The following is a 66,471-nucleotide window of genomic DNA, read 5'->3' as shown; positions in this document are numbered from 1 at the left end:
AGTGTGTATACGATTTTGGAATTCAGTTTTATAATAATTATCTAGTACAGTTTTCCTTTGTCAAATATATATTAATATATACATTAAATATCTAATAAATAAAAGTACAATACTTTTAATAAAAGGTAAAAGTACTTTTCTTCTAGTGATAAAACAAAATTTTTTTTTGGTTTAGGTACAATTATTAAAAGATAAATCTAGCGTATAGTTTAAGAAATAAAAAAATCAAAATATATTTTTTTATAGGATTTGTATCTTTCTATCATGGTTATACCTTGTTTTTTTAGTGTAGCATCATCATTATAAATTATAATTATTGGAGCTGGTTTATATATGATATACAATTTTGAATAGTTTTTTTATAACTATATTTTATTTATTTATTATGTATTTTGTATTTTATACTGTATTTTGTGCGACAAAACATGTTTTTATTTATCATAATAATAATTTTAAATTTTCGTTTGAATGCTATTTTAATCAAATAAAACTAGCCAATGTAATAGTCATAATCATTATTAGTGCACTACCTTTGTTCAATTTGTTATTATTTGTTTTTACATCGCGTATATATTGTACTGTTCATTTTTTTATTTTTAAAGAATACAAAATGTGGAATTGTTTTTCTTTTTAAACACATGTTTTGTACATGTCTCATTTATTATGTTAAGTTATCTTACTTTATTCCAAAGTAACAATGTCATGTAAATGTTTGACATTACTTACAGCAGGTTAACTAGATAGCACTTAAAATGTATAATTATAAATACCTTTTTCTTTTGTGCACAACCCTAAGGTTGGCTTTGGATTCTCCGTATTTTCTACTTCTTAGCAGCAGTCATTTAAGAGGCACTTAAGCCTTATTCCATGTTAAATTTAAAGAAAAATGTATAATACAATTTATAATTTTTTTATTCTTATTAATTAATCTTTGTCATTTGGTTAATTTAATATGAGATTTACCAATACATTAGTGCGATTTTTATGTCACTATTATTCTTTTTATAAACATTAATTTTTAATTAAACTCAGTTCAGAAATAAAACCTATTTCTTCAAATTTTAAATTGTTTAAATCTGCCACCGTTTAGGTTACATACTCAATGCTATAACTTTGTAGAAGTGTTTGTATAGTCATTGGAAACAACTGTTAAACGTTTACCGTATGAGATCACGGTTAGAGAAAAGGAAAAAACGACGGTTACCGAGTTAATGGTAGTTTATATTCGGTTAAGCGGTTTCCACAAAAATTGTAATCAACCGTTGCAGTACACGTGCAACTGTGGCATTTATATGTAATGCATCTGTGTTACGGTGACATCCGGCACGGCTTGAATGGTTTTTTCTTTTCTGGAAACAAAAACAAGTAAAAATTTACAAAAAAATGGCCTAATTTAAAGTAGTGGGTAGGGGGCAAAAGTAGAGTTTAGAACTTAACTTAAACCGTCAAACCTTTTTATTTGAGCAAAAGGAAATTTTCATTTTTCTAGTTTGCAAGATTTTCACCAAACTTTGGCGACGATATTTAAAATAACCATAAATTCTGGAAAAACCAAGAAGCCAAGAAAGAGAAGTCAAAGTTTTGTGTACCTACAGCGTTAGTAACATAATTAATATGACAACACTGTACATTGTGTTTGAAATTGAAACCAAAATAGACACGTCGCTTAAAGATATATTTTTTTTTTTTGCTGAATTCTAATCTGACCTAAGACTTGCTACTAGAGCGTCGATTTTTAAAAATCGCCCCCAAAATTGTGGAAAAAACATAGGCACAGGTCTTAGCTTCAATTACTAGGATGTAATGCTGGTGGGATTTTGATCGGAGTGGATAAATGATGGAATAGGCCTTAAATTTATTTATGTACCTGTAGGATTCACCGGAACAGAATAACTTTTGCAAAACGTTCATGTTCTTAGTGCCGGGACTGCAACGATTAAGTGTCAAGTATTAATCAAATTATCAATCCTTTAGCCGGTAATCATGTTGGGGTGGTGTCTTACATGCTTAGTTCTTTCTTGACACGGTCTCGCTCGTACACGAGATGAGCCTGGAAGTGCGACTTGGGCATCGGAGCGCTTTTGAATTGCGCAAGAGGTTTTTGATTGGTCGTGCGAATCTTTGCTGGGTTAGCACAGGAGATACACGCACCGCCCCTATGTGGAAATTCGAAATCGCATTAAATACTTTCAAAAGACTTTATGTGTACCAACTTGATAAACTGCACAGTTCCGGAGGCTTCCGGATCCATTTCGAACAACACCTTCACGTCTCTCTTTACAATACTGATTTTGTCATCAACGGCCTTGTTCAAATTCAGTAACTCTTCTTTGGCCGCTCTTGTGAAGATGTTTTCTCCCATACGATTTAGTTCGTCGTTAATTTTGGTTTCCTGTCAATATCACACAACATGATGAATATCGCGTAATCGCTTCTATTTTTTTTCCAAAAAAATTAACAATTACAAGTTGCATATTGGATTTCCGAATATTCCTGAACTTTTCCTCCAGGTCGCCCAATGTCAAATTGAAGTCGAATATGGAAAGCTTTTTGTTCAGGTCTTCCAAGGTGGGCAAGACGGACAACGCAATCGCCAGATCGTGGTGTGCTATCTTCGAGTCTTCGATCACGTCCAAATCGTTATGAATTTTCTGTAATTGTATTTGTATTACGCATGTCATTCGTGTGAAGTTTCCAAATTATTAAATTGACATTGTGTGTACTCACGTTGATGATGAAATCAAAATGTTCGCTTTCCGTCTTCAAATGTTCTACCGACTGCACTAACGTTAAAATGGTCGAGTTCATTTCCTTGGCGTTCATCATTCGGTTGTCAAACTAAAGACAGTTAGTCGTAGGCTATTTATTTTCAATGGTAAACTAACGAAGCATTTGTGTACACTTTCGGGCATGGTGGTGGTACAGGGTGTGCTTGGACACAAACAAAACAAGGGATTGTCTTATCCTGAAATGATGATCAAAAACCGGATTTCTAAATACCAAAATTTGATATTGACATGAATATGTCTTATGGCGGCGGGGTCCGTCAAGAGAAAGAGATGCTAGGAAGTGTGAGGAGGAAGGGATGGGACGGTGATAAGGGGAAATCAGCTCGTCGAAAGACAATTAATAAATATTATAGTTTAATGGAAAGAATTTTTCCAGTTCTCCAGTTGGTTGGAGGAGGAGCGGTTCTGTTCTATTGGCGAGGAGTAAAAGTAATACGACAAAAATCCGCCTCACGTTGCCGTCGTTTTGTTGGTTTCCCATGAAAGTAATGAAATTGTATTCAATTCGGTTGAGCCTGTTCAAAATGGATTCGACGTGTCTCCCCAGCGTGACCGGTCGGTGACTAAAAAACAAAAGAACAAAATATAAAACCACCACTGGCAAAATTGTTGTTTATTGTGCGAACAAGAGTGTGCGCGGACTTTTTCAGTAATTTCTTCTCCAGATCCGTAGTGCTGAACAACAAAGAAGGACCCACCGGATCGTCCTCGACCGCTTCGTATCCTGTCCCAGAATCATTGTCGCCCGAGTCGCTATGGTCCGAACTGTGATAATCGTCGTCATCGTTCGAACTGGACGATGAGCTTGAGTGCACGTGATGCGTCTGGTCTTTCTCGGCGGGCGCCGGTAAACTGTCATAATCGTTGTCCGTAAACGGTTTCAGAGGTAAGTGTGGTAGTTCCACTAGAAACAGACCGTACAACGCATAGTACACAGGGTGTCTCAAAAATAATGCTGGGGTTTCAAACGGCTGTAGGTTGTGTAGTATTGGACCCACAGCGCTGTGGTAGGGCTTGAATGAAAGAGGGAGTTGTCCAGTTTCGAATGACTGCCACTAGTTGTCTGTTGCCGTTTGTGTCACCAAACTTTATTGTTCAGTTCGTGAAATATCTAGTGGCAGTTATTCGACACTTGACAACTCCCTATTTCATTCAAGCCCTACCACAGCGCTGTAGATCCAATACTGCACAACCAACAGCCGTTTAAAACCCCGCCATTCTTTTTCAGACACCCTGTACAATACGAGATAACCGTTTCGTGTGCTTCTACTGATACTACAGGAGATATAATGGTCATCGATGGATGGATGGGTCGAGGATCAGCTGATAAGAGATTGTCGATAACAGAATCGGATGATCATTACACACGAACACAGTTTAATATCTTTCCTTGGAGGGAAAAATAGAATTGAGTTAAAATCTAGGACAAAAATTCTAAACGAAAAATTGTTATTCATCAAAAACATGTACGACTTGGATACCTATTTTCAATCATTATGATTTCCTACAAAGCGATATGGACTTAAGATATTAGTAATTTGAACACGGTTAACGTTTACTCGACATCAGAGAATTTAATGATTTATATTTACATTGACGGTTTAAATAAAACGCTAATGATTAAGAAGAGTACGTGATACCCCCTGTTTATTAATGAGTTAGATATAAGCAAAATTTTACAAAATCTTAATTCTAGGTTAAACTGTTCACGATTTATAATTTTGATTAAAATAGATTAAAACAAGTTTTTCGCCAGTTATTGCTACCCTCCTATCATTACCATATCTTCTATTGGCAAGTAACTCATTTATAAGTGCTAAATGAGTTACTTCTTTGAAAATGTAATGAAGAACTGACTTATTTTATTGTCTTCGGTCATTTTCATAATCATTAAAACACATTACAGCATGTGTAGGGTTAGTAAACATTATTATTTTTTTTCTTACTCGGCGCAAAAACTTTTGGCGGATGAATATTCAGTCTTTGACGTCTTTCGGAGATCGTAGAAGCCTAAATAAAAAAAATATACAACAAAAAATAGTTATTCTTATATCGTCGTAAAAGATTTTTATAAATTACCTGCATAGTATCCGTCAACATAGACTTTCTTCTGTCTTCGTCTGCAATTGTTAAAGTGTGGCTTTTAAAAAAGGTTAGGTAGTAGATGTATGAAAAAAAGGATGATTGATAAGGAAGAACAAACTGACAAGAGATATACATGTGATAACTATAATTACCTACCTAATGATCATTTTACCATTCTTAAAACGGTTTTTATATGTCATTTGAAAACAATAAAAATAACAAGTTGTAAATGTTATATATGGAATTTGTTTCCTACAACGATATAAAATAAGTTGAATAGACTACTATCGTTTGGATTGATTTGTACAATTTGAGTTACTACAGGAAATAAACATTACATACCAAATCTTTTTTCTAGGAAATCAAATTTCAGAAATAATTTTTTTACGTCCATGGCGACCTTTTCGATAGGGTTTTTCTTGAAGATATCTTTTATCTCAAGTCTGAAAATAACAAAACGCAACTCGTTGAAGTTAGTGTTAGGTATTCGCACTGCAAACGATATCGTTCACTCACTCCTCAGACGAGCCCTGTAAAAGAAAAATGCCAGTACAGTGAGGTTGGGGCGTAGTGGAGAAGGAGGTCACAGGTCCATAGTATTTTTCTACCAATTTTCCCAAGGGGAAGGGTTGAAATGTTTAAAAATTTCGCCTAACCAAGTACATTTTTTAGGTACGATCGAAAGGCAAGTAAGAGTCAATTTTGATCGCCAATTGACTGTCATCAATGATTGATCGTGTCAAGGTGCAAGGAACTGGTAGATGTGATTAGATGTGGCTTTTGCAAACTTCCCGAATGTAAATTAAATAGCTGTTTCGAACACATCTTACCGCACTCCAACCGGACGACGAAGACGTGTCGTCCGTTAGCCCTCCCTCGTAGTTGTAGTGTACATTATACTGCGACAAGGGAATATGGCTGTTGTCGTGCTTGCCCAACATGATCGTCTGCAAATAGATGCACAACAGTCAATTAAAAAAATGTAAACACACACGCCATTACTATCAAGCATTTAGTTGGCTTGTTTTGCTGAGTAAGATTTATATCAATTGATTTATAACACTGGTATACAACTGTATATGGGCCGAGGTCCATCTGGAATAATTAGCGTCATCCTGACACCGGAAGGTTAGGTTAGGTTAGGTTGGTGAAGGGTGGCGAGAAGAAGAAAGTAAAAGGTCTGAGGGAAGGCACGGAAAAGAACAAGATAATATCAGTGATAATGGCTGTCCTTAAGAGCTGGGCACTATCTGGACTTAATGGGAGGGAAGGGCATGGATATGTCTCATAGCTAAAAGGTCAGGGGAGAGGGAAGGGAATTTTAGATAAGCATCAGCTGGAGATGACCAGAAGTGGAGAAAATGTCATGTTTTTTTTTTTTGTCATTTTCTTTACTTAAAATATATTAATTTCGATATTTTTAATAATTATTGTACACCATTAATGAGGCGGTCAGAAGCCAAACTGATCAACTACATAAAATAATGAAATTTTTCAGGACGGGCAGTGAAAGTTGCCGATGTACTTGGCACACTCTAGTAGTGAAAAATTAAACTATGTAGTTATTTAACATGGCCACTGAAAAATTATACTCTTTTGTATTCCAACCGTGTAATCTGAGCGCCTTAATTTTTAAAAAAACAAAGTTATTGCCCGTTAAACTCACTTTCATGCGCGTTGAGTCGGCGCCGGAAAACTCCACTTTAAGGTGTTGTATGGATAAGGCCCCGGCTATGATTTTCAACGTGCAATTCAGCACGTTTAGGTTAAGATTACCCTGAAAAAAAAACAAACAATAAAAGTCAATACAACCGATTAACGCTGAGAAAGAGACAAAGAGAGTCTGAGAGTGACTTACGTTAGCCGACCCGACGGCCAAATCGACCAAAGTAGTCAAATCGAGTGCGACCATGATTGTTGAAACAATACAGCTCTGAATCTAAAAAACAGTAAAAAGAAAAGAGAACACCGAAAATACAGTAAAAAAAAACAAAAATATAATAAAAAACAAATATTGAAATAAACTTATACACGCTTTACCGTTTGCTTGGTTATGACTAATTACAGAGTGTTACAGATAATAAAATATCTTGTTGTTATTTAAAAATACCAATTCCCATTTGGTATTTGGTAAGTCGCACGCACATTAGTCTTAAATGCGGTTTTTGAAGGACAATTGTAAAAAGTCGAATAGCAACACACATATTTGCATTGCCCATTGAAAAAACAGAATGATGTGAACTATGGTCACTGAGTTAATAGAGCTCTGAATTTCAGTGAAAAATAAATTACAGATTTGAATATTGTAAAATAAACTAAGCTAAAATGTCTAGACAAATACAAAATCTTAATATTATCAGAGAAAAGCAATATCTCGCGTTGAAAGCGATCACTCTGTACACAGAATTGTAAACAAATGTGGCTGTCAAAACTTTTACATTGTGTTATTGGCCAATAAGTTGTTGTTATTTTTTGTCGTGTTAACTAATCAACAAACTATACTTTTCTAATAAAAACTTGTTTAAAAAACACTAAGTAACCACTAGAAAACAATATCGTTGACCGGACGAAAATGTATTAAGAAAATAAAAATGTTACTTTTCTATTTGGTAATGTGAACGAATTTATTTGCAAGACATAAATTCAGATATCAATCGAGCAAACTTACACAATACATAAAGTAGAATATTAGTGACAATTAATAATAGATGCTAAAAATTAAAACTAGTACAAAATTAAAAAAAAAATATTCAAGTTAATTATAAGATTTATCGACACAACGCTTTCGGATAGTTTGTCTTATTTTCTTTACTAAAATTGACAGTTAAAATTTTTTTTTTTTAAAGAAAGTAACACTAATATTACGGTTGCCTTAAACATAGGTTGGCAAACTTATCAGTACAAATAGAGTATAACATGTGCACAATTTAGACAATATAATAATATGGAGGACATGCATAATAAATTAATATAATATTTTTTTTAAAAAGTACCAGGAAAAAATGTTTTATATATAAAAAAAAAGTTTGATTTACTTAAAAAAATGTTGTTGTACCATTACTTAAATTAATTTGACAGTTAAAACAAAAAAAAAAAGAATGATCAATATTAAATATCACTCCAAGTATAAAACATATTATAAAAAAAGGAATACCAAAATAAAAAACAGTCAAAAATAATATTTCCTATTCGTTTTGAAATGATTAAACATGTAAGTCACACATTTTTAAATTCTAAGCGAATCGATAAACCTTTCGACTTATTCAAAGATTAAAATATTCTAATACACACTACTTTGGGATTTAAAACTTTTCAAAACAATTACAATATTAATAGAAAATTACTGAAATACAAAAAAATTACAATATATATATATTACACACATCTAGAATTGCTAAATAATTGTATTACAATTTGGCACACTTTAAATCGGTTCGGACCTAGTTTGAAAAATTGCACTTAACACTATAAAAATCACAACTTACAATACTACTCGCTATACTTGGGACTAAACCAATTTAAATTGGTATGTTAAATGAATTATTAATTAACGGGTCGCTAAGGCCGCTCCGAGTACAGTAACGCATTATGTAAAAACACAAAAACTAATAAAAAATCTATTTTGGCACGAGTTTAAGAAATAAAGTAATGTTAGAAATGGTGAAACATGACAATCCGCATCAAACACGGTACGAATCAGTTAAAATAGGTATTTCATTTGATTTCCTCCGAATTTTAGGCTTTGTTAAATCAATTAAATCGCGAAAACGTTAATAATTAGTAAAATAATTGAAAATTTTTTTTTTGAAAATATGTTTATGAGTGTATTGTGAAACTGTTAAACACTGTGAAATGTTTTCAAAAAGAAAAAACTAAGAGAAAAATTGTAATTATTTTCAGGGAAAACGGGTGTCTTACGTTGAATGGATTTCAAACGAGAAATTTTATCAGATAAAAATGTACATCTTTAGGTGAACTATATGATTTTCAACGGCGATCGTTGCGATGGCAATAAAAACCAATTTATTTGCAGACCGATTGTCGTTTCCGCGTAGTTCCCTATTGTATAGCTTCGTTGTGTTCACGGTAACATTGGGTCAAGATCTGGAAAAAACAGATTGTTTAGTTTTGGTCTTTTAAAATTGAATTAATTTTTGTCGATCTCTTATCGGCTGATTTCACGTTATCACTAGGGTGGTTTGGGGGAATTCCCAGGAGGAAACACTTACCGTAACTCATCGGTCTGTAATCGTCTCCGAACTTGACCATGTAAGATTTTATACAATTTTCGATCTTGCGCTTCAGGTGGTAGTCGAGCCTCAGTCTCCTGGCCTTTCTCTTTTTGCGCAGTCCTTTGTACAAAATGTAAGTGGTGAACTGAAATGAAAAAAAAAAAAAAAATACATCAGATGGTAAGGTACTTCTAATCGTTTTTTTTTTTAACGGCGTCGCCCACGTCCAACCTTTCTGGTCAAAAAATGAAAGTCTTCGCGGTTTCTGATGCGACCTTTCTTGCAGGACGCCTTCACGTAGGACATCAACGAGGTGGCGATGAACTTGGCCATTTTGTAGTAGTAATCGATAACGGTTCTGATGTCCGTGTCCACGTCCGGTATGAGCTCCAGCACTTTATTGGGCAGCGTCAGACTGACGGGCAGTTTGATTTTCACCGACCTCAAGGTGGCACTCCTGATGGCTTGTCGTTTCGTAATGTCCAGTCTCAAGATCGGCCAACTCCTCATCGCGGGTTTTCCCGCGCCGTCCGGTTCGTGAAGTATCGAAGGTCTGGAAATCCCCGAAAATGGCGTCCACGAAGATGACGCCTGCTTGAACGGCCAAGACGGCTGATCGTTTTCGGCTAGACAGGGTTAACGAAAAAAAAATTTCAAAAATTCCAATCCATCTATTTCGAAACAATTCCGGTATCCCAAAATGTCAAAAAGAAAACGGGAGGATGCATAGAAAAATGTATAATTACTTTTGGCAGCGTCGTCTTCTCGACTTCCAGAGGCGGATGAATAACTGTCATTATTTTCGGTCTCGCTCATTTTTCTCTGCGGACTAATGATACCTATTTTTAACGGTTTTGGCAACAATTCCACCGGCTCCGTCTTAAATTCAATTACACATTCGTCCCTACGAGAAATACATTCAAAATTTAATAACGTTACAGTAATATTGTCTATTCAATAGGCAGTGACTGATGTACAGAGTACGAGTGTGTTTAGCTTCGACGAGTGACTTATAAAGGATAATCGTTGGACAAGTGTAAAAAGGCGCAATTAAAATATCATCATAGTAAAATTTAAGTCAAAGTTGGTAACGAACATGAATTGTCTGATTGGGTTGGGATAACCGTAGAAAATCAGGAATCATCTTGAAAATACACAAGGGTAAGCAAAAGTAAAGATCCTAGAAGTAGAGGAAATTAAAATAATAGTTGGTGATCTTTTAAAAAATCTAGGCATGCTCTTGAATTGAAGATTAAAATTTGGCGCTACGTGACCTGAAAAAAAATTGAAATCATAAAAAATTGAATATCTCTTTGTCTTACTTCTTAGTATTGTCTTTGAAGTTTATGGCAGTTGCACTGTTGTCCATAGAAATGGTGTCTTTGTGAATTTCTTTTTTGGAAACCTCCATTTTTCTAAAAAAAAACCCAAAAAATTAAATACTATAAAATTTACAACAATAAAAAAATGACAGAGTTTGAGGTAAATTAATTTCACTAAAAAATACTAAAGACACGAGCTTTTAACGATTTTCCATCAAAATTAAATATTCATTAAAAACATTTTAGTCTACAAGGATGGAAGATATAACTTTTTTTCATAAAATATTACCAAAATGTTAACATTCTACCAAACAAATTACTTCCATAAAAAATTGGTCAAACTGTTATATTATAAAGTATTAGATTTTTTTTTTGTGCTTATGTATTTATGCATTAAAAATAGACACATAGTAAAACAAATTAGAATATTACACAATTTAATTTTAAAAATGTTTAAATCGTTAAAATAATAAAACTACAATTTTTGAAACTGAATATAGGAACCAGTAGTAAACAAGAACCTGCATAAAAATAACAAATCTTTAATTAAATGATTTGACAAGAATTTGCAACAATAATAAGTGCTTAACTTTTTATTTTTACCTTTTTAATATATTCAGTTTGTATTTATCATTAATTTATGGATATATCACAGCTGTTATCCGTTAATTGGGAGTTAAGTGAAGACGATTTGGAAAGTGATAGTGAAATGGTCAATTATTATGATTAACGGTTAGATGGTTAGTTACATTATACATCATGAGTCTTCTTATTTTCAGATAAAATATTAATTATTGCTATGATCTGGAATAGAAATAAATACTGATCAGCAACCGGTGGTTTTTGATGAAGATTAAAATTTAAAACAGGTGCTCTTAGAAGCCAATTGTATATTTGTATATTATGTCAAACGCATTATGCTGTGGAAGAGAAATGTAGTTGGCTTGCCAGGCCTTTAGGGAACGTCATACCCAATGTAATAGCACTAAAATAATACTTTTGTAATTCAAATGGTATGAAGTCTACAGCGCACGTTTATAAAATATAAATTTCGTGAAAGATGAGAACTTTAACTATGGTTTGTTTGAATTAGATTTCAGTTTTAAGATATTATATACATTTTAATAGCTAAATATATATACCCTTTCTTTATGCCATACTGATGGTGCGATTTTCCTGCGAAAAATAATTCTCATTACCCACTAATATAATGATTACACGTTACAGTTTGAGCATTTAATTTAAGATTTTGCAAAAAAAAATCGCCTACATAGATACTTATCGCAGAAAAACGCGGCGGCCATCTTGTTAAGGCGACACCGCTACAATGTTATATCCATACACGTTATTATTATTTGTCGTGTGTACAGATTCAACGTACAACAGTAAACGGTAGTCCCCTCACACAAAACGGCGGTTATTTTTTTCGTTTACACCGAAACCGACCCTTTTATGTATTTTCTACAAGAATAATAGCGTTGAGAAAACAATATTATATACCTATGCCCTACGGTACCTACCCGATATTATGAGCATACAACAATAACATCACCTACCTGTGTGACAAAACGTGCACGGTCGATCTTCTGCAGGAAATATATATATTATATTATACTCGGGGTTACACGTCTTGGCGAAAACAATTTTCACGGCCGTCGATATCCACCGCACCACCGACACTACTCCCTCCGTCCAAGGACCATGGGAAGTTCCGCCGGCGCAAGATACTTATTACTTACTTATTGATCGGTGTGAAGTTTGTCGACGATAGGTGCCTACTGACGCCGCGTTTGCCCGCACAGATAAGGGACGCGCGGACGCGGCAGGGCAAAATGGCCGACGCCGCAGGGTTTCGCAAAGCGCCACCTGCCGGACAAAATGGCCGCCCCTTTCAGGGTTTCCCAAACGGTAGAGGTACACGCAACGCAAACGTGGTTATCGATTGAACCCCACCAAAGGGGCCGCGGGCAGCTGCTGCGCACTAGTCCCCTTTGGAAAAAAAAATATCACCATTGAAATAATATTATATATTATTCAACGGTGGCGTGGCGTGGGTATTGAAAAAAAAAAAGCATTTTTCTGCGACCACAATTGAGCATATTTTTCATGTCTCGTCAAGCTAGTAGTGTCTAATGTGGCTAGTATATTAACACATATCCAGCCAGTTACGCCGACATTTGTTAAGGATTTAACTTATCGTGAGAATTATACTGAACAACTAGTCGGTGAAAATTGGGTTTCATCGAGATTTGTTAGCCTTAACACACATTGTTAAAACGATTGTTAAATTAATCACCCGAAATCAGCTTGTCAATTGGCATGTTTAAAATGTATCATAGTTCTTGAATAAAATATTTACATTAATATAGATCAGAAATTGCTTTATAATTTTTGTTGACTGAATATACTAGTAATATATAATAATAAATTACACATTTAATGAGGAACTTCGATAGCTCTTTATTAGGAAAGCAGAAGTTATTTTATGTAGGCAGATTAGGTAAAAATGAATGGAACAGACTTATATTATCGGTTCAAATATCATAATTTATTGTATTTTGTAATTTAGATAAAATTATTATGTCTTGCCTGTCCTGAGTATAACAATGGAAATAATTCTTATCACTACCTACTTTTTTTTTTAGGCTTTCAAATTAGAAAAAAAATATTTTAATGACCTGAATTTTTTAGAAAAGTATAGCTATCTAAACAATGTGTTAAAAAAATTGTATATAAATTATTTGTATAAAGTATAAACCGAAACGTTAAAAGAAAGTAAAACAAAATGCCAAACAATAAAAAACTGACAAACTAAATAATATAATCGCTTATCAATTATCACATACTTAATAACCAATGAGAACGTTGGAATCATGGTAACCGCTTTGGTAACCCAACTAACGTTTTGTTAACTCGAAAAATAGAATTTAACAATAATAATGTCACGGTGAAACTTATTTCATTTAACCAGATGTTAAATTTAAATGAATTGTTAACTAACATTGTGTTAAGAGTGTGTTTAACAATAGTTGGTGACACCAGCTGATCAAGTTTCTGGCTAGTATTTTAGTGTTTTCATAATATCTGGCCTAAAACAATTCATAGGTAATATGACCTTTTAAATTATTTAATTTAATCGTTCAGTTATAGTTTGATAATTTTGAATACAACATAATATAAACATACAAATTTAGCCATCAATACTCAAGTGCCAATGGAATCGAAATTTAACATCACCCCCCCCCCCTCCATCTCTATCTTCGTCATTCATCTAATCTCTTATCACTAATCTCTTATCTTTTATCAGATAACAATTTATCTAACGCTTTTTTTGTTATTAACACTTTTTTTGTGACAATTTTTACGTTTATGTGCCAGAGCTAAGACACTGAAAATTTCAAAAGAATGTTGTAAGAAGTGATCTACTTTTTTCACAAGTGAGTCACATTACTAATAATTTATTATAAATCAAATTTTATAAATCGGTTTTTTTCCAACCTTCCAAAATGAATTTAGTAATCTATTCACCGATAATAATTGTCGAGTACCTTTAATAGGACTGAGAAGAAAAAAATAAAATAAATACATTTAAAAAAAAACTTTTTAAAAACATGCATTTCTAAAAATAGTAAAATAAAGAAATAAAAAATAAAAAATAATTTTACTACAAGAACAGTTTGTACCAATCAATTGTAGGACATTTTTTTTAAAAATAATGTTGATCGTTTTTAATTGTTGACTAAATACAAAAGCGTAAACCCTATACAACTAAGTCCAAATCCATTGGTTAAGTATTATGAAATGTACATGTGTCACACACTAATATTGAACCGAATTTAAATTACAAAAAACACAATACAATACATTATCTGATAAATTTATTAGTAATTGATATTTAAAATAAAATTGTGCTACAATTGATTAGTAAATTATTCATGTATTAAAATTATTTTTTACTTTTTAGTTCACTTTTTTTACTATTTTTATAACTATTTTTAATAGTTATAACAACATTAGAAAATTTGTAATACACGTTATAAATATAAATTATATTTAATTAAACCACGTTTATGTATAGGTAGTGAAATTGTATTTAATAAAATTTCATTTGAAACATAAATACATTCTTCTTGGTATTTTTTTCTTGAGTGATCTTCAATAACAACATCGTAAAAACAGTTTTGATTTTGAATATGGGTCAGTATTTTTTTTTTTTCAATTGATAAAATCGACAACGCTGAAAGTATGTGTGCATCCTTTTCAATACAACTGTGATGTATCTCTTTCAATTACAACATAGGTCCACTTTTACAACTTTTAACCAATTCCTTGGGCTAAATTAAATCAACCCATTAAATGGTAACAAATAATAACCATATATTTTAGTCGAACATAAATCTGAGCATTTATTTTTAAAAAAATAATACCTTTTATTGTTGTCTACTTTAACTAAAAAAAAACACTGTTTAAAATACAGAATAAACATAAATTATGAATAAAATTATCTAAAATATACTATTTTAAGTGATAGAAATATAGTTTTAGTTTAATCATATTTTTAAAATAATTAAAAAAACGTAAGGCTAAGTACAACATATGTACTTTTCTACTCGAATGTCTAAATTTTAACTTATGATTTTTATGTTATTAAGTAGATTTATACACAGAAAACTTATTAATAAATACAGTTTAATCATATTCTTATACTTAATTCCTTATTTCGTTATTCAAGTTATTGACCATAATATTATTAAATGATTTGTTCACTTACAATGTCACTTACAAACTATATTACAATAACAAAAAAAAATAGATAGAATTATAACCGAAAATTGTTTATTTCACTTTAATATAAAACTTAATTTAACATGAATAATTCATTTTAATTTAAAGAGGTTATAAGTAGTTAATTAATAAGTGTGCTATTTTTTTTTTTTAAACAAAACGATGATAATTGGATTGAATTGGAAAAACGCTAAATTTAGACTAAAAATAAAAATGTTCTAGTTTTTAGTATTTTTTATTATAATATAAGCCTTTAACAACACTTGTCTTTAGAAATTGACGTGATTGACAAGAGTCAGGATTTCATCTTTAATCTTTTGTGTCTACTTCTATACTTTTGTATCTATTTCAATATTTTTTTCCATTATAATCATAACGTATACAATTGTGTTTATTGTTTTGGGTGGGAAATATGATTTGCCTAATGGAGAAGTATTCAAATCCAGAATTATAAACATCACACACATGTTATAATATTAAAAATTAAACCACAACAAGTAGGTTTTACAGGTTTGAACGTGGTGCGTTTAATTTTGACCATAAATCATTACCGTTGTTTTAGTAAGCGATACTTTTTACAGATTTCAATTTTCACATTTTACTTGTCCTTCTTCTGCGGTTCGATTTCGACGGGTTCGTCTTTGCAATTAAAAGCGTTTTTGGATCTGTTTCTGAACGTTTTTTCTAAACCAGCGCTTGCCAATCCAGCGCCGAAACCAGCACCGATAATAGTTGGCCACTTTCCTAATAAAAAAAAAACCCCTATTTCTTACACAATGGGTACAAACGTGATGGGTTTTTTTTATAAAAAAAAAAATATATATTTACTTTTGAACAACACGAGCGACGCCGCTTTACCGATCAAAGTGCACGAACCTGTGGTATTTTAATGAGTAGAGAGGTATGTTAGGTGTGGTGTTTAGCTTATTGAAAAGGCGCAGGAAGAATTTGGAGGAAGAGCAAGCAAGATGGACTAGCAAAGCTTGTAAAACAGATGTGTGTATAAAAAAATAAAAACCACACATTCGGCTAGTGTGAAATGTATAATTAGCATCTAAATAGTAGTAATTGAAGAATACATATAGAACAAATATTTTAGCGAATAAAACAAAAAGGTAAAATAAATTAAGAGGACCATACCGATGCAATTGAATTGGCTCCCAAACCCAGGGAGTCGATGATATTACTATCACTCTCAGAGCTACTGTCGAATTGGCTCCCAATAGATAGAACCTAACCACACCCATAGGTCATACACATTTAAAGCTTCTTACTATAGTTTAGAGTATCTGCTTGAATAGAATTTAGTAAATCTGGAAAATTACAAATAGCTAACTTTGGATTGAATCCAGCACTGTGTTCGCGTGGGTCCAATAAAGGTAAACACGAATACAACATACATTCTCAAATTCCATATTATGAAGTATAAGTTGAGAATCACATGGTCTTAAGAGCCAATTCAATTGTATATTTTTTCAGTTCCATTGAATTAATGGAACATTGTAATGAGGAAGAGATAAGTTATTTAAGACAATTATTTTATTACAAAAGCTGTAATAAACAAAGTACTATGAAAGCGTTCTTGTACAATCCATATTAATAAAATTATACAAATCTGATTGAGCCCCGAAATTAAGCTGTGCAGAAAGCCAAAAATACAACGTAGTGTTGGAATTTGCCGAGGATTTTTTAGGATGTATGTTCGTTCAATATGCGTACCTATTTTAATCGCTGCACTGATCAATGAATCATTTAAATTTGTCGATCTTTGGCCCTCATTGTTGTTTACCGTATTTTGCTGGGACATGTTACGAACGTGCCGCCGTGTAGTTTTATATGAGTTACTAAAAATAAATTTTTATCTATATTTAATGCGGTCTCGAATCGGTATTTACCGCCTTTGATCTATTTTTTTTCTATTGTCCATATAAAAAGACACGTGATCCGTTGTTGTGGCAATGCCGTATAATAATTGTAAATATTATCAATTGTAATACAGCCGTGTATTTTACAATAATTGTTTGCGCGGCAAAACTACTTATTTTTATCAATTAATCTCGAGCTTTTTTTTTTTTACTTTATTTGAAATCGGTTCAGGTGCACACACCGTGCAGCGATTATATTTATTTCAACCCTATAAGTTGACACAGCCATAACATTTTCACCGTAGCTATATTTAATACTACCGTGGAAACCGAGATGAATCTGCATTGAAAATATTATATTACTCATAAGTCCGTTCACACTCCGATTACGCCCTCCTAATCTGGCATCCATATTCAATAAAACCAATCCAAGATTTAAAAAAAATTCAAAATAATTTTACCAGATTTTTATGCTATCAGCGTTTTATTCATAGAGCCCCTCGTTCTGATTATAATGTTACAATACAATTTTTTAATATACAATCGCTAAAACAGCGATTCACTCAAATTAAATGGAAATTTGTACATAAATTAATTACTAACATGATTGATTGTGCTGAGCTACTGCAAATAAATCTAACAAACTACCGATCTCCTAATTTATTTTACACAAAACTTTCAACTACAAATTATAAGCAAAATTCTCCAACCAATATTTTAATGTCTGCAGGTGACTCTGTAAAAAAAAATTATTTTTTTTAGTAAATCTCTAGTTGTTTATAGCAAATGTCCTAAGAAATACATAACAAATAACTAGAATTTATTTTACATGGTTTTTTTCTTTATACATTTAGATTTATTGTACGGTATTGATACTTATTTGTTTTATTATTTTTAAAATTGTTATTATTATTAATATTGTTATATTTAAATTACTGATAATCAATCTACAGGGTGATACAACTAACGTAAGACACTCATTTTCTCTGAAAATATGAATAATTTGGGAATTATTTTTTTCCTAAACTTTCAGGTACAAAAAATGTGTATTTTACTACGTTTTTTTATATTTTGAAAATTTTTATCACCAATCCTTATAAGCCAAAAAGGGGGATTTTTGGTTTTTTTTTAATGGCGACATATGTTTTTAATTAGATAAATTTGTTAACAAAAAATAAAAAAATATGTTAGCGTTGTAATTTTTTATTTTTATTTATCTGTCCATTAGCTATGACTTTGTAAAGTGTAACTTTGATATTTCCTCTTAATAATTATCATATTTCTTCGTTTTTCCAAAACCGGTAGCACATAAAATTCATATTTATATGTTCGCATTGTCCAGTTGGCGATAACATTCTGACAACTAGGAAGTCACTATAAAATATTTTGAAATAATGATAGACAAACGGTTCTTATCTACAGATTACTTAGATTGCAGGTTATTTATTATACCTGATTATGATTCAGAGTACGGTAACACGTCAAATTATTTTTATGCGATGTAATAAAACTATTCGTCTTTGTAGTAACGATTGAAAATCTTAAGAAATACAGTCAAAAAATCAAATCTTTATAAAGTCATAACAAATACATAAAAATTCAAACGCTACTTATATTTTTTGTCAAAAAATATAAACTCCCCGTTTTAGGCTAGTAAGGATTGGTGATAACAATTTTCAAAATATTGAAAAACGTAGTAAAATATGTACCTGAAAGTTTAGGGAAAAAATAATTCTCAAAATATTCATATTTTCAGAGGAAATTTGTGTCTTACGTTAGTTGGATCACCCTGTGTATGTATGAAAAAAAATTATTTTGTAATTGAAATTTATTTCCGTAATAAAGAAATATTATTATTATTAAACAAAAAAAAAAAATGTGTTTGATTCAAACAGTTCGAACGTCGGTCGTTTGGTGGACTCTCCAGCATTATCGATTGGGCTTTAGAGGTGACGCAAAGGTCATACGCGCAAAGCATCTATCCGGAACGAGCTCAGGTGGTCGACCCCTGCGCAAACTGTCGTCCTGGTTACACAGGACCCAGGCGCACCATCTCCACCCTGCCAGGATGCGCACAGCTCGTGATCGACGACCCGCAGTCTCCCTGGCTCAGTCTTTGTTCGTCCCCGATCTTCGTTGAACGTGCGCCCCACATCAGCCCGGATTCCTCGACTCGTCCCTCCCGACCGTTGCTGTAAGTTGTTTATATCTCTTTGTATTTTATTTTCAGCGAAAACCTCGACCTCGGATTTGTGTAGAATAAATGCATGAACGAAGCATGGATCATTGTCATCGGCGACGATGATATTCCCGCATGCGACACTTCGCCCCTCTCCCGTTCCTCGTCCCACCCCCCGTATCCGATCCCTATTCGCCCTACATAGAGTGACCCCTGCTAATCATCATCCCTTGCACGCTTCTCGACCTGTTTGATTCGCACAATTCGTTCTACAAGTGCTCCCCGTCCCCGTATTCCACAAAACTATTGCTCCCGAAATTATGAATTTCATCATCACAAGACTTGATGTGATACAGCATTAACCAGCGACAGGAAACACGATTGACCCCCCCTCCCCCCTCCTTCTTCATTGTTCTATAATCGTTTCACCTCTCCGTTTTGGGGTGTTTTATTTAATAATTTAAATTTGCTTTAGCTATCATCTTTTGGAACGTTCTTCGTTTAGTGTATTCCGCAAAATATTTACTTCTCTTCTTTTTTTTTTTTTGCATACATATTCTTCCTGTTTGCCAACCTTTTACCCTGTTTTTTGAATATATTTTCAATTATTTCTGCGTCCAGGCGGAGAATTTTGGCAAACGATTAGGTCGGCTTAGCACTCGCAAAACTTGAAAATTTCCACGCCATTTCCTACCTCTATTTTTCGACATGAAAATGTCATATGACTGGGGTTATTGATCTAACCTCTCCTGAATCTAAGCTAACCTTAATTTGCGACATCGAGAGAAGAGCAGGGATGGAAAGCAGAAAGGTGGATAGAGTAGAAGAAGATGAGAGGGTAGTGGAGGAAAATATAGGAACGAGAGGGATGGATAAGAGAGGGGGAGGAAAAGAGAAAGTGGGGTTGGTGAGAGGAGGGAGGGGAGGAGGAAAATGATCATAAACACATATTTCAAGTGACTGGATGTGGTTTATCAATTTTACTAAAATTCATAAGACATACTTACAATCAACGTTTTTTTCTTCGAGAGAAAAATTAATTTTTTTTCAAGCGAAAGTTGGCCTCTAAATATGTATCTATGTAAGTGCCTTATGATAAAACAAATGATTTAAACGTTATTTGCTTTGATCAAAAAAATTTAAACCCATTTATGAAATTACAGAAAAAGTTATGAATACACTAAAATTAAAAAATTATAACTTTTAGCCAACCTGGGCATGATTTAAATAGTTTAGTATTTAAAAAATATAATACTAAACTATTAGAAATAAAAACTCAAACGATCAATACAGTTTTATTCCAATCCATTTATTGATCAATAAACTTAACCATAATCCATATGTTTGGAAAATATAGAGTGGATTACATTTATTTTTTTCAAGATAGTCAACAAAGCGATTCTGTGATTTATACAACCTTGGTCCTGTCCAGTCTTGCCTATACTGATTTTAGCGATGCTCACCTGTAAAATATGGTTTTATAGACATGTCCGCTTTTTTAGCAATTAATTCAACCAGTAAATTTCACTCGGTTTTTTATAGACTACAAGGTTCGTACGTTCAGTAAAATGGCTACAAGGCATCGCGTCGACATCGTCGACATGGAAAAAGACTTGTGGATTGGACTCAAACAAACCGCTTTGTTATCGATAAAGCCCAAGTACACAAGTATTTTGTACGGAGCAGGCGATGGACTGGACTACATGCAGTTGATACGGATGGACGCGGGCGCTTTGGCCGTACTGGTCATGTACGATGATTTTTGCAGGAAATACAAAAGATATATGCAGCCAAGACATTCAAAGGTCGTTCAAAGGAAGTTCAAAGTAGTATACTGCGTTGCCACGTTTCGGCAACTGTATTAATAAAATTAACACTTTTTGTTTGTCCTCAGGATAACGTGTTGGACGGATATTTCAAACTTAGCGGAGCGTTTCCGGGCGAAAAGTGGTACGAATACATCAAGGAACACTCGAGCGACAAACCTTTCATCAGATTCGTTAAGTGCGCATACATGGTGACAAGCGACTTGACAACCATGTGTTTCATTTCCGTTCCGAAGAATATCGCGTGAGTGTATAAACGAATAACAATGGAAAAATGTCAATCATGAATACGGGGTTTTGTGGAATCCACACACTCCGAATCTTAGCTGACCGTAGCAAACCAAATAGTTTATGATAAAGATGAGTGATAAACAGAAGAGATAAGAGATAAGTAGTGTGATAAGGACGATTGATAAGAGATTAGAAAGTGAGTTGACGAGGCTTCTTCTCCTAAGTTATACGGGTCATAGTGGGCCCTTGGCTTCCAAATCAATTGTTATCCGCTAATTTCATTCTTTAGCAGCATTTCTCCAGTTCCGCATGCCCATCCGTTGTAGATCCTTCTTTACTTCATCTACTCTTTGGACGTCCTGGCCACAACGCGTATTCATGTTGATAATTACACCTCCGAAAGCTGTACACGATCCAGTAACGGCGAAGTATTGTATTTTCATTGCAGGGAACAAGTGCTGTCGGTAGCGAACGGTGTCGATCTCGATGACGTTGCTAAATTGTTAACGTTTTGCGAAGACATGAAGGAAAAGCCCGAAGAACCGATACTCACACTGATGTGTATGCGCGCGCCGCTCACCGAAGAAGCCATGAACATCGTCAGATCTGTAAGAACCCAGAACCGATCGCGATGGGCTCCTGGACTCTTCAGGAGGGGAAATGTAAGCGGCAATCGAATTTAATTTGAAAAAAAAAATAATAGCGTGGACGAAATGCTCCTATCTGAACATTGCTCCCAATTCAAATCCTCGGGCAAAACCACGGGAGACAAAGGAAATGGGAGAACGGTCCACTTGGCCACAAGAACATCTGAACAAGTTTCGTTTACACGGTTTTTATTTGTGTTTCTTTTTGTTTGTAGAATGTCCGTTACACAACGGTGGAATCACCCGAGGATAACTCGTCCGTGGACTTGTCAGTCAGCGACATGGAGGTTGTCATAAGCCCTCCGACCAAGTTGGAACGTTTTTGCATCTGGGTGAACAAAATGTCTGCCTGCTTCCAGTGTTCCAGTGGGGCCGAGGAATAGTGGAGACGGAGAGTAAATTTGGAAATTTTTAATGTTTTTCCTTAAAAAAAAAAAAAATTCTGACTACACATTTTAACTTTAGATTTAGACTTGATAAAGTAAATTTGCCCTCCCTCTCCAAAAAAAAAAAAAACAAACTTATACATGTCAATGGGTAGTCGATTAAGCTTTTTTGATTGTTTAAACTTAACTATACATTTTTGTATTGTTTGATTTGGTTTTTGCAAATTATATTCGAAAAAAAAATTAAGGCAACTGTATCGGCACAATATTTAATTTATTATTTAATATATTAGATTATTGTAAATCAATAAATAAAATTTGCAATTTTTTCAACGATAAAACCCCATTTGTTTACATAAAAATATGTTTTCTACAAACCACTACGTACATATACAGAGGTTGTCTTACAATTATAATTTTCCCAAAATGGGTTTTACACAACATTTTCAAAAAGGTTCTCGGGACTGGACATAACTCCAATAATAATTAAATCAAAAATAAAGAGGTCACGCAATTTATTATTATTAGTCTTTAATTTTTGATGTTCAAAATTCGAAAATTTGTTTTCCAAAAAGCGCGAGTAGTAATTTATTCATATGAAATGGTCAAAAATATAAAGAGAAGAACTCTTCGACCAGGTTTAAAGTTCTTCTTGTTTTTGGTAGGAAAAAAAAATTGTTCTACTATTATTATTTAGCCAATAATAGTAATCATAGCTATAACAGGATTAACCTTTAAATATATTGCTAAATATTCGCCTAAATCCAATAACAGTATCACGTCCCGTCTTAATATATAAAAAAAACTCAGTATTTCCTATAATTCCATATTGGAAATAATATAAATATTATCTCTTGATATATATTTATACAATACATTATGTAACAGAGAACTTAATGATGAGAGAATGTGATAATTCCAGTACAAACACACAAAATGTTTGAAATGAAGGTACGTTTTTTATTTATTCTTTAAAATACACAATTTAAAAAAAAAGGACAAAATACATTATACAAATGAGTATTACACAAAAAAACATGAAATAAAAATAATACTTTTCTCATAAATAAAAAAAAAGGACCCGCCGACAGTTGCGTAGACCGTACATTTAACGTGTCCGAATAATTTTGAAAAAAAATACAAAATAGATACGTAAATCATAGACAAGTACAAGTATACACATAATATATAATATATATATAATTATTTTTTAAATAATTAATATCAACCGAGACAACAGATCTTGGACAGATTGTTTAATAATAGCGAAACAAAAGTAGTAATAAAAATAATACAAAATAGAATAGAATAGAAAAAAAAAAATGAAAAGAAATATAACATTACAAAGGGCTGTCAACATTTTTTGTTTATCATTTCATTTTTAAACCTAAAAAAAGGCAATCGAGCGACGATAAATAATTATTATCATAGCAAAGAGAACAAGAGGAGACGTTAAAAGAGAATAATAATATATTAAAATAATAACATAGTTCGTTTTTATAATATATATCATAATATTCTATATATATAATTAAATAACACGAGATTTTTTTTTTTTTAAGAGTATTAACAAATAGGAATAAAAAAAAGTTTCATCAAGACAAAAAATAAATTACATTTGATATTTGTGAATGGGGAAAAAAAAATAATAATAAAAATTGTCGTCGTCGTTAAATATTATTATGTGTAAATTTATTATTATGAAAAAAAAAAGATAAGAAAAAGAATAGGAAAAACTACAGATTTTTTTTTTCTATTACATGTAATGCTAGTCAGCCTTTTAAAAATCAAAAATATATTCATAACAAAGACAAAATGTGTTATACCGTAATATCGTTGTATTGTAAACTAATTTATCGTACTTTTACGATACCGAAATCGATTCCTTTGTATTGTTTTCAAAGTATAATTCAACTACACAAGGTAGTCACACGTAAGCATAACCGAACAAGAAAAACGATGAAATAAGAAAAAATCACCGTAAAGTTACAAAACGACGACATCCGTTTTTGATCGAATGGGAAGTTTAAAAAAAAACAAAAAAAAGTGTTACAAAGGACGTACCAAGTACACGGTCGTTGTTGGATCCGTCGACCGAAACAAACAAATTAAAATAATTAAGATAAAGCGACACGATAAGAAAACAATAATCAAAAAATTAATAAAAAAAAAAAAAAAAAATACGAACTCGTTATTAATAATAATCAATTTGTGTGTACACAAAATATTATATGAAATCAATTACTTATATTTACATATCAAAGGGGGAAAAAAAAGATACCTTAACGAAAAAATTACATATTTTCTACATCGTTACGAGTAAAGCTTGGACTAAGTGTTTGGTTAAACGCGGGGGTCAAGTGTGTGTGTGTGTAATAAATAAATTAATAGATGGGACCGCCGACAGAAGCAGATTAACTAATCAGCCTTAAAAAAAAAAGAAAAAAAAAGAAATGAAATATTAATCGTAATAATTAATAAATAATGATAATGATAAAAGACTTTACGAGAGATGAGTTTCTTTGCGACAACAACAACAACAACAACACGGTTGGGCGTTGTTTTACGCGACAAATAATTTATATTTGCACACAGTCTCTCATAACGTTTTGAACATATAGAAAGAAAAAAGAAAAAAAAATCTACACAATATTTGGACGTCAAATCACACACATGTTAACATACCAAAAAAAAATTAATACAATATAAATAAATAAATCACAGCTTAACGCGCAAAAACGTTAATATAATTATTCGGACGACGATCGCATAGATCGTTATTTTTTTTCGTTTGACAGCGTCCAAATGGGAGGGAAAAAAACTAATAGTTAATGATAATTATTTAAGTATTAAAAAAAAAAAATCGAAATAGATTTCGGCAGCGAGTCGATAAGACAAAATTATTTAAATTAAAAAAAAACCCGATTGTGTAAATAAATGTTATAATATCGATACGAACACACATTGATCGAGTTTACGGGAAATCGAACTAACGAACAAACGTACATCGCTCGTTGTCAATAAAAAAAAAAAAAAATGGAAAATACAGTACATAATAGTAGTAGCTAATATTAATATCTAAGCAGCAGCAAAATAATAATTATAAATCATAAAAAAAAAAAAAAAAAAAATACAAATAGGCTCTTTGATATGCCTCCAAGAATTTTTCGAATGAACCGAGACTGGCGAGCGAGTCCATACCGAGTGTCAAAGCGAGAATAAAAAAAAAAAATAATGTATAATATATAATCTATGCTGTGTGTTTAAAAACTTAATATTTAAGAATTATTTTAATATATATAAAAAAAAAAAAAGAGGTCAAAACGCGCCAGGCTTAAATCGAAAAAGTATTTTGTTCTTCTCGAAAGTATAATAATAATAATAATAATACAAAAATCAACGTGACGGACAGTGAAGGCCATCGATTCAGTCAAAAAAATATATGTATTATAAAAAAAAAAGTAGTGTTTAGATTTAAAAAAAAAAAATATATATATATAAATAAATCTAAATAAAAATAGTCCGTCGCTTATAAATATAGTGGATAATAATAATAATTCGACTTAGTATATATTGAAAAAAAACGTTGGAAAAAAAAGTAAACAGAAAAAGGGCAAGTCTATAGTAGTTTGTTTGTTTTCGTTGTTGCAAAAGTGAGACGACGTAAAGGCCGTGCGTGTGACACAAGCGTAGCTCACAAAAATCAATCACGACGCTGGACATCGATCATTATTATTATTATCATTATCGTACGTATAATACATAGAAAGCGTTAAGTTTCCCAAATATTGAAAAATAATAGTAATAATAAAACATATAAAGTGTTCTTTTTTTTTTCTTCATTTTTTTTTTTTTTTATAAAAAAAGTTAAATATTAATAATATTTGTTTGTGTTTGTTGAAAAAGTGATAGAAATATCTAAGTCATGTGTGTATAAATCATTTAATATCATCATCGTAGATCATAGATCGTCCAACAGCGCAGCATCAGTTCTTCTTGTTGCGTTTCAAGTACGAGTCAGCGTAGTGGCCGCCGATGCCTTGCGAATGTTGTCCGATGTACATGCCCTCGGGGCTGAGTTCGGGCGACGGCGGTATGCCGCGCTTCTGTCCGCGCGACGACTCTTGGCTGGACAGCGACGACGTGGACGACGTGGGCGTCCAGATGTTGGGCGCCAACGGCGAGTATAGCGATTGCGGCGACGGCGTGGACGTGCCGCTCTGCAGAGACCACGTAGAGGACGGCGAATAGCTCAGCGTGGACTTCTCCGGCGCCGCTATGGGGCTGGCCAAGTACGTGTCGGCCGACGTGGACGACGGGTTCTTCGTCGACCAGGCCTGTTCGATGTTCAGCGACAACGACGAGCCGAAAGTGGGCGTCGTCGGCGTCGGTGTGGCCGGAGGCGTCGTCGCGTTGACGCCGCCAAAGTTGTACAGTATGTTGTTGATGACGATGTTCTGTTGCTGCTGCTGCTGCTGCTGTTGTTGGCCCATCTGGTGGCCGCCGACAAGCTGTTGGCCAATGTTCTGCAGACTCTGGTTCTGGTTCAGGTTGCCGCCGTTGTTGTTGGACGGCTGCACCACGCTGTCGACAAACGTCTGTTGCAGGTTGGTGGCCAGTCCGCCGAAGCCGTTGCTCTTGGCCGCCGCTCCGGCCAGAATCTGAGCCGTCAGCAGTTCTCGATAATAGTTGGCCAACAACGGGTTGGTCAAGTCACCGTCGAACAATCCGGAAGCCATGTGCGGCGGCACCTCTCCGACGGGTGGGCTCGACAACAGTCTTGTGCCGTATGCCTGGAATAAGGAAATTAATTAAAAGAGACCGATTAGTGGCCCGTTAAGTTAAAAATCAGTAAGTTATTGAATTTAATTTGTTATAATTAAAAAAAAATTAACAAATCAGTTTTAATTCGGGGTCTAAGTACGGTAAATAAAAAATGAAATAGTACAAAACTAATACCTTAAGTACTAAGAAAACTAATTTTATTACTTTCTCCATAAATAACAACATTCATATGCCTATCAACGATATATTTATTCACTCTTGTAATAATCCAGACTCTACTTTTTGTAACTGTCAGACAATAATTAGGGTCGCACGAACAAAATACTTGGGTTTAATTATTGACTGGAACTCATGATGGGCTATTTGTAAACTTTTTGCTTTTGATTAATAAAAAAAAATAAAAAATTTGACAGTAGTTGTGTACCTCTGGATTGGAACTCATGTACGGCAAACTGCTCGGAGAGTGTAACATTGTCGGTGGCACTTTTCCGCCCATCAGATGTGACCTCAGAGAAGCTAAAGGGAAAGCAATAAGATTAATATCCACTTTAATACATGTTTATATAAAATTCCTAATTATTCTACCAATTTAAACTACTTACGGTCCGAAAAATCTTGAAGCTCCGGAGCCATTTGCGACGCTTTGATCTGATTGAAAATGATATTCTGAAGATTTTGAGCAACTGAAAAACGAAGAGTATTTTATAGAAAAAAATACTTAAACTGATATACACCAAGCCAGAAAACATCATATTCATGTAAAAATATGTTTTCGAAAAACACACACGCAAAATATACTTACAAATTGGATTCTGTTTGGAAAGATTCTGCAACGACTGTTCGATCACTTCTTTGGGCGGGTCTGGCAATAGTCCGCCACATTTAGACTTGCTCTGTACACAAATTTCGATGAAAAAAATCATTACAGGGTTCGATAATATAATATAATATAATATAATATAATATAGTGGTAGATTTTTTACTACTTACCGGTTCGTTCAACAACTTCAAAAACAAGTTGATGGCTCGCACACCGGGAATGTAGTAGGTTATACGAATTTTCTGACCTCTCAACACATGACCGTCCAATTCGGATTGCGCTCTTTCCGCGTCTTCGGCCGAGTTGTACTCGACAAGTCCCCAGTCCAACGGGCATCCATTTTTCAATGCAATCTAAACCACCAACAAACACAATCAAAATGAAAATATTTTGCAAGTAGAAGGCAGCTCGAGCTAGTGTCCATGGCTCTTAAAAGCTCACTCAGAGTTTCTGTAGCACAAAATTAATAACGTTTCGGTCGATGTGTCTCCTTATCTCTTATCAATCTATCGTTATCTCTTATCAACCTCCCCTTATCACTCGTCCTTCATTAATCAATATTGCGAGTGGGTGGATGCCATAAGACACATTTATGTTACTACTCGAGAAGAGGAGTAGGAAAATTCTCATTATCAGCATAGACGTATTCCAGTTAGGGCAAGGAACGTTATTAATTTTGTGCTACAGAAACTCTGAGAGAGCTTTTAAGATCCATGGACTCTTATCAACCTCTTCTTATCTCTTATCAATCTATCGTTATCTCTTATCAACCTCTCCTTATCATGGTGGGTGCTATAAGACACATTCGTGTTACTGCTCGAGAAGAGGAGTAGGAAAATTCTCATTATCAGCATAGAGTATGCTTTAACGGTGCACAGTCCATGTGTTAATTTGAATTTGGATATTCAAGACGGGTTCTCGATTTGGAATAGACAGATGAGGTTTAGGAGAAGTTATGGCTGTCTACGTTTGTAAGATTTAGATAGAGGATAGGTTAGCCGGGGGAGTTCTGACAGGATTTTTGACCTGCTACTGACCTGACAGTACGGCGGGTTGACCACCTTGGCGAACATTTGTCGGAATTCGCTCATGTCCCGGAATCCTGTGGGCAACCTGTCCACGTAGAGGCACTTGGAGTGCAAGGCTTCGTAAGTGATGTGATTGCCGTCCAGCCAGTCGCACACGATTTTCGCGTCTTTGATCTGTTTGCCGTCCAAACCGGACTTGGCGGCGATCGCATACTCCTTCTTGGCGTACTCGACGAACCCGTAGCCCTTGCTGTCGCCCGTCCTCTCGCTGATGATAAGAAACGACTTCTCGACCTCGCCGTACATCTGGATCAGCTGCGTGAACTGCTCCTCGGTGTAGCTCAACGGCAGCCGCGCCACGCACAACAGCATCTCCGTCGGCGTGGGCGACACCGGGATGCGCTGCCCCCTGATCAGGAACTGCTTGTTGAAGTCCCATTCTTCCATCCGGAGCTCGGGATCCTCCAGCGTCACTTTGGCCATGCTGCTGCCCGACGTCGTGCTGATGTGCACCTTCTCCACCGGGAACTCGATCAGAGCCTTGCGGATTTCCTGCGACACACAAAAGTTACAATTTTAGTAGGGTTAGAGTACACCACACCTAACCTAACCTAACCAAACCTAACCTTTTTTTTTTACATTTTAGAATTGTAGACGGCTCTAGAACTAGGGGTTAGCTATTACTATGGGGCCGCCTACATCTCTTTTGTGAAATCATACAATATAATATACAAAATATGTACAATTGAGGAATGAAAAATACAATACATCTTTAGTTTAACAATTAAATTTGGTCTTCTATTTTAACCCAACCCAACCCAACCCAACCTAACCTAACCTAACCTAACCTAACCAAACCAAACCTAACCTAACCTAACCTAACCTAACCTAACCCGGTTAAATGGCTAAGATAAATAACTCCATGCTTGAACTGTCCGCCGCTAGAGTGCGCCAAGTACATTGGCAATTGTACTTACATTGTTTCAAATAACTTTAACCGCCTGTGTCCTGAAAGCGGTATTCGCCACTTTACCGTTGAGTACTACACTATAGCTACTAAGTGGACTTATAGGTTGGGGTAGAACTTGTACTTACAATTGAACTCACAAATGAAATGACTAATATTGAATAAATTACATGAAATTTTACAACACTAATGCGCACTTGCATTCACGTCCGCATCCGAATAAAACCGAAAATAGATTTTAATTGGAAAATGTTTAAGTTTGATTGGCATCGCCCACACTCTTAACCCCTACACTGACAGTTTGTTGCCAAAGGTCAAACACACATCGCGTCCTTGTGTCCCGCATAAGCTACAACACTCTGTTTGATGTTTTTTTATTATTGAATGAGAGCTCATATTGCCTCTTAATAAAAAAATATATAAATTAAAAAAATACATATATATATATATTATATTTCGTCACGGTCGTATAAATACAAAATTTTAGAGCAACTGCTGCACATTTATCTAATAAAATATTTATTATTATTGCATAGAAAATTTAAAAAACGCTTGCCAAGTCGGGGTCGACTTTCTTGATTTTTAGTTTTTCGAGAATTATTTAAAATATCACAGATTTTATTACATTGATATTACAAAATTGTATTTAGTGGATATTAATTCATGAAGTAGATACATTTAACTGATAACATTCTTGTACAATGATTTACATTATTTTTCAGTGAAATTAGCCTCGAAATCATTTTACACGAATAAGAATCTCCCTGCATCACAGCCTACAGTTTTATGAGATCTTAATATGTGTATTTTCGTATAATTAAGCTAATTAGTGTTACAAATAAAATATAGTACTACTATCGAGTGAGTATACTCAGTGAAGACAACAAGTTTATGACATTATGTAATTAAAATGAAAACGATAACCGATGACAGCAAAACTACTGATGCGTTATACAACAAATTGCACTAGATGAAATAGGCAAAACGTTTTTTCTGTAGTTTTTTTATGACGGAGATTTTTGATAATTTATTATAATGACTTATGAGATAAACTCGAAGTAGATTGCAGACAAACTACCAAATCTATTCATAAAAAAACACAAGTATTAGGTAAAACGAAACAAAATCTATAATTCTATAATTTACCAACCATTTGAATGCATTGTACATAATCGACGTTGTTAAATCAACATGAACCCAAACTACTAATTGAATGAATAAAATCAAAGTTATTCATTCAAATAGAATATAATCCTCAACAGTCTATAATATCAAATGGACGAATATTGAGATTATAGATTTTGTTACCGAGTCTACTGACATGTGTTTTTAGTGGCATTTTTTTCAGTGATCTGATTTTTTTTATATACAAACAAAATCATCCAAGTACTCAATATATTTATCATCGAACGCGTTTTTTAATTTTATGTGCATGCCGAAGAACCGCGTTTCCGGCGTTCAAACACACACACACACAAAATAGCTGAGATACGGTTCACCAACTCCACACACAGGCCACGTTATAATTCTCTGGAAACCCCCCTTGCCCCCACTGATCTTTTAAAAACTATTAACCCGGCCAAAACACCTCCGGCCAGGTTGCCACCACCTGATGATTGCCCGACTTTGTTACACCAACAATAAAAAAAAAACCATTCCCAGAACTGCAGAGTTCACTTAACCGAACAACACAACAAGTGGTCGTCGAATTTAACCGACCATATTTTTACTTTTGTTTAAACAGTAATTACCAACATACGGTTTTTTTTTCAACCAACAATTGTCTGTCTTCAACGTACACCTACACCGTCTAACCTATACACAAAAGGTAAGTAACGAGATACTTGGATAATAGTACAAAGTACTAATATTCAAAGCTTGGCTTTCCAAGAGTGCGTATCTTTGTAGGTAGGCTTACAAGTGTCGTTTACAATACAGAAAATTCCAAAAAAAGACTCAAAAACTTGTTCAAAGATAAGAAAAAAATGGAACAGAAGAAATATAAGCTGAATATTAAAATACATATCTCAATCGGGATTAGTATACAGTTTAAAAGGTTCGATCAAAGGACTGCTATGTTTAAAACTGAACAAGAGACACAAATTGAAGGAAACTAACGCAGTAGAATCTAAAAAAAAGAACTTGTTTAGAACATAATGTCTTCAATCAGTTCATAACAATTGAGCTAATGACAGGCACTATTTTTTTGATTCAGATAAAACCTCTTCGGTGTTTAAAGCAATTGGTATCAATTCTAAAAAAAAAAATGTACGTTTAACTGTTGTAATTAAGTAATATGTTAAAATAAAAGAATGTTGTAAAATTAGCCAAGGTAATGAGTTTAAATTAAAAACAATATACCTTAGACCTTAGTTAAATGTTGTGTTGTTTATTTTACTTAAGAGTATTGAAAAAGGTGTTGAACCACAGAATAACGAGTGCGTTAAGCATCCATGTTATTATAAATAATGTACCTAGCCTTGAAAAAGGAATTAAAAATCCCTATAATAGCAAATTCATTTTTTTTTTTTTTGGGGGGTAAATACACCACACAAATTTGGTGTGCTGAACAAAATCCCTTCAACTCCAGCATACTGCTTATCTTTTTTGTTTCTTATCAGTTATTGAGTTCATGTTATCAGTTCATGCTCTCTTATCAATATTATCTTATCAGCTCATGTCCTTTTATCAATAACATTTTTTTTTCTTTCGTGTGGATTATTTTTCCCAAAATGTTTTTTTACCATTATAAACGTTTGTAAGCAAATAATTGCCTTAATATACATTATCGTGTGCTTTTAACCATTACTTTTACAATGTCAGTACTACAAATACAAAATGAGTAATTAATTAATAGTGACGACGTGGGACGAAACAAGGCCAAGAGGGTTAACCGGATTCCTCGTGGGCTTCCTCTAAAAAAAAAAAAAAAATGCCCGCATGACTGGAAACGACAGACCGTTACTACACTAAAACAACCCACAGTAGTCAATCGTTCGATATTAATTTTTTATGGCGTTTTAAATACACAAAAACATCCGAGTCCGAGTTCGACCCTATGGGGTTATTAATTAGTATTTATACAATATTAACATGTCCAAAACGCGCTAAAAGCTCAACCGACCGTTGAAATAACAACATCAATACAAAAAAGAAGAGATGATAGGGGACGACAGCACGTGTTATCTATCTCTCTCGGGAGAGGTGGAATATTTTTAAACTTTTATTCGAGCGTTATGCAAGAATTCCAACGGCTCCGAGTGCACCTATCTCAGAGGTATGTTGTTGTTGGTCGTTATAATATTAACACAGCAGTCCAAGACTTGGTTTTAATTGCATTGGAGGAGAGTAAAAAAACTAGTTCTCAACGCACACAAAACGGGTAGTAGAGTTAGGTTGTAATGACCACCGTGTCTCGTCGGGTCGACGGCCAATAAACGAGCCGAAGAAATAACCATTTTTTTTTTTTTGGCAGAAAAATAACCGAGAGAAATCCTGGGTTTTTTTTTTGAACAAGTCCTCTTCGATCGGATACACATTAATTATATCACCGCACTCTAATCGTCTCTCTCCAACGAATATTTAAATATTATTATTGGACCGTATACCTGCTGTAAAATTACACGACCGGATAATAGCCGAATAATTATAAAAATAATAAAAAAAATACACAAATTAACAATAATAATATCTTCGGTCGTGACCTCCGCCGAGTTGAACGGCCATCGCTGTGATGTCCAATAAAATTAATACTAGTTATATAATATATCAATAAAAAGTGTACAAGTTAAAAAAAAACCCAAACAGATTTGATGGATGCAGTTCCCAAAAAGAATCAATACAAATATTTCTTGTTCAAACCACCACTTCAAAATTGGAAAGATATTTATTTTTAGGATTAAAATCTCTGGTCATGCAGATAGAAGAGTTGCACTCATGACTACTTTTTATGATTGCTTAACCGACACAATCGACAGCAAAAAAAAACCTACTTCGAGTGGTTGAATCATTATATATGAAAAGTATAGCATATACTATGATTCAAGTGTATAATTAAAGATAACGTCTTATGTCTTAACTTTCTGAGCTAGAAAAAAAATCTTTGACCCTAGACATGATATCTTGTCTATACATTACACAATATTGTAACTAATAAAAATCTGATATCTAAATGATTAAATTTTGTCATCAAATACCAAAATGGCTTACACCCGAAAATTCAGTAATTTCGATGCATAATAAAAAATGATGATAAAAAAAAACTTATAGACTCTATAAGTTGCTAGATGATGACAAGTGATCGAAAAACTAGAAGCCACAAGGTTAACTTTTGTATATTATACTCTTGGCAATGTTGGTCTCGTGTAAGTGTTTTTTTTACAATATTATTTAACATTATTATTCTGAAAACTATTATTTAAAACAGTTCTCTATTGTAACAGGTTTGTTATTCATATCCTAACGTCAAAGACTCAAAGTTGTTATTTTTCACAAGTCAAACTAAACAATGCAATTTACCACTTTTATATCAACATAGATATTAAATAATATTATCTTTTAACGTCGACGGAAATAACGACAACACAACGATCGGATGGGTTTCGAATGTAATCTCAAAAAAAAAAAAAAATTAGCTATGTGTAATAGTTGCAATAATAATAATAATAATAAATAGTTGAGCAAATATGAATACACTATCGACTGACAAACGGCAATTTAAAAATATATAAATATATTGTGCTGATAAGAGAGAAGTGATAACTGTAAGTGATAATAATGCGATAATATTTTGGTAATAAAAAAAATCTTCATTGAAATAATACGGTAATAATTTGTTTAATATGTGTAAACGAACCGTTTTTAAAAACGTGGAGAAGACACGTATACCCGTTAAAAGTACAATAGTTAAAAAAAATAAAATCGGCGTATCGTTTTTAAAAGGAATCCATTTATTTTATAACTGTATCGATTCCCCGTTAGATTCGCTATTAATAATATTATTAAATCCAGTGAAATATAAAAATATACTCACATTCAATAATATTATTAAAGCCAGTGAAATATAAAAATATACTCACATTCAACCGTTTAATAGTATAACGTCAGTACCGAGAATCCTTTTTATTATAGTATTGCAGTTTGTTTGCGAAATGAAAATTCGGTCATCTATGGTCGGTATACCAACATTGGTTACTATAAACCACAACCACGGTAACGCGCAAACACATATTTTAAATGTTGTAATGGCGTTCTCGCGGGTTCAGAAGAAACATTGTAATTTTTAACTATAATTAACGTAGTTTTTAGATTTATTTTTTTTTTAAAATGCATCAATTTTGACACCATACGTTAGTAGGTCGGACACACAAGTGTTATACTCCTTAACCTATGCTAACAAAAAACAAGGGTTTTTTGACCCAATTATGTGTCATGGTGATAAATAAGAAAAAAACGTTAATGCGACCATATGCTATAGACGTTTAGGGTTAACGGATAGTAGACGTTTTACTTTATTCTTGACCTTGACCAACGTTGTTGTTGTTGTTGTTGTTATTCTAAAGGATTAAAAAAATAAAATATACTCTCTCGTTGGAGTGTCCACAACAAGACCGTATTAACAGACAATACTGTATAACCCGTATCAATAATAATTATTATACCGTGTATAAAATATCAGTATGGTAATGACTGGTAAGCGACGGATCCGTGTAAAGGGGGCAAACTCGAAGGGGGAAAAAATGGATTACTACATTCACCGAAAACTAGTTTATCCGAGTAAAAAAAAAATATATACATACAACCACGTATAAGAAATAATGATAACGGTCGATATTTTTATATACTTATTGGGTATTATTATTATTATAATTCGAGAAACCGAAAATTCGTGTACAACAATAACCGAAAAACAAACAACCGTTAGGTAGGAACGTGCATCTTTCATTAAAAGAATAATAATAATAATACCTAATAAAAGGAAATAAAAAAATATAGTGAGCGCAATGAACGGACAACAAATTTTGTCATGGTAGTCTGTTGAAATATATATATATATATAGAGAGAGAGAGATATCAAATATTATAAATGTATTACAGGGAATAACTCGAATGTACTCAAGTATTTCATTCATATTTCTATCTAAATAATATCATGTTTTTATTTTGATTTATTTGACTAAACCCACAATGTCTTCTAAAAACGCTAAATCGATTTCTTTATGTAAGAACTCTACACATTAGATAGAAATCGTACCCCAAAGGTACTTTGCTTAGATATCACTTTGATGGATTTTTTTTATATATATAAGCTAGGTTATTATTTAATTAGCATTCGATTTTAAATCCAAATCAATCAAACAACGAGAAAAGTCATACATTTAAGAAGTCGCTGATAACTGATGAGTGTACACTGCGTCTTTCGGCTGAATATTTCTTAATCTTGACTAAGTCAAGAGTTAATAATTATTGGAATCACTGTTTACATCTATAATGATGAAAAATAAAACGATATTAAAAATGTCAAAAAACCGATTGAGAATAAAATAAGTGACCGAGTCTACTAAACACAAAACTTAACGGGCGAAAACAAATTTTCGAAAAACAGTTATCTGTTATCAGTCGATTTTGGAATCAAATTTCGCGTTTTAATTCTTACTACAATTAAAATAATATTTAATCGCTAAAAAGGTGAAAATCTATACTTTGACACATAAAGTACCTTTTAGTAGACCAAGTTACATGTACACATTATATCAATTTTTTTTCTTCGAATAATTTACACTTATTATTATAAGGAAAGCGACACCACGGAGGAGAGGAGTTTTTCAGTTTTTTTATTGCTACCTTTTGCAACACTCGACCAAATAAACAAATATAGTAGTACCTAGTAATAAAGTATTAAATGATAATGCAAAATTTATCCTACTTGTTTTTAACCAAGTCTCGTTCATAATGAATTAACCAAATGGAATATTTTCCCACGGATACAATAGTATACAGTAATATATATATACATATTGTAATTGGTGCCAATATAGTTTATCGAGTTATTTTTAGGTTAAAGCACAACGGTAACCGTTGTATACCAGTAACCGGGTTAACCGGCAAACGGACCGCGGGAGCCGTTAAATAGCAGCTATAACGTTTAAAAATAAACATACATACATATGTATATATTAGTTTATATTAATATAAAATTGGTATAAATTTGCAATCGATTTCCGGTGCACGGTCGTTCCGTCATAACGGATATTCGTGTTTTCCTTTACAAATAAGCTGTTATACGGGTAAGTATTTATTTACTCTTGTTGTAGATATATTATTTTATTATATAGGGTTTTGTGTTGGCGCGTTTGTCGTCCGATATAGACGACCCAACACGGTTTAGACAAACAGTAATAATAATAATAATAATGACAATATTAAACGAGATGTGTCAAATCGATGAAAGTGTGAATTCGACGCGATAACATTATAAGGTGAATTAACGGTACAAGTGTATTATTCAAGGATAAAACGAGGTTGACGCGAGACACCGCTGCCTTTTGGGACATGTACTAAATAATAATATTAATATATTATATTATTCACACGGATATTAAATTCAATATATTATAATACCGGACGCCGAACTGGAAAAAAAACCCATTGAGACACTACACACACCACGTCGTTCTTCCATTTTTTTTTTTTTTAGTTTTCCAACGCCATCTCGTTTTTTAAGCGGTTTTTTTTCTTCTAATATTTACCACCAAAGCGTTCAATCATCCGTGTGTCCCCTTGACCGATATAATAAAATAATAATTCCGATATTGTTAAAACACAAAATTGTTGAACCGATTAGGCGCAAAAGAGAATTTCAATAATAATATGAAAAAAACAAAATTAGGCAAAGAAAGTTGGCGATTTTCTTTTAACCGAATCACACAAACGACGAATTAAACAGATTAGACAGATTGAAAAATAACAATTATGTTTTAAATTTGACAAAACAAACCAATTTGACGGTATAACCCATTTAGATGGTCAAAAAGAAAAAAATGGTTTTTATTTAAAAAAAAAAAACAAAAAACGTCTTGTTTTAAGAAATATTTTTTTAAGTCGGTAAAACGCGTACACAAAATAAAAACTTGTTTATTACATACAAAAATATACCTTATCTCGCTTAGAGTTTATCAGAGCTAAATGATTTGCTAAAAAAAAAAATTAACGCACTTAAAATTAATGTCGACGACTTCGAATAGAAATAATAAATTATTCTACAGCGATAACATTTAAAAAAAACAACGTTGAATACAGTGAAAAGATCACAGATTTTAAAACTACTACCATTAACCGAGTAACCTAACCTAACCAGCCAGTTTTTAGGGGGATTGTTACCCTCATTGTGTGGTTAACCCCAATCGGTATTTAAAAATTTCAACGCCGTGCTCCCAGTACCACGAGAGAACGGCATCTGCGCAGAAACCAAAAAACGGTCTTCCTGTCTGCGCAGGCGCACACGAAAGTAACGTTTTATGGTTTATGCGCAGGTTGCTCACGGCCCAAATGTAATTCAAACGAATAAAACACACAATATCCTAATACAAATATATAATCAACCAGACTTGTACAAATCCAACAGAGAATAGAAAACGACGACGTTGTTCTTATTTTTCCTCGTAAAATAATAAAAATGATGATGAAAATATAATATTATTTTATACCGGCACGTGTAACGGATGGCCAAGCAAAAACGATAAGGTGCACCCGTGAAAGAAAGACTCATAATGATATGAATAAAAAAAAATACCTACTCAGCTAAGAACAAAAAAAAAAAAAATATGTTTAATTGATAGTTTCTCGGCGGGCATTTTTACACGGCGTGAATAGCCCATGTTAATCAGACTGGAAGTTTGCACAATTTATATTTTGAATGAAAAAAAAAAATGTTCTACTTTGCAAACGGATTGAACGGCCAATTAAATATTTGTGTAGAAAACATAAAATAATGGAGACTTATTGAAAAAAACAAAGACATTGATCGGAAAAAGTGGAAATCAGAGTTAGTATCGTGTCGATAAAATGGGTTTAAAACGGGGCAAATTATATCTGTTTTTTTTTTTTTTTTTAATAACCGTTTGCCGTTTTAGAACCGCTCGTCCAAACAAAACACTATACTATTATACATTTATTATTTTATTATTATAAAATTTACTATTAGTTCCGTACAGGTGACGATTATACGCCTTTATACCGCTTTATACACGCCTTGTCGGACGGCCAAAATTTAACACGTCCAAGGGCAAGATAGCCTTCTTAATGCGGAAAAAAAAATGAATTAAAAAAAACAGCTATGTGAATTTAGTACGGATTATTTTTTTAACTAGCCACTGGAAATTCAAATTTGAATTCTTAATCAATTCCTCTTACTAAAGTGTGTGGTTGTTTGATCATCATCTGTAGAGATAAACTCGTTCAACTGGAGTTACAATAAATTCTGTTGCATAAACCATGTTTTAAATTTTATCTGTTGTTAAAAATGTATGTACGGTTAAATTTTGTTTTCAATGTTTTGCGTTAAAGTGGTGATAAAGGAAATGTGCGTTATCAGTTAATCATTGATAAAGACCCTGTATGATAATAATATTAACTCCTACTGCTGATACTATTTATTCGACAACCAGTTAACTGGTATGGACCTGAATATAAAACAACGATTGAGACAACAACACTCGTAAATCTAACACATGTTAAATTAGAAAAAAGGTAAAATTTAACTTTAGTTAGTTTATTAGGCTGGTAAATAATTTACCAATAGATAACGACAAGTTTGATGCAACCGAGCATTAGTGTTTGCAAGATTTTTATCTGGCAGGTAAAAAGTATTTTTTCCCGGAAAACAAGTACAAAAAATTGTTCTGTTTGCACACCATCGGGATTCTTTTTACTAAAAATGTACATAGTAACTTAATAAACATAATCATATTATACATAAAATAATATGTAAAGCCGGTTATAAAATATTATGGCCAAGTCATGGTAAGTGGTAGTGTCGTTACCACATGTCGATTATAATAATCTATGGTAACCACCTTCCCTCGTATTATCTGGTTAAAATAACTGTGAATCGCTAAGACAATTATTCTAATTCCTTTTAAAATTATTTTCAAAAAAATAAGCCACATTCTAGGCCATGTTTTCTTATTTAAAATATAAAAAAAAATATGATTAATGTACTTACAGTAACTATTAAAATAACCGGGCAACAAACTTGAGCAAAAATTAAATTGGGTAAGTGACTATACATTAATTTTTAAACGGGTTTTATCAAAAATAAAAAATACATTTTCGGCGATTTGTACATACCAGTTTTACTTGTGCATATTATATTGTCAGTCGTCGCCGTAATAATTGTTATGGTCAAAATATGCAAAAACGACATTACAAAGCATTGAAATATACATAGAAAACTAGCAAAGGTCAAAACGCAATGACGGTTCTTAATAGAATATAAAACCAAACTTAAATTAAAAAAAAAAGCTGTTAATAATATCGAAATAAGAACGATTTTATTGTTTACAAGTCAAATATCTCTTATATTATAAGCTAAGAGACTTAGCGTCACCTACTAAATGGTTCTGGGTCACCGCTTTCTCGCTTTGGTCATTAACATTTGTTTAACTTATGGTACTTTACACTCTATCCTAGGGTCGATTGAATTAGCCGTGAACAAATAAATAAAGATAATTTCCTATGCGGGCGACACGGGGTTTTAATTTTTTTAAAACACATTAATGTAAACTAAAAGAGGGAACAAAAAAAAAAAACCTTATTATCAAAGGTTCAAAAACCCGGTCGGTCTGGCCAGACGACAAATGGATGGCCGTTTTTTTTTCTAATTTAGTCGAAGCGTTCCAAAAATTATTTTCAATTGGCTCTCGACGAAGACGTCATACACATTTAAGTACAACCCGTTTTATTTTTACACACCAAAATGAACAACAAATAGTATTTTATACTAATAGATAGAAGATGCTCTCGTGTACAAAATGATGCTTGAAAAACAAAAACAATTGGCCTATTTGGCAAACGTTTACACGGCCATTAGTCGAGTGGAGCAATAATCACTAGTCAGAGTATACAGCTGGCTGCAGGGTGACTATATTTAAAATCATTATCGTTAAGACTAATTTCTCGTACCGAACCATTAGAAAAATACAGGAATTTTGAGCAAAAGAGTTCACTTCTGTATGATGTAAGGAACCCTTTTGTTGTTATGACTACTTTATTTTCAGGCGATAAGCTTGATATCAGTCATCCATTTTTGTCTTATCAGTTATATTGTTGTCACCTTATGTTATCATATGAAATTCAAATTTATCTATTGATCTGTTGATAAGGATTATACGGTGTTTTAATAAACTATAAGCAAAGTGTATATTATTTTTATTTAAAGTGGTTCGATTATAATGTAGTTTTGAATAAAAACGAAAAATTTCAAAGGAAAAGCCCTGTTGGGATAAAAAAAAAACAAAAAGGGGAAGAACGAAAAAAGTCTCTCCACGCATCACTTGTGCGAGGAAAGACGTGTCGAAGGACAAACGACAACGATGAAGAAGAACACTGTCATATTGTATAATTTTTTTATTTTTTTTTTTACTGGTCTATTATATACATAGTTCTACGCGATAGTATATAATTATTATATTTTTTCCACCGCTGAAATGCGACATTGTCCATCAGCCGAGCATAACGCGCACACAAATAATATTTTATAATATATTATTATTATGATATATTCTCCGGGTTTAACGGTTTTTGCTGATGTTTTATTACCACCGAGACAACAGAAATATGCTTAGGATGGCAGAAAAACTAACACAACGTTGTTGCATTATGAAAATAAAATATAATCGAGTCTACACACACCACACACACACACAAACGTTGGCATGGACATAAATTTAAAATTATATGAAATAATAATTTTATAATATAAAAATATGATACATTCGTTTGTAAAATAAAAAAAATAAAAATGATGTAATGTAGTACAGATTAATAAATTATTCAGACATTAATAACAACCATATTAACGAGTTATTATTATTATTTTAAGAAATTCACTAGTTTCATTAAAACAAACAAAAAATACTTATGATATCAACCGAACGGTATCGTTTTTAATTTTCCCCAACGGTTTGCTTTATGTTTAAAAAGAAAAATAATTATAACAATATATATATATATACATTTTACATAATTTTAAACGGTATCGAATTTAACACCAACGAGCGACGTTATTTTTGAGCTTAAGCCAAATTTTATACTATGTAAAAAACCATTAAAAACTGTTGTTTTTAAAAATATTATACTCAACGTTGTCCTTATATCATAGTAAATTCCATAGGTTCACCAAAAATCAATGAATGCTTGTAAACAAAATAAAACTGATTGTTCACCAATCAAATTAATTGTAACCAAATTAATTTCCACACAAAAAAAAATTCATAAATAAATCTAACCAAGATTAAATTTACATATATATAAAAAAAAGAAAAAACCTTAACAATTCTAACCTAACCCAACAGCTATATTTGAGTAAAAAAAATAGCACTAAGCAGAGGCCTTGAAGTACAAGGAAAAAAATACAATTACTCAATGGGTACTGCAATGATAAGTTATAAACCCAATGGGAAGACTTGTTCAATGAAATACGATAACTTCAACGTATTTTTAAGTCAAACAATGTACTTGTCGGGCAAAAATTTACATATTACGACACACAAAAACGTTTAAATTTGTACTATCTATTTTATTTTGATAAAAAAATAAACTATTTTCGTTTTAAATTGTTTGTACAACTACAATTAATATAAAGATAGACAATTTGTAGCTAAAAAAAACCTACTTTGATTCACATTTAAAAATTCAAATTTTGCAGTCCAAGTGTCGTTCTTTAGAAATTATTATACAATTTATCATCAGTGCCCTTGGTAACCCAATCTGGACACGAACATATTTAATAGTATTATTTTTGGCATCAAATCAATCATATATTTTTGTCTCTGTGACAAATTGTCAGCTGGGAGAAATCCGACAGCGACGACGGTTTAAAGTTATTCAAATTTCACGTTACAATGATTTTTTTTTTTCCAATAACTAAGTGAGCTAAAAATGTTAAAAACCCAAATCGCTATTGCATTTAATAATAGTGCTTAATTTGAGTAATGTACTTAAGAATCTGGAAAAAATATCAAAAGTTTCTATAAAATTCATAAAAAGAAAAAGTGCATTTCTGCCTTTAAATCTGCAGGAAAAAAAGTCTAAAAATGTATCAATATTTTTTTTGACGTGTTTAACAAACAAAAAAAACCAGACAAGATTTCGACTACTCAAGATGGTCCAATTAAAACCGCGTTAAGATACCGTACAAGTTGTTTGGCAACTCTACTAGGTCATACTATACTAGGATTGGAACACCAAAATGGTTTTTTACTCGTAAAAACAATTATTTAAATTAAAAATATTGTCTCGAAGCTTATACGAATTAACAACCGGTAATTTAATTGATATGGTATGAAATGTATTAAAACCCCCTTTTTTTTTTACATAAAAATCAGACCGCATGCATGCAATCCCCTTGGAACGACATACACTTTATTTAGAACACTTTGTTTTTTGCCACTTCTGTATAATATATTTTAATCGTTAGAAAAAAACTTAAGATACATTGTTTGTTTTTTTTTTTTTTATATAACATTAAGTAACAATAATAACGGACAAACGATATAACAGACAAATGGCGTGCAGTCCGATCGGACAGGCAGTGAACGTTAACGGGGCAAAAACCGTTATTATGCGACCACCACCTCCACCACACACAGTAGACAACATTCGCTCTGGGTCAAACACCACACCGTCAACGGACGGTTAAAATTAAATTCTTCCCATACACTATAATAAAGTAGGTATACCTACATAAAAAATAACAATACAAACACTTATCATAATATAGTATTACACAAGTGCACTCCCCTCCAAACGGCCAAGTAGTACCGCGGTAACTGTACAAAAAGCCCATTGAAATTAATTAAATCCGGATCTGTACACAGTATCTTTTGATTTTACATAATACCATACCGTACTCTTGTGGATGTATGTATGTATGTAGCTCGACCAAGTGAGTAAGAAAAACGTGAACGAAATTTTCAACAGAACATGTATATAAAAAAAAAATTAAAAAAAGAGTATATTTCGCTAATTATTTTATGTGAATTTTGCATATTTCAAAATGTATTTATGGCTAAAAAAAAAATTCATAAGAGGTCATATTTAATCGGCGAGTGCACTTTTATGCAATGCATTGTTTTATGTGTGTACATTTTTAAATAGTAAACTATTCAAAAGACCACCGATTTAATTAGTCATTACTTGTGAGAAATTGCCCTACACCAAAAGAATGAAAAAATACATCTTTTTCTAGTTTATCAATTATATCAATCGTCAAACAAAGGTTTATGGCTTTATTATTATGTAAATAAAAGTGCAAATATTTAAAAAAGTTTAAACACACCATTAACATACTGATTTTTCCTATTATTAACTCATGTACATATATTACTTACTTTTAGCTAAAAACACAAAAAACGTTTACAGTTGTTTTTTACTGAGCAACAATAAATGTTAATATAGTCTTAAACGGTAAAAATCGGTCGATAAAAAAAAAATGTGTACTACTAAACAACAATGAACTATGCCTAAACACATTGATTAATAGTTCAAAACACAATGTTCAGCATGGCAGTTGCAAAAAAACACGATTTACACACAACATTAAAACAAATGATCAATACTGATTAGTAAAGCAATAATAAAAATGGTTTTCCCACATGTCATGATAAGCTAAATTAGGTTAGGATGAATAAGTTATCTTTAAGGCGACTGTCTTGCACTTTGCTACACAAACTGTGACTGAAAAATCTTAAAAACGCTATTTTTTTAGATTTTACAAGTAGTCCAAAATAATATTCGTACAGTGTGGTAACTCCACACTTTTTTGTCGTTACAAATATATATTATATATATATATATATTTTTTTTTTTTTTACTAGTATTTACTATTTTATTATTGTTATTGTGACCGTTTTCCTATTACGACGTTTTACATCTATATAAATATATTATTAGATAATAAATATGTTGAATTCCAGTAGTGTAACATTATGTATTTTCTTATAATAATAATAAATATTATATATGGTAAATTAATAATAACAGTGTCTAAACGACAGGTTCGTTTACCCAACATATAACACACAAACAGCAAACAGCTAAACACAATACTACTAATATTCTCGTCGTTTTTTCCTATCATATACACACACTGCACCACAAATAGTAATGACACGGGACGTTATAGACGGTTATTATTATTACTACATAATGTATTACTAACTATTATATACCTACATACATATAATATATTTTTTTTCTCACGCAAAATTCGCCAAACCAAAATAGAAATATTATATTAATATATACTCATTGTACTACACACACACACACAAACCGAGCCACGACGATATTCTCATTTCTATATTATATATACTTAAGGGCAACAAACTTACAAAACGACCGGATGGGAGACCACGTACAGCACAAGGCAGGCAGTCAGACCGCGAAAAAGGAAATAAATAAATAAATAAAATAAAAAAATAGCCTAGAATTCCATTGGCAGCGTAGAGGTATACACGTTGGACAAATTCGTCGAATAACGGTGAAGAGAACAACAGAGATATTCTATTATTATTATTGGGCCATCACAATAGGAATATTCCGAGTAAATAATTATAACGACATAATAATATTTTACACTGCCAGTGTACCTCCCAAGACAATGCCAAGGACGGGAAGTAGACTTTAACAAAAAAAAAAAAAAAACCCACACTAAATTACATCTATTCTTTGTCACCGTAAGTCATCAACCATCGACGTCGTCGTTTTGTGTTTTGTCAATAATAACTTGGAATATATTATTTTTGCTATTTTAGTCCTTTTTATACTTTATAAAGAAATCGTTTACATTTTTCTCGTTGGGCACCAGAAGCCTGGGGATGGTGGGTGATAAGGGGAAAACCATAATTCATGAAAATAGATAACCGATAAAAGATTATTGATAACCTTATCAGCCGATGGAAGATAACTGATAAGAGGCATATAATCTGTCAATCATAAGGATCCAGGGATTTTTTTTCGAAAAAAAACTGACTTAAATGTGTACATCAACGTTGCAAAGATAGACATCTAAAATGATATTGGACATAATAGAATCCTACTACTTGTAGACAGTATTAGTAGTATTAGAAGAACGTCATAATCGTTATACTAGTTTTTTTTTTAATTTCTTTATTTCCATAATAATTATTATTACTCTACGCAATAAACTCCTTGTAATAGGCTTTTATCTCTGCACTAACCAGACACTGTCGTCCACCAAGGCTACCTACGGTTAAGAATAAACAGAGCATTTTTGTTTACACATTTATTTATAGCTAACACATTCAACATAACCACCAGTGAAACAATTAAGGGGATGACGCAAGGAGGGTTAAAAGTTCTCAAGTCGTTTGAAAGTTCCTCAAGGTTTTGAAAACCAAACAAGTAGTTAAACAATGGACTTATAAAATAAAAAATGTACTTTACTGTAACCAGTCACAAGTCCGAAGAAATCAACAAAGAATGTCTAATAATATAATATTAACGGGAGTCTTAAACTGCAAAAATCGACGCACAAAATGTTTATATTTTATGTTTAAACCTATAAAAAAATCTACACTAATAAATAGATCATAATAATCTATGCCAAACACCACGTTGTTGAAAATTTTAAAAGAAACTGTCAGCAATCAGTTAAAAAAAAAAAAAACACTTCTTATCTTGGCATACAAAATTTGCAGTAAATTCAAAAAAATAATAAAAACCGTGTCGAGCAATTTAAAACCAACAAAAAAATACATATTATATAACTTATGACATGCCGAGCACGGTTAGATTAGTTATTTAGGTTAGATCGTTTTTTTTGCACTTATGCAACTTTAAATCTAAAAGGGCTCATTTTTAAGTATTTTCGACTTTTGGAACTTAAATTAAACATTTTTTCACATTTTAAAACAACGTTTAGCATTATTTAAAAACATACACAACCTAACCCTTTTTCATATTTTAACAGTTTATAGACCCTAGGTTCTCGTTTACCCGGCGATTTCAAGGGTTTTCGTTTGTGCACCAAGGTGTTTTATTATGATTTTTTAATTTTGGGGGGGGGCATACGAATCCGTACTTAAAGATTTCCGCAATACCCACGGGGAGGTCACCGGCGTACATTGACACAAGCCTCGGCGGCCGTCGACTAGTTAGCAGTAATTAATACACATGCAAACACATTACAATGTGTGTGTGTGTGTGTGTGTGGTGTGTGAAAGAAATATTTGTGCGTTCGAGCTCCATTAACCTAGAATTTTAATTTTTTTTTTCCACTTAACAGACATTCTATACACATATTATCCGTGATATTTCACACATTAATAAATTAACGATGAAAATGTAAACAAAGCGTTGATCGCTCCTGTTGTGGATTAGATAAAATCGTGTGGTTGTGGTGCACTCTCTAATTAAAGCAATGTAATTTCTAAAGAAAGTGTAAACAAACCGTAAGCCTCCCCAACTAATGAGTCACCACTGGCAAAAAAAATTAATTTGAATGCACTGGAGGGTGCTGCAGTTATCAGTAAGTTCACCATGTGGTTTTATATTATAAAAATCTGCGATTATATTATTGCGCCGCTGTTAGGAGAGCACCTTAAAGTATTGCGCGGTCGGTCGATTGTATTTTTTTTTTTTTTTTTTGGTAGGTAAGCCAAATCGGTATAGGTACACACGACAATCTCAAGGACATCACACGTTTGAGATTTGAAAAAAAAAACACTAAAGGTTGATTGATCGCAGATCCTTGGGGACTGCCCACGGTCGAGGATGAACCGATGGAAATTCAATAAAAAAATATATACATATAATAATAACAAAGGTACATCGTGCGCCCTGACCAGAGATGTCAAGAATAAATTGAAAAATTTTGAAGTCCTAAAACCAATGACTAAAATAATTATTTACCACACAACAGCAGCAATAACCTAACCTATCGATACAGGCGCTACACCGTACATGTTCTCAATTATTTTTAAAGCCTATCAAAAACACTGCCCTGGAATAGGTTACCGAATTCAATTATAAGTTATCACGAATCACGATATAACATAACAACACGTGTATTTTATTTTATACAATTTACACGTCCGACCTTATAGTATACGTCATGACAGCCCTGACCTTATAATATACCACCGAGCCAGGCGTATTGATGTAATATGAAGATCACAAAAAAAAATTTATGATTATGGGGGGGAATAATGTGGTAAAACCGCGAAAAGGGGTCAACTGGCAGAAAAAAAAAACTACACAATATTTATACAGGCTAAACTGGTTTCCAAGCCGAACCCAAACGACGCCGGAAATGCGATTATTCAAAATGGATTACACGAAAATGGGTGGCAAAGAGAAATTTTGCGGCAAGAAACGGCTAAAATATTTGCAGCCGCCGAAAAGCTACTAAAAAAATTACAATTTTTCAACAGATAACAAAATGTGCAACTATGAGTCACTCATTTATGGATTTCGGTTAAGTACGAAGGGAGAAAAAAGCATGTTGACGACAGAAATAATGTAGGTTTTCAACTTAAAAATCTTAAATAAATAAGAAATCATTTATCTTTATAGAGATTTTTCGATATTTTAAACTTATCAATCGTCCCGAATTGAACTCAAAAAAACAGTTAATCCTTTTGCTGTAGCAATAATAAAACATTTTAACTTTGCCATTGAAAGAACATTTTTAATTTTACCGAAAGTATAAAAAAATGTTACCTATTTTCATTTAATTACTTAGGAAAATCCGTTTAACGCAAGAAAATAATAGTAATTTTGTAGTTTTTGTTTATATTAATAATATATTTTCGTTGGATTATTTTACAATGCAATAAAATAACCAAATATTTATCTTTTTGTTTTTAGGGTATATTCTAGAGCGTTACTCAATTTGAAAATTAAAACTTTCAAGTTTAGCACGATATACTATAAAATATGTTCTAAAAAAAAAAAAGATGATGATTTTTTTGTACAAAGCCTAAGTGCATAACGTTACATTATACAGCATAATATTATAGAAAATGTGAGCACAATAACCGAGAAGCAGCCCTCCTAAACACGGTGCTACATTTTTTTTGGGGGGGGGCTTGTAAGGTCAAAAGGGACAAACCCTCGGGTAGGCTACACATTACATGTGTAACAAGAGATGGGTGATTTTGGTATTCTTTTTTTTTTTCACAGGAAAACAACTATAGCTATCGATTTAGGATACTATTACCAACAACGGCAAAGCATTGACGAGCCCTAACAAAAATAAACACAAACGTTTACCCTATTTTTTGGGGACAAGGCGGTTAAATATTACTCATTTTTCATATAATTTCAACAACAACCATTTGGTCGCTCATTGAAATATCCTTTAATAAAAAGTTTTATCCGAATTTCACACGAGATGGTGATTTTTCCAATGAAATAATTATGTCGGCTAAACAATTACCTGATCAAATATATTTTAAAAAGAGTAGTTTTAAATAATGTAATGAAAAATAACCATTTTTCGATAACCAGTTTTGAGTAAAGAATTTGTTATAAGCATTTAAAATTTTTCAGAAGAACAAAGTGTGTTTATAAATAACATTTCATTTTACTTTGTCCAATACATACAAGAGCTGTGGCTATTTGACTTTTAAAAGTCACCCCTTAGAATTATCCTTAAAAATAATACTATTAACTTAAATAAAATTTAAAATTTTAGATCATCTACATTATAGTGAATTTATTTGGAATATTTTTGTTGGCTAATAGAATAATATTTCATAGAAAAAAAACTGCACTGTAACATGACATTTCAATAGGTAATCCTGGTGCTGTATTTATTGTCATGTTGACATTTTTTTTTGCTATACGGGTAAAGTCGGGCCATTGTTCGAATACAATTTTATCTAAACAAGATAATATTGTGGATAGAGCCAATTAGTTTATACGTTTGTACAGCATAAAAATAACCAACGACTTTCCGACCAATAAAATGTCAATAACGAATCACGATAGGGCTAATCGACTGTTTCGATATTGCAACAACGCGGGCTCTACTATAGAAACTATTTTTAATAGTAGCAACATATTATTATAATGACTTTTTGTTCTCGACAAAATAATCATAATTAACTCTTCAGTTTAGACTTTAATTGGTTATTACTTATTGCCCTGTTGAGATTCGAATCTCTGCTTAGAGGGCAGCTGTTGTGTGCAATTTTATGAGCCTGAATCTGATAAGTTTATCAGAAATATTGCGAGTCACATATTATTCTAAAAAAAAGTGTTAAAGTCACGTATGTTCTTGAATGCACTTGGTTTACTTCCTTATGAGTGTAATGTTACGATTTATGACACATGTTAAACGCCTAGTCGATCAATACAAACTGATTAATTTAACTGGGTTTTTTTTTTTAATTATATTGGTCCAGTGTAAAAAAATATAGTATTGCACATTTTCAAGTATAGCCAATGGCATTTAATCGTTTACTAAATAAGATATTTTTTGTACAACATACTGGTCTGGAATTCAACTCATAAAAGCTGAAATGTCTCTGAAAACTACTCTGATGGTTTTCGAGACAACCGTTCCGTTTACAAAAATTAGTTCCAAAACCAAAAAAATGTACATTGGTTTGGCCACAAAATTAGTCGTTTTCAGCTAGTTAAAAATATGTTGGGTTTTTTACGAATGTTATGTTATTAAATGTCAATAAAATACATTAATTAGGCAAAAAATGGTTTTACTAACACACTCGTTTATTCTAAATAAGACATAAATTAACAACAAGTCTGTAATAAAAAAACACACCTATGATTTTTTAATGAATATTATCATTTTATTTTTATTATCAACAGTAAAAATACGGACTCTGAGTAAAATAATTGCGGGAAAAAATCAATTACAGCATATCGGTAGTAGTATTGTTTTATATGGAGCTGAGAAAGTATTGTTTTTACAATGTTTTTTTATTGTTTTTTTTTTTTTGGTCTGGACCCAACGATAATATATTCTAAACCCCTGAACAGATTTTTACAAGTAGCAACAATTTCAAAATCATAAGTGAAAAGGTACTACTTTATTGGTCCAAAAATTAAAAAAGTTCTCCTCTTCCCTAAAAAATCTTGAAAACACCTAAAGAATTCTACAAATCTTTTTAACTTTAGATATTTATTGAATAGGATAATAAAAAAACGTATTTTGTACATTCCTGTATAAATTTCAATTCATAAAATAAATATCAAAATAGCTTAAGTTAAAAAAAATTGACAAATCTTATTCAATTGAATTTATTTACTCTTCCTGTTTTTAAATAAAAGGGTGGAGTCATTTTAATAATAATAATATTTATTTTTAAAACATTATTATTTATTATATTAATATAATATAAACTTATTTAACAGACATAACATTATTTTATCACTATAATAATAGTTGAAAAAGATTGAAGTCAACTTATCACAAAATACACCAAAATGAGAAAAATAGTGACTCCACTCAACAAACCCTCTTTTGTTTTTTATCGAATAATAATAATACACTTTGACCTAAACTATAAACACAGATTAAAATATAAAATGTAAACAAACTTTAACAATCCCACGCTATTGTGACCAAACAATGAAAAAAGAATAATCCTTCTGCAAGTGAGGTCAAAGAAATATTGTCAAACATATTCTGTAACGTTATGACCATCGACAATCGTTAATCAACCACTACTCGTTATCAGTATTTCATATCAGTTTACGTTATTATTGTAATAGTGTTTACAATATTTTCGGCACTATAATTTGACCCTAAAGCTGTGTCAAGTTGAAACCAATCAAAAATCGTTATTTGAAAATATATTGTGGTCTGCAGGTTGTAATCCTTTTAATTCTTAATACTATATACACATCATTATGCTTATCGTTTACTAATTATTTTACTGTTGACATTTTCACTATTTACTATTTTACTCAAAATATAATTTATGTTTAAACTTGATATATATTATTATACTATTTACACACACCGCGAGGTACTCCCCGATTGTGTACTCAAGTTGTGTAAATAGTGTAGTAAATACAATACACCCCACTAGAGAGTTTTAATAATTTTTGTTAACTCGTTATATATTATAATATTATGTTATTCTGTCATCTGTACCGTTCGCCTCGTGGGCGTCGTCGTAATCGTCTTTAAAAACGACAAATAGATAAATTAATAATTGTAGAAAAAACAACAATGTGTGAAATAATATTATTCCAATAGGAGGAATTTGCAAAACACCGATTGTCATAGCTTTTTGATTGCACACCACAACGACAAAGGAGCAACACATAATGTCATCGTAGACCCGAGAGGAAAGAGGTGGTCGTCCTATACCGCAGCACCAGCCGCCGCCGCCGCCACATAATAGGTACAACACACGCGCATAGCTGTATATATAATATACCTACGGCCAGTCCATCTCGCTATAAGGTAACCGCGGCGGCGGCGGCGGCGGACAACCCAACGCCGTGGTAGTGAACTTGCCGCGGACCGGTGCCATTGACCGGCGACGTTTCAAGGTTCCAAAGCCGTTGTTCTACTACCACTACCACATAATAATATTCTATCCGTGGCGGTTGTTACCACCACTACTACTATGGCCCGGCAGCTATACACACACACACACACACAACATCGACAACAGTGTATTATAAATATTATATACAACTATCAAACCGCCACCGCCACCGCTGCAGCCACTAGAGTATATAATAAATAAAAATAAAATAATATTATACAATGTTTCTTATTTTTTTGTAAGTTTTTTTTTAGGTTTTCTTCGGTAACCGGCCCGGCCCGCCGCCGCCGCGTTACGGTTCGACCGTCGTCGATGATGCGCCTCGGCTACATTCGTTACACCTAGTGGGTATCTCTTATGATGGCTGCACTACTACTCTGTACTAGAACAACAACAACCAGTGCATTTGTTTATGAACAATTTATATAATACTACCTACTACACTATACCGGCAAACAGGTGCACGACGACGGCAACGAACCCCGCCGAATCGACCGATTTTCCCCGAGGAAAAAACGACCGGCAAAGTGCGATCGAGTTGGGTGTTTTGTTCCAAGTTAGGACTCCAAAAAATATAGAAATGATCAAAGATGAGAGATGAAATCGCTTAGAGAGTAAAAATATATATATATATACATGAACTGTAACTTCATAATATTACAATATTCACCCTATACTCGGCAACGAAGTAATCAACAAGGCCAGCGACAGTGTGACCACACTAAATAATAATAATGAAAACTTTTTTTTATAGGTTATAATTAAACACTGCCCAGTATAATCCTTATCGACTGTTATAATATTACAACTGAAAAGACATTATTTTATTTTATCACAATATATGGCGGTTGTAGTAGTGAAGCAAACTTAACATAAATGTACCAGGTAAGTCACACTGGTCACACTGTAGCTAGCCTATTAGCTTACTTCACAATATTTTACTTATTGTCACCCTCTGGCATAAACAGTGCGATTAAGTTTAAGCACTCCACCTCCCGTCTCGAGTTTTTTAAGTGACAAAATCACTTTCAGGAAAAAAAACTCCTCGAAGCAAAACTGTTAACCTGTTTAATGTGTTTATAACGATGTTATTTAATTGTTTGGGGTTTCTCGATAAGAAAATAACGTAAGTAAGTATGACATCAATATTTGAGTGAAAATGTGAACTAGGCCATTGAAAATGTATTACCATTTTGAAAGACACATATTTAAAAAAAAAATGTAATTAAATAAAAAATATTTTCGAAAAACAACGTGGCCTACGTTTAATTGACTTGTATACTCGACGAAAAACATTTGTCCAGTACTATCAAAAATCATCAGGTAAGGTTAGATATTACATTTTATAAAGTCTTTATCATGTCTGAGGGGGTAAAGGGTAAATATTGGCTCACAATTAATCGAGTAGAGAAACGTTCACCTATAGCCAATGACTCAATCGAGGCCCAGCCGGATTTTGTTATAGAAATCATTAATCTCGAAAGATCTAAACAGTAGGCACAAACAATATAATCAACCTTTATTGAAATAGAAATTCCCAATGAGAATCTTCAGCTACAACAGAACAATATAAGAAAAAGTTTCGTGATACGTTATTATTTATTATTGTAATGTATAACTATTGTTCGACGGTTTTTTGTCCATTATTATCAGTGTATTCGAAAGGATTGTTTTCATTTTTTTTTTCAATCTGGTAATTTAACAGGGAAACGGCGTACGATTTATTAACGAACAAATCTCTTCTTAAATATTATTTGGACATTTTTTTTAAAGACAAATTATGTATATAATTATATACAATGTAAAATGTGACAATATTAGTGCAACAACAACACACTTGTAAACAACGATCAATGCAACCCAACAGGATTTAATTGAATATCTGAAAATAAATTTTCCTGTTAATTAATTGTGCAGCAAACTGTCGACGTCGTTTTTTGATAGGAAAGATGAACACACATTGTGAGAGGGGAATTTTGATTTACAACACAACCGACTCGTTTTGAAAACCCGCATTTTGGTAACCTCGTTGAACAATTAATAATTATTATAAGCCATTAGTAACAACGATTTGTCCCTATGAAACATATTTGAAAAATTACAATTGCATTTACAACGACCTGATTTCACGGCAGTATGTCAACACTGCCTTTTTGAAAAATGATCTTCTGCACTATGACTCAAGAAAAGTATCTAGATATTTTTCCAGCCTTTAATTTTATCAATCGTTAGTTTTTTTTGCTTTTTCGATTTTTGTTAACCGTATTGTCACAATCCAAGGTTGCTATATATTTTTTTTTTAGTATATCATATCGAACATAACAATATTAGGTTCACACAAATGTATTTTTAACTGCGCCGTGTAGCATGTATAATTATGAGTCATGACTGTGGCGGGGCATTGGAGGAGCCAATGTGTGTAAATATTATATGGATCACAACTAATAAGCCCTAGTGGAATGCGGATACTGATCAAAAAACATTTTAGGAAATCATAAAAACAAAAAAATACTGTGAAAATCTTTAACCCGGTCTAGTAGTCGTTTTCAAGACTCTGTGCACGTGGAAATAATTTAAATTATTCAAGTATGAATGATTTTAACGGTTTGTGCAACGCGATGACCACAAAAGGTGCACTAAAGGACACAGTGGTAATAATTTTGTTTGATAATGGCATTGTTTGATATTGGCATTGTTTGGCCGGCTCCTCGATCGACCGTATGGAATACTAAACGATTGATGAGCAAAAAAATTTGTAAAAAAAAAAAAAATCAGTTTCGCAAGTGAATAATACTATATAATTTTTAACTACGTCACGTACCCGTTACGCGAAGGTTGAATAATTATTATCATTACTATTGCTGCTGTCGCTTATCGTGTAGTCAAGGCATTGGTAGAAAGGCTATATTATATAGGTACAATCGCACACAGTCCATTTTGTTAAATATATATTATTGTACTAGCAAGAAGAAAAAAACCACAGAAAATAACCGCACATTGAAAAGACCCTCAAAAAAAAAAAAACATTATGCATAGTGTAACAGAACAACTAGATGATTAAAATAGTCTAAAATATGAATAGATTTTTATTTCAGACCAAAAGGCATAACGACGCCTAGACAAAATTTTAACAAGATAATTTGAAAAACGCACAAAATTAACACACAAATTGAAAAAAAATACACAAATAAAGTTCACAACTGGACTGAACTTGACCTAACCGTTTTTTGGGAAATGCACATATTATTATGATTTATTTATGATTTTTTAAAAAGTCATTTTATAATCTAAACATCTATCTACAACTTGATCTTGGAACTTCCTCAAAAATAAACTTATATCTAGATAAACTCTTGATCTTTAATTGTATTCGCAGTCTTCCAGAAAAAAGCTCATCTCCAAAGACAAGCCTGAGACGTTTTGAGTACATTTTCTTTAAGATTATGATGCATACCAATTAGTTAACAAATAAATAACTTTTTTTTTTGTTTTTTAATTATTCATTTAGAGAAAGTTATTGAAATCGTGGTATAGTAATTGTTTTCTATGAAATAATTTGTTTAGTTACAAAAAGTTTTGAAGTCAAGTCCTAATTATAATTAATCGTGAAAAATGTAATTAAATATTCAAGCTCAAAATACTATTTTATAGTGTAATAGTAAAGTGTGACTATTTATACAGTGCGATTATTTACATTACATCATTGTGCTAGCAATAGGAAATTAAAATATGTATGTCACTATTTGACTTCAAATAATTACCCATAAATACTACCATTTGAGATGATATTTTTTACTAATAAAATTTAATCATATTAATAAAAAATAAAGGATTTTATTGATAACTTTTTAGTATAACATATTATTATTATTTCTCTGAACCGAGGGGGGGGGGCACTGATGATAAATATAATATACATAATATCTGATTAACAACACTTAAACAAGAGCCAAAGGATGTTTTTATTTGAATTAATTACACAGGCGTTGTACCTTCTAAGGTTATATATTTTTGTTTTTACATTACCTATATATATATATATAAATTAAGACTCTCAGCAGAGTATATCCTCTAGCCCTAAAGTTTTTTGAATTGCCTCCGATGGATTAACATAATTTACATTAAATAGACACCGGTAACACCTATCACAGTCCGAATGGAGCAACCAAGATAAAGTACTTATTAACGCCGAGGAAACGGTTTTTGTGTGTGTAATTCCCACGTGCCAAGTATGTTTTTCTCCAAACGAGCATCATCAAAGCGACGCACGAGTATACGCTATAATAATAATTATTATCATTATTTCCATCGTCGTCGAGTAGAAGAACAAGAGGCCCACGCTTTATACACGAATATGGGTTATGAGGCGTCAAACAATAATAACAAAAAATTAAAATTAAAATAAAACCACTGGAAAAACGCGTTAATAATGAATAGAAAACCCGTGGGCACCGCCGTCTCTTTTGGAGACCATCGGCTTCTCGTTCAGGACATTAACAATGGAAAACGCAGAAATAGATGCCATTTAAACTCTTATAATATTATACTATATGTACATTTTAATTGCGCGCCAACGAGTACCGTCATCTTTTTTACACACCTTATTGCCTCATTGTGTATAAGACCCGGATTTGTCTTTGTTTCGACAAACAACACCAGCACCCTCCCCTTCTTTTTTTTTTTTTTTGAGAAATCATAACTACACTACTAACACAAACATATACAACACAAGCAGATAGTGACGGAAATTCTCAAATTCAACACACAAATGTGCGTGCTCTAACCCACCTAAACGAAACCTAGCCTTATCTAAACCAACTGAACTCCACTTAGTAGTAGTAACTGACCTAAGTAAACCTAAACGAACACTGTAAAATTATCGACCAGTGTGAAGATTGCAAAACCAAAATACCTTCTCAGCTGGCATCAAAGCCGGAAATCTAGCACAATTTGAATTGGCACAGCCTGAACTGAGCACAGTAAGAGTTGATAAAATTTAATGTTTGTAAGCCCAAATTAGCCTTCAAAATCCACACTTATGGTTCTTTTCATAATGAATACAAATGTTGTTGACATTCTTCGTTTATATTCATGTTAAAGTTAAAGGTCAGATCTTCTGCTTTCGGTCTGATTTTCAGCTGTAAAGTCCTAAAATGCAAATGATTCTCAAGGGGAAGGGGTGAACTTTTTCAATTTTTCACCCAACAAGTACCTTTTTCTTGAGACCGAATTATTATATAATTACCGATGACTTGTGACCGGCATTATCTATAGACCAATTTTCGACCGAACCGAGATGAGTGGCAACGGCTTCACCTTGATGATAATAATGATATTATTATTGTAAACGTTGGCGCGAATAAAAAATGATTACTCTGACCAAGGTCTCCCTCCTCTCTCTCTGCCACCATCTCCTCGTGTTTTACTATCTATTCGAATTTTATTATTACATACTATACATCCTTGCCCGTCGCCAACGGATGTACAACAGAACAATCGCATTTCCTAGACAACTCCTCTTTTTTTTTTCAAAAAACACACATACATACCAAGTTCTAAACTGACGTTTGGATAATAATTAATGGGATATTATATATTATTTGCAACGCATTATGAGGGGGGGGGGAACTTGGGTCCGGTTATTTTCGAATCGGTGACGGATAAAAATTAAAAAAAAAAAATCAACGACTCGGGCAAGGTGATAACCGACTATATTATTGTTTTATGATTATCTCACGTGTTACATACCACCACCACCCCAGTTGCTGCTGTACGATCAACTGGTGTTCATTGGCGGGGGTCAAGGGTTCACGGTTTAACAATATTCACGTCACCGGATCGTGAGTCATCGAAAAAATATAATAATATTATACACAGTGTTAACTTTGGCCAGGTAGTGTAATAAATGCTGATACCCTCCGTCGCCAATTTAATAGTGCCTACAGTTTAAAATAATCGCCACAGTAAATTCTATACACAGACAATCCGGTTTGGACGACACACAACACCACACGGTATAATATCCGAACAGCTGTTCTTTTCAATCGACCACGAGAATAGACATTAGTACTGCAAAATAATTATATGTATGTAGTAGTAAAATTGATTTTGGATACGAATTTGGCCTTAGCATATTGCTGACAGCAATAATTTTGCATAAATCGCCTCTACGGCTATTGTAAACAACTATTCAATTAGAATTTTCCAACTAATAATTAAACGTTAATCTTGTCATAGTTTTGGATTTAGCAGAGAAAATAGAGCAAAAAACTTGACAGAAAAATAAATTTACATTTGGCAAAGAAAAAATTATTAAACAAACGAGTGCTTGTAAGACAAGTTGGAAAATTTAGAACTTACTGACAACAGCGCTTAAAACCGTTACTATATGCTCCTATACTATAACTATATTGCTTAAAATTTGATTTTTAATTTTACTAAAGTAGGAGATAACATTATCTCGAGTGCATTTAAACACTAAAAATTTGTTTTATCGTCCAATTTTTTTTTTATCATTTAGCAACATAAAGGAAAATGCTAAATAAAGAACAGTAAAAACAATTCTAATTGGAAATGATAAAATCAAATAAACTGTCGATTTTACACGAAAATTCGAATTTCAAGTACCTAAAGTGATGTAATATGTTATTTAATTTTTTAGTTTTAATTTTTGACCAAGTCGTGCAAACTTAAAAATAACGTACAACTTAATCAAATTTAAAAACTGTCGTTTCCCGCGTTCAGAGTATTTGTTGTAGATACATACTCTTTGGTGCGTCCAAGGACTTTGTATATTAGCAGACCATTTCGGTTTTTATTTATTTATTATTGTTTATATCATAAAATCTTTTAAAAGTATAGCGACAAAAATTATATCAAGACAACAAATACATCACTGTTTAAAATCTATTGTCCACCACTTTTTTTTTTAAAAGTATTGACTGACAAATAGTTTGTTTGAAGTCAAAGGACGATTTTTTTAATATCATCACTAAGCCCCGCCAAAACAATACTAAAAAAAAAAAAACAATAAAATATATTATAAAGAAACTGTTTTGTTTACACGGTAATAAATTTGTCGGTCACACAAAAGGGTCCCATAAACACTGTCTTACTACAACAGCTATGGCTCAAGGTCAGTGCTCAGAAAGGATTTAAAATGCGGATAGGTCACCGTACATGATTTGGATTACAATATACACAATTTAACTGAATATATACATACAAGTGGTGTGTAATAATGAATAACGACAATACAATGGATTAAAAGGTCAGAAAAGGGTCGAAATTGATCATTCTGTACACTTCCTTTCCTGTTTATCTCGAAAACATATCCGCCGGCCACAATTGGATTGTAAACACCATTATTGCACCACAAATGCCTATGACAATATTATGCGCCAAGGCTATATTTATTTAATATAATATTTTATTATTGGAGTGACTTATAAATGGGGTTCGAAGTAAGGAATAATCACAAATGCAGGGAAAAATAACCTGGCAAAAAAATACTAAATAGTCACATTATTAACCTATGGCGGAAACGTCAAATCAAATAGTTTCATTTAGAAAACGACAGGGCTGATGTGGGCGATTAGCTCACCACCTCACCGTTAGTTACCTACTTTACTTGGTCTTTGTACTTGTTTTTCCCAGTAGTGGGCTCGTGTTTTTCTTAAATTTTTGCATGCAAACAACAATTATTTTACCTACCAAACGACGTCAAGATGATATTTCTACAGCACATGTGGGAACCGCTAAGGAGAACCACTGCCTACAAATGTATTAATGTATTGTTGCCACGAGGGGCCATAATGACCCTACTAAGAGGGAGGGTGCGAGTCCCGACAAAAAGGTCGTTTTCTCTTGACGCACACTTACATTGGAAACTAACTAAGGGAAAAAACAGGTACACAGACCGTCCAAATAAAATTCCTTTGTGGTTAACGATGGCGACGACGACCAGAGGAAATATTATAACAACACAATATCACATCAGTGACGACGGTTAGTTTCCAGAGAAATTTAAAAACAGAACTAGGGTAATCAAGTAGGTAAATAATACAAATATTATATAACCTGGTTAATCGGATTTTACCTGACCGACAATTAAAGCGCAAATGGCAATCGTTAATGAATCATTTTTACAAAGGCTGATCACACCACCTAAAATTCAGTGGTAGGTAAACGGAATAGAATTATCGCTTGAAACCTAACCTGCCCTAACCCGAATGGTAATTTTCAATACAAAACAAATAATTTTCCCATTGAAAGTAGTCGGTGTCGTGTACCTACAAACAAGATACTAACCTACTCACCAGAAAATGTCTTGAGGTAAAGAAAAAAAAATACTCGAGTATTGTATTATCATAAAAATTGTGTCAGACAAAAAATGGTGAATATTGTAGTGGTTTAAATAAGATAATTTCAAAAAAAAAATGTTTTAACTTAAACGGCAACGTATACATTTAATTTTCTTTTAAATTTTTGAGTAATTTGCTGATAATGTCAACGAATGAAGTTATTATTTTATTTTTAAAGATTGAAACTTCTATAACTACACATTTTGAATTATTTTAAGAGAAATTGGGTTGTCTTGTCCTTAATCAACCACCCTGTATGTAAATTCTAGAACTTGATACTATTACACTTTTTTCTGTTATTTTTATCCCAAGGTTGGCATTACTGACATTTAATGTGTATTCTCATGTAACAGTCTCAAAAATGTCTTAAAAAAAAAACAATAAAAGCTTTTTAAAAATATTCTAAGAAATTTACAGTGTATCAGGGGAGGCTCATATTTTCGTATGTCTTATAGATAACGCACGTTTTGAACCAACGATATAAGGTTTTAAAAAAAAACAAAAAATCTAAGACCGATAAATTGGTACAAACCGAAAACCATCTATTATCTGTTTGAAATAAGATCAGACCTGCGTAGAAACTGAAACGCACAATTCCTAATCTTATTTTGAACAGAATATAAGATAAGCTCTCGGTCTTTGATTTTATTCATATATTATTAAAATAATATAAACTTACTCGGTTTCCCACGAAAAAGTGCATCTCCAGAAGACATCAATTTAAAAAAACACGAGACACAACCAAAAATCTGAGAAAAATATGGTCAAGAAAAAAAATGTCTACGGTATTTGCATTGTTCACGTTTGCCAAAATACTAAGATATATATATAATACATTTGTCCGTATAGAACGCGCGTCACGATTCCGAGAAACGTCAACACACCTTTTATATGATATTATTATTATTTTTCCAACGATGGCGACGGCCGATGGCCGAGGTAACCACTTTGGTATCGCCGGTAACACGACAAAAGACCACGACCGAACGGTGTGGTGGGGAGGAGGGAGATCTTCTTGGAACGGTAATTTCGAATTTTACATCATACACGGTAATTATTATAGTGCTATTGTTATTGTGTGTCAATGACAACACACGCACAATTTGATTGCAGATGAAAAATTAAAAAATTCTATTTCAAATTTTGCAATCGTTAATGGCCGCCAGTGGGGTCTCCGTCGCGTTAGTTAATAATTATCGCCGAGATTCTACGGGTCAAACCTTTTTATTATTCTACAATTAACCATAATAATATTAATAATAACAGTGCAAGAATAATAATTGTTCAAATCGAACCGTAATCGTTATTGGCAATTCAAAAAGGGTCAGTTGAAAAAAATAATTTAAACATACGCAGTAAGTACACGACGACGTTTCGACATACCGTAATAAGAAGAATAGGGTTTTAATTATTATTATTATTATTATCATCATCATCATCGACATTTGGCGGTTATTGATAAAACTATTATTGTTATTATGCCGACTAATAATATTCTACGCGACGTTGAAAAAAGGAATGCGCGGTACGCAGAAAACATACACAATGAGTAACAATGCCCCAATACACCGAAATTATTACAGTAACCCAAAACACAACACTAATGGACTGATTAATAATATTGGCAAAGCGCGTTTTGAAGAAATAAAAATAGAATTAATGTTGTTTCTTCACATTATTTGTGTATGGAAATAATTTTAGGATAAATTAAAAGATGGCGGCCCCAACCGAAAATCATTGTTTTTACATTAAATATGTCTTCTTTGATTTAATGATGTCTACTCTGCGATTTAATATTGTAAAATTACTTGTTGGGATTATTCAATATTTCAATATAAAAAAAAAAAAATTCCAAAAATTAGTCTTTTGAACTGGCTATTCGCGTTGGAGCTGCTGCCGCCGCCGCCATGTTAAGCTATGATAAGATTGGAAAAACTAATATTTTTATTTTAATATAATATTATTGTCCTTTTAAACAACAGCCGAGTACTTGTTAAAATTATCGGAAAACCATATTTCGGACACGGATATATTAATAATATTTATATACGGGAGTATTAACCACCCGTTCCGGTAACGTATCCGTTCCGACGCCATTAACTGTTATCACAAATTATTTGTTTTTTCTTCTACTCAAACAGGAAGCGTGTACAAAGACTGTCTTAGTACGTCTTAAGTTTTTTTTTTTATTATTATTAAATTTAATACGAGGAAAATAAAATTGTGCAATATCTGCAATGACGCGTCGGTAACGAGTAAATCGCTAAACGCATTAAAAAAAAAAAAATGAACAATAATAATTAAAGAGGCCAAGTGCGAAAACAATAATTTTTTTTCCCCGCCAAATTTGTCAAGTCGAAGCAAAATAATATACATCTATTTTTCGAACACACACACACGATTATCCGTTTTTTATTATATAGAAATCCTCAGTAGGAGAGTTCAACACACAAAATCTTAATAATTATATAATATTATAATACATCAAACGGGTCTCTCGTCGTCTACAAAGACAAGTTTTTCGCGCCAATAAAACGACAATGGCCGTGACGTCGTTCATTTTTTTTTTTTTTTACAAATAACATTAAAACCGTCATTTTGTACTAGTACTACAATGTAATTTGTATAATATATTATAATATACAAGGTGGTGACTCATTAATAATTCACGATAGCACAATGTATCGAGTAAGTAAATCGATTCACCTGCAATTTGTCGGTTTTCAGCACTGAGAAAAAACGTTATGCTTGGTAGAAAAAAAAAGATTAATATCAAAAAAAAATGTTACAATGTCAGGTTAGAGACATTTAACGGTTGATAACGTTAAAACATATTTATCACAAAATGGTCTATGGCTTTTTTTCAAATCCGATTGTGTGCTTAAACGTACGTTTCAATAAAAACAATTTTATTTTTCATTATCATTATTAGGCGCATCGCATAGAATCATGTAAAAGTACTATGAGTAATACGAGTAACAGGAATTTCCCCACAATACAGTATTATGATAATAAAGTTTTATAATAACGACGATAGATTTAATCATGGTTATTGCTTAGTCTATTTCGAGCGACGTCATCGCATGCACATTTTATTTTTTTTTAATAGACAAATTAACAATCAAGTAGTAAAAAACTGCGATTTTGCACTAAAGAAGACCTAAGACCCCCTCGTAATGCATGTGTAACCATACAGTAAAAAAAAAAAGGAAGTTAGGTTAAGTATACTGTATTCCGAGTATAATGTAAAAATTTAACTGGAATAATTTGAGAAACATTTTTTTTTATAATTTTATATCCTCAACTATACGCGAATGGTTTAAATTCCAAAACGGCCTTTGCAGAGATATTTATTAAAGTCGTTTGAATTAATATAGTCGAATTTTGACACAAGGAGAGCAACCACTAGAAAATTTCTTTTTATTTGTATTACAGCTAGTCCAAGCGCATTTGGGAAAAATTGTACCCTTTTTAAAAATGATCCAAACACACGATGAATACAAATGATATGCCCTTCCCCCCTCGAAAATGGTAGGGTCTCCACTACCTGGTACTTGACAAATGGGTATAACATCATGGCGACCTCTCGTCGCGGCTTAAGTACAGAGGATAGGCTGAAGGGCTATATTTTTTTTTCGAGAGAGATTATACCGGGTATGTTGGCTATGCATGCGAAAACCGGTTTACAAAAAAAAAAAAAATTACAACATTTAAAATTCGAAACAGCCGCCAGAGTTTTTCCCGCCAAACGATTATCGTTAAAATGGCGGGAGGTCGACAATTTTTTTTTCCCGAGGGTAGAGATTAATTAAAGCCAGTAAACAACGACAAAGGCGGCAAATAATAATAGTAAAAAAAAATAATTTGTTATCGGCAAGCGGTCTATAACGATTTCGGGAAATCCTAACGACAGCCGTCAATAATCTTGTCGACATAATAATTACCCATCACGTCGGAAGTCGGCCGGGTTTTAAATTTAGAACCGGGTTTTCGATTCGACCGCACCACCGATCTAGTGTCTTAACAAATCTAATGGAAAACAAATTCCTAAAAAATCATAATACAGTCCAAAAAAACAAAATATAGAAATCATGTAATTTCCTACAAGTCCCAAATAAGATGGAAACAATCATAATAATAATAATAATAACAAGGGGGAAACGGATGCGGTATCGGCGCGGCGGCGGCAGACACCGAGGTCGACGTTGCCAAAGGTCAAGCGCAGCCCGCGGGGGGAACCGCCAACGGACTTCCGCGCAGAATATACCCCCCACGTGTGTGTGTGTGCGGTTCCGGCAGCAAAAAAAAAAAACCCCACCAAAATTGTACATAATATACTAGGTAGTACACCTAGTTTGAATGTTAAATGTAATAATTTTTTACTTAAAACGAAAAAAAAGAGCCGAGAAAAAAAGAACTCACTTCTTCGGTGACGGAACGGGGCAAGTGCTTGAGCTGGAGCTGTCGGTTCCGGTGGAATTTCGTCTTGGCGTCTTGCACTTTGCGCTTGATCTCCTCCTCGGGCTCCTCGGCCCAAAAACGTTCGGTGGACGCGGTCGCCTGCAGCACCGGGTGGACGCCGCCGTGGCCGTGGCCGGCGCCGACCGCGTTCCAGTAGCCCTTGTTGGGGTCGTCCAGCTTGCCGTAGTCAAACCGCGGACGGTGGTGTCCGTCGGCGGCGAACACCGACTTGGCCGTTTCGGTGGTCATCGTGTGTGCGTGCTGTTGGAAAAATGCGCGCCTTAAGTCTTAACGGTTTTTTCGCCTAGTCTCGAATCGCGCGCGCGGGGGGGGGGGATGGGGGTGCTAAGAAGTGGGAAAAAAAAACCGCGAACGAATCTTTTCTTACAATAACAATTATTTCGGCGTGTGCATATCGTCGTCGGTTACGTCGCCCGGGGTACGCGTGCGGCGCGCGAGCGTGGTATATCGGTAATAACGAGCAAATACGTTGCGAATATTAATGATGACAAAACATATATCGGCGGCGGTTTTTTTTTTTGAATTTTTATTTTTTTTTTTTTTTTTAACGGCGTTGTCGTCTACAACGTTCGCGGGCGCCCGGACGGATGACAATGAAATAACGACGACGACGACGCGCCGGCCGCCGGGAAGAGCGCGCGCGACGTACGCACGCGCGTCCACCGTACCGGCTCGATCGGCGCGCGCACGCCGCACGCACATGTTCCAACGACTCGGCGTCCGCGTCGGTGCCAATAACCGGCAACGGCTACCCAAACCGGTAGACGCGACAGCACCGGCGGCCACCGGCCGGGGGCAGGGTTGGCCAAAATACGGAGTGTGTGTAATGTTACCGCGTTCTTTGTTTTGTCGGGCGTTCGCTGTGTATGTAAAATCGCCCTGTATGCGAACGGCGTCGGCTCGCGGT

At 33.0% G+C, this 66,471-nt stretch overlaps 1 protein-coding gene across 1 annotated transcript; it reads right to left on the bottom strand.

Annotated features, from left to right (window-relative positions):
- Positions 1–26,244: 26,244 nt before the first annotated feature.
- On the bottom strand, positions 26,245–66,052 carry LOC126842358 (ribonucleoprotein PTB-binding 2-like). The gene is made up of 7 exons (XM_050579295.1): positions 65,505–66,052; positions 28,990–29,532; positions 28,123–28,305; positions 27,935–28,025; positions 27,735–27,815; positions 27,557–27,648; positions 26,245–27,140 (listed from the first exon to the last, which is right to left on the bottom strand). The coding sequence occupies exons 1-7, from the start codon at positions 65,790–65,792 to the stop codon at positions 26,334–26,336; spliced, it is 2,085 nt and encodes a 694-aa protein (XP_050435252.1). The 5' UTR covers positions 65,793–66,052; the 3' UTR covers positions 26,245–26,333.
- Positions 66,053–66,471: the final 419 nt, after the last annotated feature.

Source organism: Adelges cooleyi, unplaced genomic scaffold, assembly GCF_023614345.1.
Source record: "Adelges cooleyi isolate 19-005CV unplaced genomic scaffold, UGA_ACOO_1.1 ACOO_flye_CR_arks_rails_tigmint_CR_PRNA_519, whole genome shotgun sequence".
Lineage (NCBI taxonomy): Eukaryota > Metazoa > Arthropoda > Insecta > Hemiptera > Adelgidae > Adelges > Adelges cooleyi.
Note: the sequence above shows the minus strand (reverse complement) of the source record. Positions and strands in the feature narration are given on the sequence as shown.

What these genes read in the sequence shown, in the direction of transcription:
- LOC126842358 (XM_050579295.1), bottom strand. Translation starts at nt 65,792, where the DNA reads ATGACCACCGAAACGGCCAAGTCGGTGTTCGCCGCCGACGGACACCAC. An exon ending in CCCGTTCCGTCACCGAAGAA is followed by an intron (nt 29,533 to 65,504) that starts GTGAGTTCTTTT and finishes TGTGTGTCGCAG; the next exon opens with GAAATCCGCAAGGCTCTGAT. An exon ending in ACATGAGTTCCAATCCAGAG is followed by an intron (nt 27,141 to 27,556) that starts GTACACAACTAC and finishes TCCTTATTCCAG; the next exon opens with GCATACGGCACAAGACTGTT.